The sequence below is a fragment of the Papio anubis genome, chromosome 15 (assembly GCF_008728515.1).
Source record: "Papio anubis isolate 15944 chromosome 15, Panubis1.0, whole genome shotgun sequence".
Taxonomy (NCBI): Eukaryota; Metazoa; Chordata; class Mammalia; order Primates; family Cercopithecidae; genus Papio; species Papio anubis.
In genome coordinates, this window is record NC_044990.1 from 91,546,863 (window position 1) to 91,616,447 (window position 69,585).

Genomic DNA, 69,585 nt, shown 5'->3' on the forward strand with positions numbered 1-69,585 from the left:
CACTTGCCTCGTGTGGTGATGCCACGATGCCCTCTCTGTGCAGCGCAGAGTCCTCGCCCGCCTACTATGAGTTCATCGGCGTCCGCGGCTGCCAGGACGTGCTGCACCTGTACCGCCTGCTCTGGGCCTCTGCGGTTCTGAACGTCCTGGGCCTGTTCCTGGGCATCATCACCGCTGCCGTCCTGGGGGCCTTCAAGGACATGGTGAGGCCCCTCGGCGGGACCCCCACTGCTCACCGGGAGCCGGGCTCCGGGTCCATTTCCCCAAGGTGGGCTGGGGGATCCCTGGCCCTCACTTTACAGATGGGGCACTGAGGCCCATGTGTCTGCCGGCGGCGTGTCAGGGTGACAGCTGGTGTGCACCGACTCACCTTGGGGCCGTCCTGTCCCAAGCCTGTCCCAAGAATCACCTGATTTAATCCTTGCCTCCCTGCTGAGGTGGGCACAACCCACCCCCGAGAAACAAAGTTCAGCTCCCAAGAGGGAGGCCCAGCCCTTGTGCACTAAGCTCCCCTCGTTAGCAACTGCCTGGGGCTTCAGACCGGCAGGTCTGGGCTGGGGCCGGGGCCAGTGCCTTCACAGACCCCAGAGGCGAGACCCATACGGCCTGGGCAGGAGGAGGGAGGGACGGGGCCCCTCGAAGGCGTTGGGCTGGACCTGTCCTGGAAAGGCCGGCCCTCGCCCGCCCAGGAAACCACAGGGAAATCACTGGCCTGGGCTGGCTGTCCTCTCCCTTCTCCCTCCTCTGCCCTCTCCTGGCACCTGTTTCGAACCAGATGTTCTGGTGGTGTGTGGCCAGCAAACCCGCCCCTGAACTCGCAGAGAAGCTGCAAGGGAGGGGCAGCCAGGAGTGAGGGAGCCCCACCCTGAGAACATCCAAACAGCAACCCAGGGACGAAGGGCATCCCCTCTTGCACCCACGCGAGGTGGCCGGGCAGCACCAGGCAGACGCACATCCTGCAGGCCAGACCCGGCCCAGTGTGGCAGTGACAGCACTCCTGAGTGGCTTCTCCATGCCCCATTCATCCCAGAGACTGCCCGTAACTAAAAAGTAACTCAGCTTGGAACCCTCCTGCCATCTGCTTCTCAGCTTCTCCTTTTCTCAGCACTTTCGTGCTTCCAGACAAAACTGGTGAAGCTGAGAGTGACCTTGGCATCCCGAGGTGCAGCCCTCTGGCTCCCCACCCAGTGGCCCACCAAGCCCCACCCTGGGCCCCCTGACGCCCGCACACCAACACAAGACAGGCACCTCCCAGGGTCCTTGCTCTGCAGTGACAGCTGGCCAGCCCCTGTGGGCTGGGGCCGGGTGGGAGCGGGAGTCTGGGGTTGGGAAGGGTCTCTGCCGGGGATCGTGCAGGCTCTGGGTGCCTTTGGTGTCTCCTCGGTTCAGGCTTCTCTGCCTCAGCGGCTCAGTGTCTCCCCTCAGTGGCTGCCCTAGGAAGAACTGCAGCTGGATTGTAGACAGGACACAGAAACGCGCGTGTGGTGCAGGCGCCATGCTCGCCGCACAGGCCCGGGGTTTCCAGGGTTTTCCGGAAGTGGCTCGTGTGTTCATTAAAGCCGGTGATAAAATGCTGGAGTGCGGGATCAGGAACAGGAGCTGCCCCAAGGGCCAGCCCACAACGCAGAGCCACCCCCAGCTCCGGGAAGTCTTTCTCAAACCCAGAGCTCAGGGGTGTGCAGAGCAAGGAGGGGGCTTGCTAACCTTCACACCCACCAAGCAGGCACTCTTGTGAGTTTCATTGATTCTGCCGTTTAAACATTTTGTTAAGGAACGAAGATGCTTCCTTAGCCGTCACCAAGCGGGACGGCCCTTCTCCGTAGACGAGGGCAAATTCCTTGTGACAGGTGCGTGGGAGGTGCTTAACGTGCTGGCAAGGGCAGGCGGCTGAGCCAGCCTCTTGGGCCTCCTCCACGTGTGACTCCGTGGCCCCCGTGTTCTCTGGTTTCTGTGCACTTGCCCTGGCCCTATCCTCAGGCCACCCCCAGCTCAGAGGCCTCCCCACCCCTCTACCTGTCAGAACCTCAAATCTCCTGCTCCTCCCTCACGGAGCACGGACCCTCCATGCCCATCCACCTCCCAGGCCCACCTCAGCTACCTCCCTGCTCTCTGCAGGGTCTGAGGCAGAACCACAGCCTCCTGTACATGTAGACCAAGGACCAGCTGCCCAGAAGCCCCTGCCCCTTCCCACCCTCCAGCGCCCACTGGGCAGGGGGCTCCCTCCCAGCCCCAGGGGTACGGGCAGCGCTGTTTTCTATTTGAGGACACCTCAGGCCTGGGGTCATCACCGTGGCCCGGGGCCGTCACTGTGGCCAGACCCTTGCAGCAGTTCCGGCCTGGCTTCCCTGCCTGTGCCATCTTCCCCTGGCTTCCCTCCAGGGTGCTGCTGAACCCGGGGTTGAGGGCTGGGGGCTGGGGAAGGTGGAGGGGCACCTGTGTGAAGGTGGGGAGGGAGGCGAGGCCTGGGTGCCCTCAGCCCAGTCCCCGTGTTTCTGGCCCTGGAAGCCCTGGAGCTTGTGTGAGCCGTGGGCCCCTCCCTCTGTGGGGGATGAGGCCGGCCGGGGCCTCAGTTGGAGCTGGCACCTTCTTTGGAGAATTTTAACTGCCTGAGTGGGTCAGTGGAAGTGTGGATGGGAGCTTAGAAGGCTTTGGTTTTGTTTGCATTCCCCAGAAACCCCGCGCTGGTCGGGTGCAGGCTTGGGGAAGCGAGAGCTGTCAGCCCGATGCTGAGAGGACCTTCCTCACCTGCACCCTTCTGTGCCGAGAAATCAGACTCTGGGGCCCGGAGAGAAGGAAACCAGTGCTATTTTTCCCCAAAAAATATTAAGTAAAAAAGAGCCTGAGCCAAGCAGCCACCCGGTGTGACTGGCAGGTGGCAGGGCCCTGGGAACAAGATGTAGAGAACCTGAGTATAAAGACACGCTCGTGGCACAGGTGTGTGTGTGTGTAAGGGGGAGCCTTGTAGATAGCCCTGGAGTCTGTGGGGTGGGGGGGAGGGTGTGTGAATGGCCGTGGGTCTGTGTGTGTGTGGGGTGGGGGGGGCCCGTGTGAATGGCCGTGGGTCTGTGGGTGGGGAAGGGGGACCTGAGAGTGGCCCTGGGTCTCTGTGTGTGTGTGTGTGTGTGTGTGTGTGTGCCTGTGTGGGGGCGTGTGGAATGGCCCTGGAATATGCATGTATTGAGGTGGGGAGAATTGTGAATGGCCCTTTCTTAGGCTGGTGGGGGTGGGGTGCACGTCTGAGTGGCCCTGGTCTATGTCAGGCTTCCCTGCGGTCCAGCACGGGGTGGTCTCACCTGCTAACCCAGGGCCCTCTGTTTATTGCAGCCCTGCAGCCGCTTCCCAGTCGCGCCCGCCTCCGCCCTGGCTTTGTCTGAGGACCTGCAGTCCCCCTCTCCAAGCAGCTCTGGCTCTGGGCTTCCTGGCCAGGCCCCACCGTGCTACGTACCCACCTACTTTCCCCCAGGGGAGAAGCCACCCCCGTATGCACCCTGAGAGGTGTGGAGTAAAAGAAAAAAAAAGGCAGCCTCTAGAAATCCCGCTTCTGTGGCCAACCTCCTAGAGAACCCAGGAGAGTGTTCCGGAAGTCTGTCCCCTGCTTCCCTCCCTGGGCACACTGGCGAGGGAGGCTGGGACCAGGCAGGGAGTGGGGCCCTGTAGACCCAGGCTGGTGACACCTCGGCTCAGGCTCTGCTCACACCACCCGGCCTCCTCCTCTGACAGCCATTGTTCTGGTGTTTTCACATCCCTTAATTAGCTGCTATTATGATTCTGCAAAGAAGGTGGGGCTCCGTGCCTCCCTGCGTGTGTGTTCCTGTTTGCGGACGTGTGTTGTGCGTTACACATTCATGCGTGCGTCTGTGTCCTGGAGAAGGGCAGGGCAGGACCCACCCGCCCCGCGTGCTGTGCCCCTGACATATGCCAGGAAGGGAACGACGCTTCGGCTCCCACGCCCAGCGCTGTGTCTAACCGCCTGCGAGTTGCCAGAGTCTGGGGGCCCAGTTATCCTTCCCAGCCCCGGGCGCAAATCTGCCCGGGCCACTGGCGCGAGGGTCTCCCCCTGAGCTGTCTCCCAGCTACGGCACCTGGACTTCTGCTGTCCTTCCGCGGCGGCTCCCTCACCGCAGTGTCTCAGGAGGGGATAGTGGGGGAGGGTGTTTCGCGGTCCCTCGGCTCAGGATCTGGGGCCGCAGCGCTCCCTGTGGAAACCAGCCCTGCTCCCCGCCGGCCCAGCATGCGCCCTGCCAGGCACACCTGGGGAGACAGGTGAGCGCGCCTGGGAAGAGGCAGGTCCCCGGTGGGTCCCAGGCGCCCCAGTGACTGGAGTTCAGGATGCGCCACCCCAAAGTAGCCAGAGTCTCTTGAAAAGCAGTGGATGTGGGGAGAGGCTCTCAATTCCTAAAGTCAGATCCTCAAGGAACCACGGACTCCCCGGGGCGCGGGGGAGGTGAGAGGCGATCCCACTGCTTCTCAGACACACCACAAGACACCGAGTCGCCGCCTCTGCTGTGGGCTGCTCACACTTCCCCAGTCACTCCCTCTCCCCTCGGAAGCTGGCGCCCCAGGGCCTCATGTCCCTCCCTTCAAAGCCCCACTGTGTCTGCAGTAAACAAGTACCACTCTTCTCCTGAGTGAGTCTGAGGTCTCCAGCTTATTTCATGGAACAGCACCCGCCTGGGAGCTGGAGCGGGGACTTTCGTCCCTGCCCAGTCCTGGGTCTGGGAGAAAAAAGATACCGGAGCCACGCTCATGCAGACACAGGCTCCTGCCCCCTCCGCTGCCCGGGAGCCTCCCTCTGTCCCCCTCTGCCCGACGGTGGGTCTCAACCTGTGTTCAGTGCTCCTGGGCAGAAGGCCCGCAGCGCACATCCACGCATGGACGGTGCCCAGCCAGGCCCAGGGGCGCCAAAGGGCCTCTGAAAGGCCTGCAGCCAGCTCTGGTCTGTGAACCCGCCACTGCTTGTCATTTTTATTTTATAAATCCAGCCTCACCCACTTGCTTTCCAGGAGAATGTGGTCTTGGCCTCTCCTCAGGGCTGACTGGCCTTGGATCAGTCCAGGAGGTCAGGCATGAGCCGGAGGCGCTGCGTCCTGTCTGGAAACTCACCGCCGGGTTCCTCCAGGGCTGCAGGTGCCTGGCTCCGACTGAGAAGCTGAACAAGCAGCAGAGACCAAGAGGTTTCTGGAGCGCCGGGAGAGGCACTCAGCTGCGCCTGGGGGGATGAAAAGTGTGCCATGGATTTCCCGAGTCCCCGAGGCTCTCGTTTTACCTCGGGAGGCTCTATGGGCACTGACGGTGCCGTGGTCTTGTGTGGGCGGTTCTCTGTGGCCTGGGCACTCTGGAGCTCGGCCTGTGCCCCCGAAGCTGCCTGGTGCAGGCCCCAGGGCCTCTTGTTCTAGGGGTACGAAGAGCAGAGAAGCTGAACTGCAGGTCTGGGCAGGCAGCTTCTGCCCCCTGGAGCCCTGGCCAGCAAAGTCACAGGGATAACCATCGTACCCTCATGTCAGCCCTCGGTTGCAGGGTGCAGTGTGGGGGCATCAGAGTGCTTCCCCGAGGACGCATGCACCAGCGTCCCCCAAACACAACGTCCATCTTCCCTGACTTTTAATCTTGTCTACAGTCAAAAGCTGTTCAAAAATATTCAACTCCAAGGTCAACAATTTTGTTCTTGCCACAAAAATGTCCTTATCCTTTACCCCAGCCACAAAGAATGTGAACAATTTGACTTAAGGCTGGTGGTGGCCGGAGGGTCCTCCAGGCCCCAGGGCAGCTCCCACCCGGCACAGGGCTCCAGCCAATGCCTGGCCTGCAGTGTGGGCGGCGGCTGCTCTCGAGGTGCACCCGTCTGGTGGACGGAGCCTGTCTGGGGCCACCAAGCTCTGCCGGCCTAAGTTACAGTCTGATGAACCCCGCCCTGGGCTCCGCTGGGGCCTCCTAATCCCAGCCTCCTCCCAGCCTCCCCTGGAGGGATGGGCCCCCAACTCTGCCCTCGCTCAGTTCCCACGCACAGCCGAGGCCAGGGAGACCCTGGAGGCCTCGGGAGATGGGGTGGAGGGGATGGTGGGGCAGGGGGTGCTGGGTGGTTTGGGGGTGCTGTGGTCCCACCTGCACGCCCTGCCTCGCTGGGTCACACAAGAGACAGGCTTCTCCTGCAGCTCAGAGGTGGGGCCTGATGCAGCTGCAGGTCAGGCCTGGGGAGGGCGGGGTCAGAACATTGCCCTGGGCAGGGCTCCGCTGAAACTGGCCCCACCCTTATTAGCTTGGGACCTTCGATTACAGGGAGCCTCCTCCTGCCTCAGTTTCTACATTTCACACAGCAGCACTGCTCACAAGAGCCCCCAGTCAGAAGCAGCCCAAATGCAACTACTGAGTGGGGGAGGGATGTGGTCCGTCCACATGGGCCACCGGCCACGGAGAGGGGAAGGGACCTGGGTGATAGGGTTTGGCTGTGTCCCCACCCAAATCTCAAATTGCATCTCCCAGAATTCCTGTGCGTTGTGGGAGGGACCCAGCGGGAGGTAATTGAATCATGGGGGCTGGTCTTTCCCGTGCTATTCTCGTGAGAGTGAATAAGTCTCACGAGATTTGATGGGATGATCAGGATTTCCGCTTCCGCTTCCTCGTTTTCTCTTGCTGCTGCCGTGTAAGGGGTGCCTTTGGCCTCCCACCGTGATTCTGAGGCCTCCCCAACCATGTGCAACTGTAAGTCCAATTAAACCTCTTTTTCTTCTCAGTCTTGGGGAAGTTTTATTAGCAGCATGAGAACAGAACTACAGTGGCCCATCCACACACGGGTCACCCGGCCACGGAGAGGAAGGAAACTCTAACGGGTGCTATGGGGTGAGGCTGTAACACATGTTGCTCAGGGAAGGACACCAGACACCAAGACTCTGTTCTGTTTATATGCAGTGTCCAGAGCAGGCGTGTCCAGAGCAGGCGTGTCCAGAGTAGGCGTGTCCAGAGCAGGCGTGTCCACAGACAGAAGCCGACTGGGAAAGGAGGCGCAGGCACTCACTGCTCACGGACACGGGTTCTTTCTGGGGAGACAAGCGTGTTCTGAGTATGTTCTGGATAGGGAGGGAGGAGCAGTCACTGGTCACGGACACGGGTTCTTTTGGGGGAGACAAGCGTGTTCTGAGCGTGTTCTGGATAGGGAGGGAGGAGCAGTCACTGGTCACAGACACAGGTTCTTTTGGGGGAGACAAGCGTGTTCTGAGCGTGTTCTGGATGGGGAGAGATGCAGTCACTGGTCACGGATGTGGGTTCTTTTAGGGGAGACAAGCGTGTTCTGGATAGGGAGGGAGGAGCAGTCACTGGTCACGGACATGGGTTCTTTTGGGGAGACAAGCGTGTTCTGAGCGTGTTCTGGATGGGGAGGGAGGTGCAGCCACTGGTCACGGACGTGGGTTCTTTTAGGGGAGACAAGCGTGTTCTGAATAGGGAGGGAGGAGCAGTCACTGGTCACGGACACGGGTTCTTTTTGGGGAGACAAGCGTGTTCTGGATGGGGAGAGGTGCAGTCACTGCTCACAGACACGGGTTCTTTTGGGGAGACAAGCGTGTTCTGAGCGTGTTCTGGATGGGGAGAGATGCAGTCACTGCTCACGGACACGGGTTCTTTCTGGGGAGACAAGTGTGTTCTGAGCGTGTTCTGGATAGGGAGGGAGGAGCAGTCACTGGTCACGGACGTGGGTTCTTTTAGGGGAGACAAGCGTGTTCTGAATAGGGAGGGAGGTGCAGTCACTGGTCACGGACACGGGTTCTTTTCGGGGAGGCAAGCGTGTTCTAAGCGTGTTCTGGATGGGGAGAGGTGCAGTCACTGGTCAGGGATGCGGTTTCTTTTCTGGGAGGCAAGCATGTTCTGAGCGTGTTTTGGATGGGGAGGGAGGTGCAGTCACTGCTGTCAGACATGGGTTCTTGTGGGGAGAGGAGTGTCTGGGAGCCAGATGGAGGTGACGGGTGGACGGCCCAGTGGATGGATTGACTGCCGACCAGTGCCCTGCACTCATGAGGCATGGCTATTGCCGTGTGAATCACATCTCCATGGAAACGGGGGTGGGAGAACCAGGCCCCAAGGCTGTTGTGAAGATGGCCTTATGGGGCTGCATTGGCGCCTCGGGCAGTGCTGACCCCCGGCCGTGCTCGGTGAACAAGAGCCACAGTCATCACCCTTGCCACGCAGAGCAGCTCCTTCTGCAGACTTGGGGACCCTGTGGCCACCAGGCCCCACAGTGGGAGCAGAGTTACCTCCGAAACTCCGGAGACCCACAGGCAGAGGAGGATTCCATGAGGCCGGGGCCCGTCAGCAGATTCTCAGACGGCAACACACACCACTTCCCTTTCTGTTTCCTAGACCTTTAACTGATGGAATTCAGTAAGCGGAAAACATGCTTGAAACAAGGGCACCATGGAGCGGACCTTCCCCTCTCCCTCGTGGAGGGCTCGACCCTGGGGCCGGTGACCCTTCTCGCTTTGCAGGCAGGGGCTGGAGCTGGAGCTTCCACAAACAGGCCAGGCTGGGATTAGCCCGGCTGTACATTCGCTTTACGCTTCCGTTGGCATTTAGATACCCGATGTTCATATTTTCTGTATTACGTGAAGTAGGAGGAAACGTTCCTTTGTGCTTAGAGCAGTGTTTCCACAGAGGTGCCCGGGCCCAGGGCACAGCAGCCAACCTCTGCAGACATTTCGTGTTGTCATGAGGCGGAGTGTCCAGGAGGGGGCGCTGCTGCATCCGCTGGGCACAGGACACGGCCAGATCAAAGGACTGCAGAGGCGCATCCCACAAGCCTCCTCTCCTTCTCTCAGCCCAGAGTCAGGGTTGTCCCCCCTCCCTCCTGCGTCACATCCCTCCTCCCTCCTGGGACACATCCCTCCTCCTCCTGGGACATCCCCCCTCCCTCCTGGGACCATCACACTCCTCCTGGGACACATCCCCCCTCCCTCCTGGGACATCCTATCCCTCTGTTCATCCACGGGCGGGCCATGGGGCCCCATGTCCTCCATGGGGTCTGTGGGCCTCCACTCTTCCCCCCACTTTGTCCATCCCTCCCCCCCCATCCCTCCCTGGGTTTCATCCCTCCATCCACTTCCTCCTCCACATCCCCCCCTCCATCCCCCCCACTGGGGCTATCCCTCCTTCCCTCCTCCCTCCATGTTCCCTCCCCTCCCTACATCCCTCCACTCCCTGGTCCTCCATCCCCCCCCCCCCTCCTGGGGCCATCCCCCCCTCCCCTCCATCCCCCCCCCATCCCCCCCTCCATTCCTCCGTTCCTCCCCCCTCCATCCACTCCCTCCATTTCCCCCCTCCCATCCCCCCCCTCCACGTCCATCCCTCCATGCATTCCCTCCATCCATCCACGTCCCTCCCTCCCTCCATCCCTGTTTATCCATGGGCCCCTCCCTCCACTTATCCCTCCACTCATGAGAACCCCCCTCCACCCTGGGACCACATCCCCCCTCCTCTGGGGTTCCCCATTCCTCCTCCCTCCTGGGACATATCCCCCCTCCCTCCATGGGACACATCCCTCCTCCCTGTATGGAACTCTCTCCTCCCTCCATGGGATGCAGTCAGAGCCATCCCTCCTCCCTGCATGGGACACTTCCCTCCTCCTCCCAGAGCCCACACTAAGACATTCTCTGTTTAGATCCTCTTTTAGACTTATGCCTGGTGACAGGTGCAGAGTGCTCATCATTGACAGGCCTGGCTGGGCCTCTGTGTGGCAATTCCTAGCACCATTGGTTTTGCTTCTTTGGGACGGTAGTTTAGCCCTGCTTCAGCCCCTGGAACTCTAAGAAAACAGCTGCAGGTAGTTTCACTGATTCCTCTGAGACCCGAGCAAAACTAGTGGAGGGTTTTGTCCTGAGAACACTGGTGACTGTGGCCTGTGTCTGTGGGGACCTCACCACGTCCCCGTCCCTGAGGCTGGCTGTTGCCTGTTTTTTTGCTCCTGGCTGTGCCAGGCTGGGGATGGAGGCTGGGCAGAGGTGAGCTCCCATTGGCCCGGAGGTAGGGGAGAGCACTGGGGGCACAATGATCTGATGGACAATGCAGTACCAGGCACAGGGGCTGGATCCTAAGTGGCATGGCTGGCATGCGAGAGGCAGAGTGGCCAATTCAGGCAGGTGCAGGCTGTGGCCCCTGTGGCTGATCTTGAGGCCAGGTGTGAGTGGGCAGTGCAGGCTGGCCCCCTGTAGGCGTCAGAGCCCGTGGTGGTGGGCAGTGCAGGCTGTGGCCCCTGTGGCCGTGCGAGGCCGTGTGGTGGGCAGTGCAGGAGCTCCTGGGAGCTCGGGGGAGGCTGAGCTCCTGAGGCTTTGGAGCTCTGGGTCAAAGCTGGCTCTGGACCATCGGGGTCAGACGAGTGGGCCTGCTCAGTGAGCCGTCAGCATCCACACCTGAGCCCTCCTGGAACTGGGCTCCTGTGCTCCAGATGGGATAAGATCCAGCCCCTGGACTCTGCAGCCTCCAGCCAGCAGCACTGGGCACCCGGGCCAGTGTGAGGCTGGGGTCCCGACCGTGTGTAGGCAGCCAGTAGCCCACCTGTCCTGGCCCGAGGGGAGAAAGCGCGTCTGCCTGCGGAAAGTGCACACGCTGCCGGGCGAGGCTGGTGAGGGCCGTCACACACACGCGGGGCCGCTGGCTGCAGATGGACGTTTCTGAAAGGAGCCAGTGGGAGCCTGGCGTCTGCCCTCTGAGGTCAACGCTTCCCCCGTCGCTATTTTCTCACAGTACCGATGCGAAAGTTCCCTGCAGTACCTCTTAGACTAGGTTTAAGTCCTGAATTCAGGCTGCAGCCCTGAGTCAATGGAACTTTTACCCAGATGCTGCCAAGATTTTGGGAAGAACAAGAGGCCCTTCCCCAGCATGTCCAGAGCAAGTGGCGTCATGCCCACGATGGCACAGGGTCGTGGGATGTGGCCCGAGGAGCTCAAAACTGGCATTGGTCAACAAGAGCCCCAGAGACACAGGGTGGGTCTGCCAAGGACCCTCAGGGACCACCAGGGCCTGGAGGCTCCAGTGTGGATGAGCTGGGCAGCTCTGGCCAGCAGGGGATGGGGCCCCAGGGCCAGGGCCCTGTGCATGGCCCCTGGCAAGGTGCCTGGCTGGCCGTCCATCTGTGGGGTGAGCTCGGCCCAGGCGGGCAGGGTCCCTCCAGGTTGGCGTGAGTGTTGCTGGCTCCCAGAGCCTTGGAGAAGCTCTGCCCATTCCACAGCCGTCAGGCCAGGGGCCACTCCCTCAGGAGCCCACTCGGCCGATGCCACCTTGTCAGTCCAGCCAGCGGGGCCTCCCGTGTGGCCTTCAAAGCCACAGGCCTCTTTCTAGAAACCTCTTTGCAGTTCATTTGTGGTGATTTATCCCTGGACGGGTTCTCAGGATTCTGTCCTTCTCCACCCGGCTTTTCTCTGGGTCAAGCGCTGACCCCAGCCAGGCAGAGGCGAAGATGCCCCGACACACAGCCTGTCCTGCCCGGTGGGCGCAGCTCCGGGACTGACTGGTGGGAGGTGTGGCTGCTCCCAACTGCTCTGTGTCTCCCGCCCAGGGAGTTCCAAGCACAGGTCGGGGTTTGGTCTTAAAGTAAAATCCCAGTCTGGGTCTCAGATGCTGAAACCATCCCTGGTCCCCCGTGTGGCCGCTGCAGTGGCAGCACCCGCCCTGGGGACCCACGTTTGGCCCTGACAGAGGCTGTAGCACAGGTGGCCACGTCCCACGGGAGCATCAAGCCACGAGTCTTGGTCGTCCCCTTGGGACCAAGGAGAAGCAGCCACTCCGTGGCCCCCACTCCATGGCCCCCACCAGCTGCGGCTCCAGCATCCTTCCAGGAGGCAGGCAGGGTCCCGACTGCATCTCAGGCACCTGCCTCGTGGCGTTCCGGCTGCCCCAACCTTCCCTGCGGACTCGTGGCCTGCTGGGGTCAGAGAGCAGCAGTGACCGCTCCACCCCTTGCAGACAAGGAAGCTGAGGCTGAGGGACATGGGGACCCTGCCAGAGGGGACACGGGAAGCGGGGCTGGTTCTGCTCCCGGCAAGCTCTACCACAGACTGAGACACACAGAAAGCAGCGTTTCCCTTTCTCAACAGAACACGCTTGAGCCCCGGAAGCAAGTGGGTCTGTGCAGGAGGGTGGGGGCGGGATGGCACATGGGTGCAGGTGCCGCCTTAGCGTCTTCCCGCCCTCGGTCCCAGCTCGGGGTCTCTTCCAGGCTGGCTCAGAGGCTGCTGTCCGAGCAGCCTGCGTTTGTGTGCCAAGTCCTCACCGTGCCCTCCTCACTCGGCACTGACTGGCTGCCCATGGTGGGGGCCGAGCGGGGCTTTCTCCCCATTTGCAGAACAAGTAAACTGAGGCTCCAGCCCCTGCCCTCACTACCAGCGTCAGAGGCTCCCGGGGAGCAGACTGTGGCCACCCAACCAGGCTGGGAGCAGAAAAGAGGGATCTTTGGAGTGGCTGAGCATACAGCCTGGAGCCCTGGCAGCCCCGCTCATCCCAAACGCTGCCAGGTGCCGAGAACCCCGCGGGGAGCAGATGGCGGCCAACGCAGTGTTACAAAGCTTTCTGTAAATATTTTATTTTCCATATTTTAGAGTCAGAAAGAAGCGCTTGGTAATAAAAATAATAGAGAATTATTTTCTTCGAACCCGCTCTGCCCTGCGCCGGCCTCCCCGTGCCCGGGCCTGCGGCTGAGTGCGCGGCGTCAGAGGCCCCACGTCCATCTCACTATTTACAGATATGTTACAGGCCAGGACGGTCACAGAGGAAAGCCCAGCTCTCAGGTGGCCCCACGTGGTGAGGAGCCCCCATGCTCCTCCGCTGTTTCGGACAGAGGCTGAGGAGCCTGCTGCGTCCCATGGGGGCCTAGGCTGCGGCGGGCTCCACGGGTGGGCAGGAGTGGGCGGTGATGTCACTGTGCTTGTATGCCGCCTCGTCCAGGTCCAGCAGCCTCCGGTTGACCTCCAGTGTCATGCAGCCACGGTAGAATGCGGTGACTGGCGCTGAAGTCACCGGCACATCTGGGCCGCGGGGAGAGAACAAACACATCTTAGCAGACCCAGCCTGGGTCCCAGGGATCGCCGCGAGGCCGGCCCTGCCTGGTCCCCCACCCCCGGCAGCACTTGTGGCCAGCCCTGGGTTTCCTCTGAAAGGGCAGGATTTCCCTTTCTTCTCTAACTTCTGTCCCTGTTTGTTCGGCTGCAGACCCGGCAGACAAGTAGGAGGCATCCGCCAGCCTGGGCTCTGCAGACGCCGGCCCTCCCTTCCCCGCCGGGAGCACAGACAGTCCCATCGATTAAACGCGATCTTCTTCTTTGCCCGGTGAGTCATTCAGGCTGCAGGCCTCCTGGCTTGCTCTCATCCTCTTCAAAGCTCTGTTTATTAAAACTAAGTGGAGTCTGTGTCTGGCAGCCAAGACAGAAATCCTGCCTTTTTCTGCAAGTGAAAACCTGCGGGCAGCCAAGGACTAGCGGGCTCCCACGTGCCTTCCTGTTCACCCTCCCAGCTAATGGCAAGGACATCCCTGGTCCCAGCCTCTGTGCTGTGTAGCCCATGGGACACGGCGGGGCGCCCTGCTGGACGTGGGAGGGGCTGGCTGCTAACAGCTGTGGTGACAGCCGTGGGTCCCAACTGCAGCGTGGCCCGAGGTCTGCCCAGCCCTCTCCCCAGGGGCCGGTCTGATGGGTGTGGACAAACGCTCCCTGAAGATGTAGGTTCACGGGGTCTGACTCAGGCCAATGCCGGCCCCTGTACGTGTTTCTCAGCCTCAGCTGATGACCTGACCAGCACCGAGGCACCATAATGGCCACTAAAGACCCACCTGGACTTCCCCTTCCTCTTAAAACACACAACCAGGAATGCCAGCCTGTCCAGGTTCCATCTGGGGTGACCAAGCTGGGCATCCCTGGAGCCCTTCACCCGGGATGAGCAGGGCAGGGAGCACCTACCTGGCAGGCCGCCGGCAAAGGTGAGCACGGGGCTCCGCAGGTGCTTCTCGAGCACGGCCAGCCTCTCCTGCAGCTGCGCGGCGCTCACCTCGCTCTGGCCCCTGGTGCCGTCCACCTCCAGGGTGGCCTCACCCTCCCTCAGCGAGATGGTGACCATGTGCTCTTGACCATCGCAGACCTTGATCTCCATTAGGGCCAAGGCCACGTGCTCCACGGCCAGGACCACCAGCTGCAGGAGACCGAGATGTGGTCAGGGCCTGCCGGCCGCCCCCATGTAAGCCGTTAGGTCCAAGCTGGTCCTCACAGCTGCCGGCCACCCCCGCACCGCAGGCCTGTCTCCATCCATGGTTCCCTGAAGCCCTGGGTCCGGATGCTCGCTGACTGGATGACACCCCCACCCCACCTGGGGCTCAGCTTCTCTGCGCATAAAGCCAGGGGCCAGCCTGGGAGGCTGTGGGGGAGCAGGTGTGGCCCCCAGGTTGAGTGTGAGAGGGTCAACCCCAGCCCCAGGCACCAGGCACACACAGGACCGAGGCTGCACTTGACCAGGAACTGGTGTGTCCCTGACGGGGACCCAGGGACCAGCCCTGTGGTGGTGGACTCCCAGCCTGGTGGGCTCTCACGCTGGCACCGCAGCCCAGCTGCCCGCTCCCCAGCCCAGGGGTCAGCTGTTGCTACATAAGGGCGGCTGTTTATTCCAGATGCCAGGATTGCGTCTGGCCCTGGTGATGAGCATTTGCGTGAACCAAGCCTGTCACTGTTGCATCCAAGCAACCAGGAGGGCCCTGTGGCCCTGGGGTGGGCAGACTTGGAGAACAAGGGCCTCTCTGGTTTGACCCATGTCGTCCTCCTTAGCACAGGAGCGAGAGAATACAACCTGTTTCTGTCACCTCCTGATTGTTCTGTGGGGAAAACAGCATGACTCCCCCGGCCCAAGACAGCTGACTTATTGTGAGGACCGGGGGTGGGGGACCTCATCCAAGGGGCAGCTGCACTCAGCTCCACCCACTGTCCCTCAGGGAAAGACCTGTGGGGGGCACCAGCCGAGGTCACAGATCTGACTTTTCCAGGGAAATTGGAAAACTGAGTTTGTTGCTGAAATCATCTGACTTAAACATGAGAGACTAATTCAGTTTGCTGTGAGCCACCATCTGCCCAGCCGAACGGGAAAAGCTCCCACGCTGTGGGCCGAGTGTGGCTCGCAGGCACCGGACCCCCAGTCAGCCGTGTCCAAACAACCCCCACAGTTGGAAGGGTAGCCCGCACCAGGCTTGGCTCATTGGACCTCTGGTCAGAGGCTTTTGGGGCTCCCTGGGGATCCCACCCCAGGCCCCCTCCGTCCCCTGCCAGGGAGTGCGGCCCATGTGCCTGTGGGGCAAGCCGGTCAGGACACCCTGGGTGGCGGAGGCCCTACCTGCTTCTTGAGCTTCTTTGTGGAGTGATAGTCTACCAGGGCCACAGAGAGAGGCACGGCACGGAGGTCGGGGACCCAGAGTGCGAACAGCACCCCTGTGTCTGCGGCCGGGCGGATGTGAGCCACGACTTCTATTTCCCAGGTCGATTCTGTCCCGATGTCCAGAGGGGTCCGCACTGCGACGAAAGCGGTGTGTTATAGGGTGGGATGCAGTGGAGAGGCCACAGTGAGGTCGGAGCGGGGCCCTGAGAGAGGCAGTCCCGGCCGCGGTGGGAAGCTGCGCGGACGGCCCCGATCTGGGATGTGATGGAAAACTCGAGAGTCTGGTTCAGATCTTGGCCCAGAGCCCAGAGGCACCGGGGACCCCCAGGCTGTCTCTCCCTGGCCACACCAGTACCCTACTTGCAAATCCGCTCTAGGCGACCACCAGGTCACGCAGACCTGCCTGAGGGGATACGGGCTGTGCACCATGGGATGCAGGCCTGTCCCTGCCTTGCTCTGATGTCCTCTTGTTTCAGGAGCGCCTGGCAGCTCCTTCCTCAGAGCACGTACAGGTGCATGGCCTCGTGCCTCGAATCTCACCTGCAGCTTCTGAGCAGCAGGCTCAGCGTGAGTCAGGTGGGAACAGAGCTGTAGGGGTCTGGTTCTGACTGTGGGAGGCACGGCGGTCTGGGGTGTGCCTCCAGGAGCACAGCGTGGTCTGGGGTCTGAGCTGTCAGGAGCATGTGCCCGGTCTGGACTACCCAGGCGTGGGGAGCACAGGCGGTCCTGGGAGTCCTGAGCTGTAGAAGCCTGGCGGTCACGGGAGTCTGAGCTGTAGGGCTGCAGCGATCTGGGGTCTCAAGCATAAGCGTGCTTGGTTGGGGTCTGAGCTGTCATGGTAGCGGTCTAGGGTCCTGCGCTGGTAGGATCTGAATAGGGTCTCGCTGTCAGGATCACAGGTGGTCTGGGGTCCTAAGCTGTCAGAGGCCTTGGCAGTCTAGGTCTCTGCTGTCAGGAGCACAGCTGGTCTGGGGTCTCATTTAATCAGAACAGCGTGGTCTGGGGTCTGAGCTGTCAGGAGCATGTGCGGTCTGGTTCTGAGCTGTCAGGAGCACAGCGGTCTGGGGTCTGAGCTGTAGAGGCGTTCTGGGAGTCCTGAACTCAGAACTAGCAGTCTAGGTCTCATTGTCAGGATCACAAGCGGTCTAGGGGTCCTAAGCTGTCAGAGAACACAACGGTCAAGTCTCTTGCTGTCAGGAGCACAGCGGTCTGGGGTCTGCGCTGTCAGGATCACAGGCGGTCTGGGTCTGGCTGTAGGAAGCCTTGTAGCGGTCTGGGTCTAGCGTGAACACAGCGGTCTAGGTTGTGCGGTCTGGGGTCTGCGCTGTCAGTCTTTGCTCTGCTCCTGCCTCAGTGGGGTTTTCCACTCACGCGCTGCGTGTGTGCATGAACCCACGTGTGTCATATGTTAATGCATCTGAATGAAATCACGTGGCATCCGTAGCTCATACGAAAATTGCTTTAAAAGCGTATATTTATAGAAGGGCTGAATCCCTGTTACCCAGGAAGACACGCATGTCTCTCACGCTGAGCCCTCCGCGGACTAAGAAGCCAGAAGATAAAACCTCCACCCTGTTTTCAGTGTTTCCATCTCACCCAGAATTCCAAAGTCCTAACAAAGAAGCTGTTTTAGGAAAAAGGACCCCAAATCAATGTGTGTATGGATTTGTGATCGGGGGCCTCACACTGCGGGCCGAGTGGGGTCATAGTGAATTGTGCTGGCTTCCCTGTCTCTTTCCCACGGGGCTGTGTGCACCTCAAAGCCACATCGCCTGTCCTGCCTGTCGCTAGCTGGTACCCGCCATGTCAGTTCTCAACAACCATTTATGGCATTGAAACACAAAATCAGAAAAAGTAACAAAAATACAGCAACAGAAACAAAAAGTAACAAAAATTCTCCTGTTGGCTGGTCTTTCCATCACCTGTGAAAGGAAAGATGGTGGGGTGTCCTTTAAAATGGGAAGCTCCTGGGTGTGGTGGCTCCCGCCTGTAATCCCAGCCACTTTGGGGCTGGGGTGGTGGATATGCACTAAGGTCGGAGTTGAGGTTAGCCTGACCAACCATGGAGAAATCCCATCTCTACCAAAAATGCAAAATTAGCTGGGTGTGGTGGCACATCACCATGGCTCCAAACTACTGGGGGCTGGGGCCAGGAGAATGCAGAACCCAGGAGGCAGGGGTTGGTGGGTCTGGGGAGTGCCTTGAGATGGGTCTCATGCACTCCCAGCCTGGGCAACAAAGGCGAAACTCCATCTCAAAAAAAAAAAAAAAAAAGGAGCTCCCATCAGGAACCCGGGCAAAATTGGGCCATCAGGGGCTTCAGCAAGGGGCACTAGCCTCTGCTCTCACAGGAAACCATTTCGTGGAGGCTGCCTGAACTGGAGATCTGGCAGGCTAAGGCCAGGGGCTGGTGCTTGCAGAGTGAGCCAGAGCTGGTGCCGTTTTAGCAAGTCTCTTCTGTCTTTAAGGGTGCTGGTGCAGATTTAAACAGGGGCATGGACTCCTAATTGCTGGATAGACCAAAACTGAGGGCAAACTGGGCGGCCGGGCAGTCCCGCAAATGACCCCTGCTTGATGCCTGCATTAGGTTACTGAGAAATGGTGATATTAAGTGGAAAAAGGATTTAAGCATTTCATATGACATGATTTCCCATCCAAACGTTGTAATGATGCTCGTTTGTGGTGGCTCGGGGCCGAAGGAGATCGTGCACAGTGGCAGACGGGCTTTTCTCACAGATGCCTTTCCACAGGCGTGTGACTTGCAGCTGGGAGGCAGACACTGGATCTGAGGCTCAGGAGGTGGGGCAGGACCTCACACGCTCCAGCGTGGACCCCAGACTGGGGACCTGCTGGATTAGCAGGGGCTGGCGGCATGAGTCCCTGACTGGAGGCTGCCTCACATGCATGTGGGGGAGCCATGCCAGCAGCTCAGTGTTCCAGGAACAGGGTGGGGCTGCGGTGCCCCAGTGGGACCCATGTGGGGTGGGAATGTAGAGGCAGAGGCGAGATGACAGTAGGCTATCGCTGTAGCTCAGAGACCTTCACGGGGGCCGGCCAGCACCTTCCAGAACACCCTTAGGACTAGGCCAGCAGCTCACCCTGTCCCACTGCCACCGGTACAGTTCTGCTGTCTAGAGCAGCTTCATTTATGTTTTGACTCCTGTTGTAGATGTCTCACTGGGTTTGTCCGGTGGCCATGAGTGTTCTGCATGCTAAAGAGAGCTTCCATGTGCCTCTGGACAAGTCCTAAGGCTGGTGCAGTCTCAGGACTTTCCAGAGGACCCCTCACGGGGCTCCCAGGCCTCCCAGCACCGGCCTGGCAAGCATCTTCACGGCACATCTCTGTCATTTCTTCTTCACTGGCTGACTCTAGACAGGTGACCACAGCCACATCCTGAGGAGGGGCCTCTCGCACTCGCACCCCACCCATGCCACTGGGTTGAACCTCAGCTTGTCCTGGCCTGCCATCCTGAGGGCATCTGCTTGCTCCTCAATGATGTGCCTGAGGTTGCTTGCTTGTGGGCCAAGACACTGTAGTCCAGGCTTGGCAGGCAGAAACCTCCCGGGTAAAAGACCTCTCTCTGTCACGAGGAAGCACTGCATTTTAGGTGTTAAGCTTTCACTGTTTCTTGGATGGTGGTGTCTTCTCCGTTCAATGGTTTCCGCTCCTCATTTTGTGGGCGGGGTTTATCTGGGAGGCAGAAATCATAAGTGGCTTCCTGGGAACAAAGAGGCTATGCAGGGGTGCTTGGGCAGTGGGTGCCATGGCCATAGCAAGTGCAGACCCTACTGCAAAAGTGGGCCAATCCCACTGGCGGTGGTGATTTCACAGACGGTTTCCTCACTTTACAAAATGACCCATAGGCCTGTTTGCACTGGTGTGTAACCAGAGAATGCAGGTTGAATTTCCCAAAAGCTAGGAAAGAAAGGTTAAAGGAGCCCACATGCAGTTGAAGTTGGTAAATGGTTGTTGTGTCCAGCTCAAGTGGATTGCTGTGTTGAAGCCATGGCTGGTGGTAGAGGGCAAAACCTTATGTGTGAAACAAGGAGGGGCAAGCCAGGCAAAGTCCCAGCACCAGGCAGTCCGTGGGCCTGGGAAGCAGGTGCCCCTCCTGCTTACTGAAGGGCTACAGCTTCAGCACAGCTGCTGACCTCCAGCACCTGGCCTTGAACATGTGTGCCCTTCTCCTGTCTGGTGTGGAAGTGGAAACACCCAGGATGAAGGCTTTAGATGTGGTCGTGGGGCTGGAACAGGTGGGGCACAGGCGTGTGCTGTGCTGAAGGGGAGAGAAGGCGGGACCTGGAGAAAGGGCCCACACTGGCCGCCCCACCATGGCTGTTCTTCCCTTATGAGACTCATGGCAGAGTTACAAAACCCAAAATGTTCTTGGAAATTGTCCAAAAAAGTTTGTTGTTCGGTTAGGGAATAATTTCATTGTGTCTTCTCCATTGAAAAATAGACAACATTATTATCAATTCAGATGAAAACTTAGACGGGTCTCATAAAAAGAGATGGTAAAATTAATGACACAGCTGTACCATGACTTTGTCAAATTCTAGGAAACTTTTCCTTCCTCTAGGTCCTCCCCACACCTGGTTAATCGTAAACCTTGGGGCAGAGTGTTGGCCCCAGGCCTTCCTGACACCAGTCCTGGGATCCCAGCACACAGCGCGTCTGCACAGGCACAGTGGTAAACACAGGGCAGGGCGTGACTGAGCCTTCCTGACACATTCCAGGATCCATGCAGGGACGGTGTGCACAGAAAAACACAGGGCAGAGGCTGTGACTGAGTCTTTACTGACACCGTTCCCGGGATCCCAGCACAGGCGTCTACGCAGGTTGATGGTAAACAGGGCAGGGGCGATCTTCCTGGCCGCGTTCCGGGATCCCAGCAGGCGTCACGGGGACGGTGGTGCACCGGGCGGAAGTGACTGAGTCTTCCTGACGTTCCAGGGATCCAGCACGCTGGTAGCGTCACAGGGACAGTGGTAAGCACAGGCGGCGTGACTGAGTCTTCCCTGGCCGTTCCGGGATCCCACGCCTGCGGCCGTTCACACACAAGTTGATGGTAAACACAGGGCAGGGCGTGACTGAGTCTTCCTGACACGTTCCGGGATGCGCACCGGCAATGCACGGGGACAGTGGTAAACCCAGGGCAGAGGCGTGGCTGGTCTTTACGACACCGTTCAGGATCCCGGCAGGCGTCACGCAGAGCACAGGTACGGTACTCACAGGCTGCACGAGGTCCTTCTCATGGAAGGGAATGCCTCTCACGATTTGAGAGTTCCAGACTGGTCACCAAAACCGGTTGGAACAAGTCCCGACGCGATTTTCATGACAAGCGTCCTGGCCCGACCTTGATGGGCGACCCGTTCGCCAGCTCCTCAACAGAGATCTGAAGAGAGGCAGCGCCATGAGAAGAGGTGGGAGTGCACGTTCTGAAGGGCTCCCAACTGCAGAAAAACCACACTCATCCTCTCCTGAGCCAAGAGGGACCCGACCTCGGGGAGACCACCTGATCCTCACCTGGGCCAAGAGGGACCCGACCTCAGAAAGTCCGTGCTCATTACCTGGGCCAGGAGGGCCCTCGATGCATCAGTGTGGTCACCAGAAACTTTCCTCACAGGAAACCTGTAAGTCTAACACTAGATACACTATATTCCTAAGCTTCAGAAGAATATCCTTGTTCCTGTGTGAAAACGCCTTTCAGGTATTTGGGTTTGAACTGAGTCACAAAAACACGGTGCCACTTCGGGTCAGCTGGGTTTGGGGAGCAGCTAGAGAGGGTCCTCACGAGGTACCCCTGCCGGGGAAGGGCCCGTCTTGCTGGGGCGCGGCGGCCACTGTGAGTCACTGGGCAGGTCTACGCAATACCGCTCCCCACAGCGACCTCGCCTCCGGCCACCTGCCCTGGCCCCTCACCCCGTGGCTCCATCCCTGAAACTGCTTCCCCTCCGTTTGCTTTCTGTAGCTTTGCTGAGAACAGCCTTCTGCTCTTGGAGATGCTGTTCCTTTAAGAGGCTGGGAAAATGGAGCGAGGCCTTACTCTGCAGCATGGAAATACGAGCAAAGTCTACAATGTTTCATCTGCGGGGCCAAGGTGAATTTTCCACTTCATCTTCACTTCTGAAGGACATGACGTGCTTTCTTCCCAGCTTTTACTTCTGAAAGCCCCGTGTGGTGAGGGAGGCCCAGCGCTGTGGGCGGGAGCCTGGTTGGTTACAGACCCTCTCACTCCACGGATGGGGGTGTGGGGTGGGCGCGTCTTACCGCTGCCCACAGCTGCCCAAGTGCAGGTCTGACCAGGACCCCTCAGGTGGCCCATGGGGCTGGGGTCCAGGTGGTCAGGACGTTTCTGGCAAGGGGCAGCCCCGGTGAGGTCACCTGGACCCCTGGCATGCATGACTGCACTGACCAGCAGGCCCTGGGAGCCAGAGTTCAGGGACGGCAGCGTCCACACCGTCCTACGGGGAAAGGTGGGTGGGTGGCGCCTGGCCTGTCCACGGCCAGGGAGACACGTATGGCAGGAGCGGTACCTGTGGTGCAGGTTCAGTGGTGGCTTCCTCCCCTGGTGGGGCACCCTGCGTGCAGCATCAAGCAGCCCTGGCCTTTGTTCCCCGCCCCGCTCAGGATACACAGTACGGCCTCCAGACACAGCCCAGGGTCCCCGGGGCTGAGAACCACAGGTTCTCACCTGAGCCAAGAGCGACCTGAACTCCGGGAGACCAAACTCACTTGAGGCCCCCTTCTGAGGGAGCCAGGCTTCTACGTGATGAAATAGCAGAGAGGCCTAGAGCACTGCAGCGAGCCCCCACAGCATGAACTGAACAGGGCAGGGGTCCCTGTCCCCAGAGCATGAACTGAACGGGGCAGGGGTCCCTATCCTGCCCGCATGCAGCAGGTATAGGCCCCAGAGCTCATCTCCACGGTTGCACAAGCGAGTAACAGCCGGGTCAGGCTCAGGGACAACCCCGTGCGGCCCGGAAGGGGCGGCTGCCGCACACTCACCGTCTGCCACATGCCGTGGTTGATGACCGGGCCGCTGCTGGTGACGCGGCCGACGCCATTGTAGCGCAGCTGCAGCTCCAGCCGGCCGGCTCGCAGGGCCAGCACGATCCAGGTGCTGTCCTGGTGGCCTCCAGCGAAGAGGAGGATGCCCTCGGGGTCAAAGGTCCGGAAGTCAAACTCAGCTACGAGCCTGGGCACCCACAGGAGAAATGAGTCAGCGCCGGGTGTACGGCCAAGCCCGGGCCCGGGCCCCGTGCAGCCAGCACCTTGGCCGTGCTAAGCTGTGCTGCCTTCTGTGGACGCCTCCTCACCTGGTGGGCTGCAGCCTCTTGAAGCGCAGTCGGATCACGGGGGTCCCACTGAACATCCGGCCCAGGTACAAGGACTTCACGCTCTTGGCCATGCTGAAGGGCACGCACGGCAAGATGTCCTGCCACAGACAGGGACCACGCCGGTCGGGGACGCGACCTCCACTCCAGCTCCCCTGAGCCCCAGGCCCCCGCCGTGCAGCGCGTCCACTGTCCCTCCCATGCCTCGGGAGTGTGGCCGCCCCACCTCCAGCTGCCCAGGCCCCAGAGGCTGTCACACCTGCCCCACCACCGGGGCTCCCAGGTGAAGGACGGGCTCGCACCAGCTGCTTCCCACAGGGCTTCTCGGGGGTCCCGTCACCTCCTTCCCTGCCCATTTCCCTTGACTCCTTATTTTTAAATTATGAAATATGTCAAGCATACAAAAAGTACAGAGAATCATAAAAAAGTATACACTGTTATGAAATAAATATGGACGCCTTGAAGATGGCTGTCCCGGAAAGTTCCCTGCTCTGGGCTGTGGTTCGTTCCTCCATGCTGCCCTACGGGGGACAGAACCAAGGCCGGTGCGAGCTGGTGTCCCTGGAAACAGGGGCTGGGGCTGGGGCTGAGCCGGCCTGCTCCGCCCCCCGTGGGCAGCCAGGGTGAGCTGGACGCCTGGCAGGGGCCCGACGCCCTCTGCACGAGTACACGAGACAGTGAGGCAGAGAACCTCAAGGCGAGGGCTGGCTGGGAGCCCCGAACGTCGCAGCCCAGACCCAAGAGCCCCACAGCCGCGTCCCAGGTCTGTGACTCTGAGAAGCTGTCCTGGTGGCTGTTTCACCTGTGGAATCCCGTGGTTTTGCTTTTTAAATAAATGCTCACTTTCGCCAACTCCCGAGGCACAGGCCCAGGGTGAACAGGAAACACGAGAGCCACCCTGCCGGGAAGCGTCCCCATGTGGGTACCACATCCCCCCGGTGTGACAGGTCGGTCAGGCTGGCTCCCTGGCATGCGGCAGTGGGGACCGTGCCCCGTGGGTGTCACACAGGTCCACACTAGGCTGGTCCACTGTGAGTTGGGAGTTGCCATAGAGACTTTTTATAAATATAGAGACTTTATAAATATAGAGACTTTATAAATATAGAGACTTTATAAATAAATATAGAGACTTTATAAATAAATATAGAGACTTTATAAATAAATATAGAGACTTTATAAATATAGAGACTTTATAAATACAAACAAACGTCCTCCAGGGAGCAGAAGCGTTTCTCATCCCAACCTCCACGTGGCCTGGAGACCCCAACTCCGCAGCCAAAGCCAGGTCTTCGCGGAAGCGTTTCTCCCGAAAGCCCCCACCGGCGAGGGCCCCCAGAACCACCGTGAGAGGCCCGCGGGGCCAGGGGCTGCCTACCTCACAGGTGTCCATGTCCTGGGACAGCTTGAGGCCCCCGCGCCCATCACAGTGGCAGGTGTAGCTGCCCGGGGAGTTCACGCAGACCTGCTCACAGCGGCCCTGCAGACACTCATCCACATCTGCCAGCCAGAGGGAAGTGGCGGTGAGCGGGGGAGGCCTCTACACTGTACGGGGCAGGATCACACCACAACTGCTCAAACCACACACAAGGTGCACTCGGGGAATTACGTGCAGATTCTAACGGGTGCAGCCTGGGGTTTGTAGGCCCCCATTGGAAAGCTAGGATTGCACCCTCGGCCTGCTCCTGCCAGGCTCGCTCTTGAAGGGAGCGAAAGTGCTACAGGTGTTCCAGGGGGACGCTCCCAACGGGCCAGACCCACTCCCGCCGCCAGGCTGGTGTGGACGGCAGGTCTAGGAAGAACAAGGCCCGGGCTGTGCAGTGAGGTGTCCCCGGGAGCACAGAGGCGCTGACAGCTGTGGTGCGAGATGGAGGTCAGTGCAGGCAGCCTGGGCCTCCCCACCCTCTCTGTCTGCCTACTCAGCCCCTGTTCCCATCACTGGGGGCATGGCCCCTCTTGGAGGCTCTGCAGCCAACAGGTCCCCCCATGGCGGCTGAAAAGAGAGAACAGTAGAGGGAGGCTTGCTGCTCCCCATACCTTTGGGGAGAGGCCCCATCTACGCAGGTGGAGAAGGGTACGCACGTGTGTACATGCGGTGTATATGCATGTGCACGGTACGTTCGTGTGCACAAGGGGCATGGGTGTGTGCTCACGTGTGTGGGGGCATGGTGGTAGAAGAGGCCATTACCAGGCTGACAGAAACAGGGAGAAAGAGACTTTCTTTCACCAGAAGCGCCCAGTTGTTAGCAACTGCCCTGGCTCAGGCAGTGACCGGCACCCGTGTCTGGGCCCGGTGAGGTCACCTGGACCCCTGGCATGCATGACTGCACTGACCAGCAGGCCCTGGGAGCCAGAGTTCAGGGATGGCAGCGTCCACACCGTCCTACGGGGAAAGGTGGGTGGGTGGCGCCCAGAGGAGGAGGAGAGAACCCGAGGGTGACCGCGTGGCGTGGGTACCTCGGCAGGCCTTCTCCTGGGAGCTGTATGCAAAGCCCTTGTCACAGAGGCAGGAGTAGGAGCCGGGCAGGTTCTTGCAGCGTGCCTCCCCGCAGGCCTCCGAGTCTGCACACTCGTCTATGTCTGCAAGCAAGACCGGCCAACCTCAGCATGGCAGCATCTCAGACGGGGCCAGGGCAGGTGGCTGCAGGGGCTGGCCAGGGCACCACCCGGACATCACACCCAGGCTCTGTGGGGCCAACGCGCCCTGGCCCCAATTCCCTCCCCTCCTCCCCTGACCGGGCAGCTCCCGGGGTGTTGGGGGCATGCTTCTGATCAAGGCCCGGCTGGGAAGGCTGATTTCAGCCCAGCAGATGGAGAGCTGGGAAGGGCCTTGCTTGGTCCAGGGGTGGGGGGCGGTGGTGCACGCTGTGCTGTTCCATTTAAATGATGGTGCCACAGGATACAGGGCAGTAAAAAGCAACCCCACCAGGGGCATTTGAAACCAAAACCCCCAAAGAGAAGCATTTATAGGTTTCAATCAATTTTCACCACCGGGTTAAGCCACAATCCTAAGACTTGAACATCTATGTGGGACAGACACTGTTTATGGCCAAGCGCCCTGGGGTACAAGGGGCAACCCTGAAATGAAGACCTTTAGTCACCAGAGGAGAGCAAGGACAGGGGCATGGAGAAAGAGGAGGGGGGGAAGAGGAGGGGGAGGAGGAGGGGGAGAAGCAGAGAGGAAGAGGAGAAGGCGAGGGAGGGGTAGGGGGAGGAGGGGAGGAGGTGGGGGAGGGGTTGGGAGTGGTGGGGGAGGAAGAGGGGGAATAAGGATGGGGGAGGAGGGGGAGGATGGGAGGAGGGGGAGGAGGCAGGGGAAAAAGAGGGGGAATGAGGAGGAAGAGGGAAGGAGAAGGAGGAAGAGGGGGAGGAAGAGGGGGACCAGGGGGAGGAGGAGAAGAAAGAGGAGGAGGAAGATGGGGAGGAGGAGGAGAGGATAGGATGCCTCTGCCACTGTGGGCAGTAACTGTGAGCCCAGACTTTGCTGGGAGTGCCCGACTGGTGCAGGGACCCATGTGAGGTGCTTTAGACGTCATCTCTCAGGATTGACCGTGTCTTCACCTCTCTTTAAACCTGGGGTGCTGCTGTCTTCCAGGTCAGGGATAGAGCAGTGATGGGAGGGGCTCTGTCCTCCAGGCAAGAGGAGGAGGAGCTGAACGGCGAAATGGGTTTATGTGTTAAGATGGGAATCACGTCATCTGCACACAGGACTAACTCCTGGGTGGTCAGGGAAGGGAACCATCAAAGTGGACACAAATAGCAGCTGCCTTTTGAAATCGGGGGACAGCGTGTGGCCCCTCCTGTCTGGTCAGATTCACTCTCCAGCTCCTGGGCCTGTTTCTCCCTGAGCAACTGTCTGTCCCGTCCACGCAGTCCGGTGTCCTGGACAGCCAGCAGCAGCAGTAAGAACGATGCCAGAAATTCTCAGGGACACGCCTGGGCATGTCCAGATCCAAGGCGGCAGGGAGGAGGAAGGTGCTCCCCCTGCGAAGCCCCAGTGGCAGGAGCAGCACCCAGGACAGCATCGGGGGTGCGCACATTCACAGTTACTTTCTGGGGTGTCCCGGGGCTCCCCAGCTCTGGCCCTGGGCCGAGGGAACCCCAGACTGAAACACGAAGGGAAATGGGGAGGGCAGGGCTGTATTTAGGGAACAGACAGAGGGAGACAAACAACAGGGTGCTTCTGGGGACGCTGGGGAGAGTGGACGGCAGCGGGGACCCTAGCCTGGAACTCTGACCCACAAGCTCACTGCACAACAGCCTGGAGCACTCCCAGGCTCTGCAAGGCTCTGGGGACAGGACGAGGCCCTGCAGCCAGCAGTGTGGCCTCTGAGTTCTGGCCCTCAGATGCCGGGTGAGTCATCCTGATGTGGTGCCGAGTAGCTCCCTGTGCTGCGGCTCGCCTGGGCTTGTGCAGTCTCTGCAGGATGCCCCATCCCGTCCAGAACCACAGGAACCCAGCCAGCAGCAGCCTCTTGCAGAAGCGCAGATGTGACCAAAAATAGAAGGTGGGGAGAGGAGAGAGGCCTCACCCCAGGGCCTTACCTTGGCAGGTCCTGCCGTCAGAGGAGAGCTGGAAGCCGCTGTGGCAGGCACAGTGGAAGCTGCCCGGCTTGTTGTGGCAGATCTGGAGGCAGCCCCCGTTCTCCTGGCTGCATTCATTGACATCTGGGAACAAGCACAGGCCTGAAGGGGAGCCCAAGGGTGCAGAGTCCCCGTCTAGGGCAGGGAGAGATCCCAGAGGTGCACAGCCCAGCCCTGGAGCAGGGAGGGAGCCCAGGGGTGCACAGCCCCCATCTAGAGCAGGGAGGGTCCCCAGGGCTCGGACCTCACACCCCCCTCTCAGCAGCCCCAGCGTTTCAGGGTCCCTGGTCATGGCCTTGCTTGTGGAGGTGATGATGGGAGGGCTGTGGTCTCAGCCCAGGGAGCTGCTGGCAGTCACCGGGGGATCCCCTGCTGTGGTCTCAGCCCAGGGAGCTGCTGGCAGTCACCGGGGGATCCCCTGCTGTGGTCTCAGCCCGGGGAGCTGCTGGCAGTCACAGCCACAGGGCTCAGCTCCCTGGATGCCCACGTGCTTGCAGGAAGAGGCTGCAGGCCAGGAGTGACCTCTGGGTGCCTGAGGACAGACAAGGCCAGGCCAGAGCTGGCCACTCCTGAGTGAAGCTCTCCCAGGTCACCTCTGGGGTGGGACCTGCCAAAGGGGACAGGCTGGCCTGCTGGACTCTCCACTATGGGTCTCCACCAGGCCCTGGAGCTATTCTTCCTCCAGGGTCTTCACTGATACCACAGGTCTGCACTCAAGGACGGTCAGAGGTGAAATTTCTCCCCCGCCTTTCAGTCGTGGGCGCTGAGGCACCACCTGGCGTTTCCTTTCATTCCAGCCCTGCTCCCAGAAAGGAGACCGCAGCTCCTCCCAGTTCTGGGGCTCCAGGATACCTCAGGGCTGCAGCCGCCTTGGGGCTGTCAGAGAGTAGCCTAAGGATGGCTGTGCCCGGAGTGGGAGTGAGGAGTGGGGATCAGGACAGGGTTGGAGAGGGAGGGAGACCCTGCCTTTGTCTTCAGCCTCACGTGGCTGTGGGGGTCTTACCTCTGTCACAGAGCCGGCCCCCCCAGCCGGCTTTACACAGGCAGAAGAAGTTGCCCATGAGGTCTTGGCAGGCTTGGGTCCCCTTCTTATCACAGGGGTTGGGCGTGCACTGGTCAGGCAGGTCTGATTGGGGACACAAAGTGGAAAATCATGCTCAGCTGCCCCCCCTGTCCCCGACGCAGCTGGGAGTGGGGCAGCCATGGTGCCTCGGGTCCAGCCCGGAGGAGCTCTGAGAGGCGGAGGCTGAGGCGGGTCCCGGGCACCCGAGCCCCCTGTGCTGGCCCAGGGCTGACAGAACAGGCTAGCGGGCTGGGGCCGGCTCCAGGAAAACTCAGATCAGCTGGCAGGGAGTGCCGGCAGGCCCGACGGGCGAGGTGGGAAGGGCCGAGGGCAAAGGAGCAGGAACCGCCTGGCGCGAGGCCCAGGAGCTCGGACCTCCCGGGGAGCAGGCAAACAGAACCCCCAGCTGACCTGGGGCCCTTCCAGGTGGACTCAAAACACTGCCATCCGTGGCCAGCCCCAGCCCATTTCTGGTGAACTCTCCTGGCCGGGCATGGCGGACAGGACCCCGAGCCCAGGCTGCACTGCCGGAGGGGTCCTCCAGGAAGCCCCCTCTTTCTTCTTAGCCGCCCCCCTCCACGTGTCTTGACGGCTTTAGGCCAGATGTGTGCTGCCCTCTCTCAGGGCGATCACCTGGGCTGAGCTCCTGCAGGGCGAGAGGGCAGGGGGGTGGGTGGGGGCCTGAGGGCGGGAACCCGTCCCAGTGCAGCTGCTTCCCAAGGAGTCCCCGTACCGGGAGCTGCTCACAAACACTTCCAGGACACAGACCGAACCCACGTCCCAGAGGCAGGCAGGGAAGCCCCCGAGAGCGCGGTTACGCAAGCCTGAGCCCCAGGAAGTTGGCAGGAAGAACTACAATTACGCCCGGAGCTCAAAGAACCCTTTCACGGCCGCGGGCCGAGCAGCAGCAGCTCAGGGCTGGGCGTGGCAGTGCTCAGGGACGCGGTCCACGCTCGGCTCCGCCCCATACGAGGACTCAGCCACCCTCAGCTTAGCCACACACGGCTCCGTGGGGAACCCTGGGTAGGGCCCCCGCTGGCTGAGAGAGGGCTCCTGTCCATTGATTCCACACAAGTTCAATAAGGACCAGTCCCTGGGAAAAGCGCAGGCCGGGCCAGCAGGGCCCAAGAGCACTCGGCCAGCGCCATCCTGAGGGGGTCAGCTCTGGTGGGGGCACATCGAGTCTTCAACGGATGGGATCTCACTGCCAGCGTGTCGCTTCTGTTCCTGAGGCTCCCAAGGTGACGCTTCCCACCAGGTCCGTGGAACGTGGCGTTTCCAACAGAGGGTCCGGGCTCGGCTGTCAGTGCAGGAGCTGCTTCCCTCCCACCTGCACTGGTTGGTGCCTGGTGCCAGGGTGAGCGGCAGGCGGGTCTGTGGTTCACGAAGCTGCGTTCCTCCAGCTCATCCAGTCACTGCCTGTGGCCAGCACAGACACAGCCCCTGTCCTCCCAGGCGGGTCCAGGCACCGAGCTCACCAGAAGCCCGGACACAAGTCCCAGACTTCTTGGGAAAGCTGCCCAACCACACTGGCTTCTTCCTGCGATGCTTCGCCGCATGCCTCAGTTTCCTCCGCACACCTCACAGTGTTTCCTCCGTATGCCCCAGTTTCCTCCTCATGCCTCAGTTTCCTCCGTACACCCCACAGTTTCTTCCTCATGCCTCAGTTTCCTCCGTACACCCCAGTTTCCTCCATATGCCTCAGTTTCCTCCGTACACCCCACAGTTTCCTCCATATGCCTCATAGCGTTTCCTCCATATGCCTCAGTTTCCTCTGTACGCCTCAGTTTCCTCCATACACCTGTTTCCTCCATACGCCTCAGTTTCCTCCATAGTCTCAGTTTCCTCCATACGCCTCAGTTTCCTCCATACACCTGTTTCCTCCATCGCCTCAGTTTCCTCCATACACCTGTGTTTCCTCCATGCCTCAGTTTCCTCCACTCGCCTCAGTTTTCCTTATGCGCCTCACAGTTTCCTCCATTGCACCTCAGTTTCCTCATATGCATAGGTTCCTCCATCGCCTCAGTTTCCTCCATAGCCTCGGGTTTCACCGCCATCGCCTCAGTTTCCTCGCCACCTCGCAGTTTCCCCTCCATCTGCCCCAGTTTCCTCCATACGCCTCCAGTTTGCTTTGCTGGTGACGAGAACACTTGCAGGTGGCGGACGGGCACCGCGTCTCAGAGAGTATTCCTAAAGGCCTTCGGCCTGGCAGGTGGCTGCTCATCACCTTCTGCAGAGCGACACACAGGGGCTGGGGCTCAGGAAACAAGGACCGGACCAGGTTGCATCCAACGCACAGCCACCAGGAGCGGCGGGTTCATCACATTTTCCTGCGCGGCTGGCGGCTATACCTGGGTTAACGTGATGGCGGGCAAATGGAGCGTCGAAATGTGATCACAGCAGGGCCTGGAAGGGGAGGTCCGGCCCTGAACAGAAGCAGAGGAAGTGATCCACTCACCCTCTGGCCTCAAGGTGGAGAGGGGAGGCTCTGGGGCAGGGAGATCAGACACATACAGGGAGCCAGAAGCTGACCTGTGCAAGGCCAGCCTCGGCACAGAACCTGACCCTCAGAGGCCCTGGGAGAGGGATGCTGTCTTTCCACTTGCTGTCTTTGGATTTAGAGACTAAAGTCATTTCAGAAGTGGACCTGCCATGTGATGTGAAGGACTAGAACCTAGTCCTGACTTTGCCCTGCAACCCTTTGGAAAGACCAATGTCTGGGCTGAGGACAGCCAGGCTGAGGGACAGCGAGGCTGAAGCGACAAGGCTGAGGGACGGCAGAGCTAGGGGAACAACTCATGAGGAGCTAGAGAGGAGAGCGAGAGCTGAGGGACAGGGCTGAGGTTGGCAGAGGCTAATGAGGGAAAAACCAGGGAGAAAATATGAGAATAAAGGAGAAAGTGAGAGAAATGAGAACTGAGAACGACGGTAAACCGAGAGAAGCGAAATGAAGAAGCGAATGAAACCGAGGAGAAACAAAATCGAGGCAAAACCGGGGCAACGAACCGGTGAGAACAGTCGAAATAAAGGAAGTGGAAATAAGAACATGAAACAAAGGACAAAATAAAGGATCCTCAAAAATAAAGAGACAAGGTTTCCGCATAAAATAAAGGTTTCATAAAAATAAAGTTTCATAAAATCGAGGACAAATCATGGGGCTGAGGGGATGACAGGGACGGTCATAAAACCAGAATAAACCAAGGTCATCATCAGCATCTCGTTATCGTCGTCAATCGGAGGCCTCCCCAGCTCATTTATTGGCTTCCCTGTGGGCTTGTACTGATACCTCCTGATGTGAGGCGGGACCACACATCTGAGGGTGGACCTCAGCTGGTGCCCTTGAATGTCTGTGGAATTTCCTCCACGGCAGGCTGTGGAGACAGAAACCTCTGCAGGCCCCAGAGGGCACCCACCTCCCTGACCCCGCCCAGCTCCCTGACGGGCACCCACTTCTCTGACCCTCATCCCGCAAGCTGGGCCTAGGGAGTCGGTGGTCTGGCTGGTCATGCCCTGGGCACTGGCGCCTGCAGAGAGTTCAGGAGGTGAAGTTTATCTCAGCTCGGCCCATGACTGCATTGAAGGACAGGAGGGAGCAGCCATGGCTGTGGCTGGAATTTGAAGCCAGTGCCGGCAGCTAGGGCCTTTCCCTGGGTGGTGACAGGCAAGGACCAGGGCTCTATTCATGTGAGGGAAGGGCGAGGGGACGCTCCCTGTGGAGGCGGTGGGGATCCTGGTAGCCGGGGCTCAGTGACCGCTGCCTGGGCCACAGCCTGTGGGGACCTGACCTTCCTGGGGAAACCCATGGGCCAAAGGAGCCGAGAAATCCAAGCACCAAACGGCCGCTAGGGCAGGATGGGAGTGTTCAGCCGTGGAGAGGCCGGATGTGTCCATGGGAAAGGAAAGAAATGGAAGCAGAGGCTCTTCAGGGGCACCCGGGAATGCAGCCTACACTCTTCCCAGGCCTCCTCCCTCCGTCCACCGTGCTGCCTGGGTCCTGGGACAGCCCGAGGGCCACAGGCTCCCATGCAAGGCCCGCTGGGGGCCGGCTTGTCTGGGGCTGAATTGGGACTCTGTGGGGCTATGGCTTTAATTTCACAATAACCGATAACCAGTGAACTGAAGCCAGGACAGCACCGTGAGCACCAAGTCGGAGAATTTTCACGAGGGACTGATGAACAGGAACAGGGTGCGAGGCTGCCCCAGCCGTGTCCTCCAGAGGCGCCTTCCCAGGGGAGTGTGAGGCTGCCTGCTGTGGCCCCCAAAGCACCTTCCTCACCGCCAGGTGTCTTTTGAGGCACTCAAACATCAGAGGCCCCAGCCGTGTGCTCTGGAGGAGAAGCTGAGAGCCCCAGGCCACAGGCAGGGCAGCCTCTGAGGGCCGGCTCAGGGAGAGTGGCCGGAGCTTCTGGCCTGGGGCAGGTGGACCTGTTATAAACTGCATGTGTTGCCTCTGGCAGCAGCCACAGCAAGAGATTCTCTTCCTATCACACAGGGAACAAACTCAAGGATCTTGACCCTGCCCTCCTCTCCCCAGCTGGCCGCACTTGGGGATGCTGATGCCACAAAGGAAATAATAAACCAAAACAAGGTAACTCTACTGGGCGGCGGGAACAGAAATGAACATGTAGCAATCAGCCATCTTCATCCCGCAAGCAAGCGAGGCGACGCCGTGGAAAGGACGGCCTTCTTTGCTACAAATAGCCAGAAGTGAACTTGGCAAAGGAAGCGCGGGTCGCACGGGAAAAAAAGTGCTCCAAGGGACGGACAGGACGGTGCCGGGGTGAGGAAAGCACAACGCTGTTCAGACAGTCTCCAATATATGAATTGCAAGCCCAGTTAAAAATATCAAAAGGGCTTTTTTAGGTTTTTAAGACTATTTTTAAAAGTCTAGTTGTATTAAAAAATAAGCAAGATAACCAGAAAAAAGACTGAGGAGGGCATAGGAGACCCACCCGCGTGCATGAGGCCAAGTCTAAAGCTGTGGCCATGGCCTATGGAAAACCCGACAGAAATCTCCCAAATACCCAGCACGTGAGGACGGAGGCAGGCGAGGCACCGGGGACGCGAGGACGGAGGCAGGCGAGGCACCGGGGACGTGAGGACGGAGGCAGGCGAGGCACCGGGGACGTGAGGATGGAGGCAGGCGAGGCACCGGGGACGTGAGGATGGAGGCCGGCGAGGCACCGGGGACGAGACAGACTTCAAACGTGTGGTGCTGGGGCAGGAACTGTGCCTGCAGTCTACATCCCCACCTCATCTATCACGCCAAAAGAAATTACAGGCGGATCACAGATGAAAACACCTAACAGCAGATAATTGTTTTGTCATCTTGGGGAGAAGCCTAAAGCCCAGGAACTAAGAGAATATAACAAGTGTGAAAATAGAATTTAAAAGAAGAGACTGGTTTAGCAATCACTAAGATAAACCATGTGTGGCAGGATCTGCTTGTCTCCTCCGAGCGCACAGCAGCCTCTGCCTCATATGCAGACTTTGGGCCCTACGTGGCACCGGGCTACTGTGTGTGGCTGCAGGTCAGGGCGGGCTGGGCCACACGGCAGGGCCACCCTCCCAATCCCATGTTTACACTGAGCATTTCCTCTGTCTGTGGCTCCTGGGCTGGGGTCTGTGATCCAAGTCTGGGAGGCCTCGAGACGCCCACGGACAGCTCATGGGGCTTGGGGAGTGGGACTGAGCCACCTCTGACTCCTTCTGCCGACTGGGATCCGGTTCCAAAGCCACGCCTGGGAAGAGACTCCTGCCTCTCCCAGGACGACTCTGTACTGCCACGCCTCCGTTCTCAGTGCCCATAGGGACGCACCAAGGTGGCCTTTCATCTAAAACCAGACACAGGTGATGCCAGGGGACCACAGACCCAGTGCGAGGGGAGCTGTGTGGGTTGTGCCGCAGGTATGTTAAAATTCATACAGGACACCCAAAATAATCAATCTTATTCTATGATAATTTTAAAATAATAAAAAAGACTTGTGGCAAGCTGAAAAAATGCTTGATAACTTTACTACCAATGGCTAATTTGCAAACGCCTACACATTGAGAAAAATGGGCAAAAAATATAAACAACAGTTTACAGGAAAAGAAATACAGCTTTTAAACCTAGGAAGTACAGCTTTACTCATTAGTTAAAAAACAAAACAAAACAAAAACCTGAAATGACTGATGTCATTTCTCACCTGTTACATTGGAAGAGATCAAAAGTTTAAAAAAGCCGTTCATTCTCCCCTGCAGGGGCGGCGGCTGAGGCCGGCTCTGGGATAATTTGGCAGTATCTGTATCCAAAGGAAACAGGAGGACTGCCTCTGCAATTCCATCCTTGGGAACGCATCCCGCAGACGCACTCAGACGTGTGGGAGGCGACAGGTGCACGAGGATGTCTCGCCAGTTTTGTTTATAACGATGGAAATTGGAAATAAACTGGACGTCAGCCAACACGCATGGGCTAAGCCCGCGTGATGGCACCGGCTGGAAACGCCAGCGTGAAGGGGAGACAGATGCGATGAGAGGGTCTCCTGCGCAGACAGAGTCGCAGAGGCACGGGACAGACCGCGTGTGCTAAGCTGCCATGCACGTGAAGAGTGGAAGGCCGCTCACGCATGTTTACATGTCTAAGCACAAGATTCTTGGAACTGTAACTACAGTGGTGTCTGACTCAGAGGCGGACACGGGCTTCCACATCACACCCTGTGAAGTGTTTACATTTTGTTCCATGTGCATTTATTGCCTATTGCTAAAAACGTCAAAATTTACTTGTTTAAAAAAGAAAGTTTGGTGAAAAGGGAGCAGGCCTCAGGAAGAGACCACAGCTCCTTGAAAAACAGAACTTGGACACAGGAAGGGGAACATCACACACCGGGGCGTGTCGTGGAGTGGGGGGAGGGGGGAGGGACTGCATTAGGAGATATACCTAATGTAAATGACGAGTTAATGGGTGCAGCACACCAACATGGCACATGTATACATATGTAACAAACCTGCACGTTGTGCACATGTACCCTAGAACTTAAAGTATAATGAAAAATTTTTAAAAAATAAAAAAATAAAACAAGAAAAAAAAGAGAAAGGAATCTGATAATCAAACCTAAAAAAAAAAAAAAAAAAAAAAAACCAGAACTATTCAGGGCCCTCCACAAACCACAGCCAAGCCTAAAGTCATCCAAAGCCACAGTGCTCCCAGGAAAGGAGGCTGACTTACTCTGCACGCAGGTGGCAAAGCCTGGGTTTTTGGCATACGGAGACCCATACTTGTCGATGCAGCCTGCAGGAAGAAAGGGAATGGATGTCAGTCATCCTTACAACACCGGACGGACTGCAGAGCCTCTGCTTCTGAGAAGCTCTGGAGAGGCAGTTACTCTCCTTACCTGGGGTGCTATCATCCTCCAGAAACAATGCCGCTTAGCTTGTGTTCATACAAAACATTTTAGCTCCAACCCCGACAAACAGGAAACCGCCTCTAGCAACTCAGAGGAGCTGGACACCCACACCTGTCAAGTGCTTAAAGCACCGCCCGCAGTTTCGAGGGGGTTCCTCCCGCCGTACAGGAGAATCACCGGGAGTGTTCACTAAGTTTCCTGACAGTACTCAGAAAGCTAAACTTCATTTTCAAGTTGACCCCTGTTGGGAAATGCTGTCCTTAACTGGAAAGCCACTCTGCTTTGGAGAAAGCCCCTGTGTGCTCTCTGGCTGGCTGGACACGGCTTGACAGTGGACATCCCGATAGGGCGGCCAGGGGGAGGTGAGGCCTGGCATATGCACATCCAGGGATGGCCCGAGACGAAGACTGTGCGGAATGGTGCGGGGCCTCTCGACCTGGCCCTTCGGTGGGTTACTGTTGCTTATGTAGGTGCAGAAAGGCATGGACACACAGCGGAAGGCCTCCTGCGGGGGTGCCGTGGACAGCTGGCCATCCCCTGCTTCAGAACTCAGTCCCAGCACACCCAGGCTGGCGCCTGGACTTTCCGGGCCAGTTCCAGACCCACTGTGTGTGTTCCAGATATGGACCCGGGGAAGGACCCTTTACGAGGACATTTACTAAAATGCACTTTGCAACATTAAAAAGGAAGACCCTGGAATACATTTCTCTCCTTCTACGTGAAATGCACTCAAGGAGCTCTGAGACGGTGTCAGTCAAACAGGCTGACCCGGGGTCTCTGGGCTTCCCTTTCTTGCTGTCCTCCCTTCTCAAGTGTACACTGGGGGTCTCCGGAGGCCGCCCCGCATGCACCAGGTGCTCTGATGGCTGAGATAACGTCTGTGCATTCCTGTTCTTCAAATTAAACAGAAACACTATTCAGTGTTCTTGGTTTTAATTAAGAATACGGTAAATATCAGTCCGTACAGCCCACATGAACATGGACCCCTTTGGGGTCCTCAGTGACTTCAGAAGTGTTTAGTGCTGAGATAAGAAAACTGGAAGACAAAGTCCATTACATGTCCTGACATGGAGCTGAGCCTGGCGTCAACTCAGAGAAGGGGTTTGCAGATAACGGCATTCGCCTGAGGTTCACTAACACGGAATAAAGCTGTGATATAAAATAAACAGAGAATCTTGTGTTTCTGACCTGCATGTTCTGGACAGTTCCACGTGCACTGTGTGATTAAGAATCTTCCTTCCAAGAGTTGCGTGGTGAGGAGATGCCTCCAGCATGAAACACGTACCCCCCAACTATGCCTCTACGACAACCAGGGTAGAGAAGTGATTGAGACTTACCTAAGTATCTCGGGTAAAAATAGTCCTGTGGAAAAAGAAAGAGAAAAGGCAAGCGTTGACTGGCACGCTACGAGGGTCTCTAAGCAACATAAGCATCCGCCGGTTAATCAGAGGCTGCTCCACGGTGGCCGGAGGTCACCCCACCCAGGGAACCGAGGGGAAGTGACCCGGGAAGCTGCCGTGCTGCCGACTTGGCTCCTGCAGACGGGCGCTTACGAAGCCATTAGCACGACTGCTGTGAGACCAACAAGCAAAGGCAGGGCCATTTCCAGCTGCGTAGGAAGCACCACCCCATGTGTCCAGCAGAGAGGCCTGTCCAGGAGAACGAGAACGCCTCCAAGTAAAACTCCAATCTTAGTTCCCTGTTGACATCAGGGTCTCTAGAACCCAAAGACCTCAGTTCCCTGTTGACACAAAGGTCTCTCAAAACCCCAAAGACCTTTCGTTTGGCACATGGGCATTGATTTGCACTCATTGTATTGGTGAAACAAAACTGGTATTGGATGAGGCATGGAGGCTGTAACGAAGGGTCTTCTCATCCATGAAAGCACGCCGACGAGGTCCACATTCGACACAAGTGAGCTGCCGAGTCCGGGAACCACCTGCCCGTCACTTGGCCAGCAGAGGCCCACTGGAAACTTCTTCAGGATCCTTCTGCCATGGCCCAGATTCTAGGGCCACAGCCTGGTTAAAGCAGCCTCCAATCTCCAGCTTAGGGTCAACCATGCCAGCAGTTTGGCCCTGAATGCTCTAAACCAAGAGACCACAGTCATGGCAGAATAGTCCCAGCGGCCTCTCCATGCTGCATATGAGTCAGCATTTTCACACTATTTTATGAAACCCTCACAAACAACACCCAGGAAGGTCTTTTTAATCCCATTATCAGGAACGAGGAAACCTGGCTTCAGGATGGTGTGGGATTCGCCTGGGGGCGCAAGGTTCAGGATTAGCAGGCACTGGTAGCATTTTGCAGAGTGGCGGGCAGAGGCAGTACCCAGCGCCATGTGCAACGCGCCTCTGGCTTCATGTGCTGGCTCCGTACGGCTTTTCTGCCTCCTTCCCACCTCTTTCCCACACTTGCTGGCCTCGCCACACCTTTTGTGGGAAGAGCCTGGAGGGCCCCATCCCAGCCCTGCCAACACCTTCCTGAGGCCTGCTTGGATGTGTTTTCACAAAGTTGTGTTCCAGGAGAGATGGGATGCTCTTAAAACCTTACTCCCTTAAGAGAAAGGAAGGGTCAGGGTGAGCTGGTGTTCAGCTCATGTGTCTGTTGGAGGGCGGCCGCCCTGGAGGTCAGGAGGGCTGCAGACCTGGAACACACACCCTCATATGCCTGCCCTCATTTCTCTCACTTCCAATTTTAGTCATGGCAAACTCCAGAAAAGGGGTGACCAGCAACACGAGTGAGCCCTGGTGGAGGTCTGGGGCAGCACGGGGCAGCAACAGCTTCCCCGGCTTGGAAGGAGAAGGGAAGTGATGGGGCTTTGTCTCAAAGTGGGAGGCTCTGGCTCTGAAACAAAAGACTTAGGAGGGATGTAAAAGGTGTCCTTTCAGGTTTAGGAAGCCAGGGATTGAAAACAACTAAGAACTAGTGAGCAAATGGCCTAACTATACACAAATGCTTGCATTACCACAGCTTTACAGCGTGTCCTATATTTCAAAATCAAGACTAGTCATACTACTTAATGTGTAATCTGTATTAATACCAAGTTTTATTGTTGCAAAAAGGCATTATTCATGGAAAAATTATGCCAATCTCCTTTCAGTCAGCCATACCTATGGGAATGGGGTTTCTGAAACCACAGGGTTACAACTCTGGGCAGTGTATCCTAATTTGCATGCTTGATTATTTGAGGCGGTAATGGAGGCAGAAAGCATGTGTCAATTCCACCTGTGATCTAGGGGAAAGACCGTTAAATCCTGAGCAAGAGTAAAGCTTCAACAAATAAACCTAAAAACGCTACACACTCCCAAGAGAAAGAGACACTTCACGTCGTCCTTAGAACATTCTGGCCAAAGAAGTAAGACCCAGAAATGGCTTTGAGTAAAGGCACCCAGATAAGCTCCCTGACCTGCAGAACCAAACACAGAGCACTTTGTTCTCAAAACCCTCCTGCCCCTGTCTGCACTACAAGTTGTTCAGGTGCATAAACCTTGGCCTGAAGCTCTGCATTCGCCGACTCTCCAGGGCAGCACCCCCAGGAGTCCCCATGGAGCAGAGGCCACCACTCAGGAGGCTGAGATTTAGAACCAGGAGCTCCTTACATAGACACTGACTCTCTTTCTTCTCGACCTAGGAAGAGCGAGACCTGTGGTAATGGGTTGTTGTGCTGGGGTTAGGTGAGGGCAACAGTGGGAAGAAGCTGGGATTCCCAGGCTGGAAATGGCGCCATTTGGCCCCTGGAAATCCTCTCCCTAGGGATCTGATTCTGTTTTATTCGAATAGCTACAGATAAAAATAAGCGAGCAAACCACTGCACTGTCAGCTGAAGCTTCAAGAGGAAAAAGACAACATCTACCTGCCAGGCATCGAGCCTGGTACTGACTGTCCCCCAGAGGCCTCAGGAGCCATCACCAAACACGTGGATGGATGACAGATGAACAGTGGACGAGTGCATGAAAGAATGGATGGGTGAATAAATGAGTGGATGGGCAGAGGGATGCATGAATGAGTAGATGGATGGATGGATGAGTGAATGGATGAATGAGTGAACAGATGGAAGGATAGATGGATAGATGCATGTATGGACAAATGCACAGATGGATGAATGAATGGATGGATGAGTGAATGGATGGATGAGGGAATGGGTGGATAGATTAGTGAGTAGGATGGATGAGTGAGCAGACAGATGCATGGATGGATGAGTGAGTGGATGAATGAATGAATGAATGAGTCAGTGGATGAATGAGTGGATGGGAATGAATGAATGGATGAATGAGTGGATAGAGATTGATGAATGAACAAATGAATGAGTGGATGGATGAGTGCGTGGAAGAAAGAGTGAATGAGTGGATGGCTGAAATGAATGGAGATGGATGGATAAATGAATGAGATGATAGATCACTGAGTGGGTGAATGAATAAATGAGTAGATAGATGGGTGAGTGGATGGATGGATGGATGGAATGAAATGAATGGAATGGATGGATGGAATGGAATGTGGATGGAGGAATGGAAGGAATGAGTGGATGGAATGGATGGTGGATGGATGGATGAATGAATGGAATGGAATGGTGGATGAGTGGATGAATGGAATGAATGAAAGGAATGGAATGGATGGAATGGTGGATGGATAGATGGAATGGAATGGGTGGACTGGATGGATGGAGGATGGATGAATGGAATGGAAGGAATGGATGGATGGAATGGAATGGAATGGAATGGTGGTGGATGGATGGATGGATGGAAATGGACGGATAAATGGGAATGAACGGGTGGGTGGATGGGTGACTGGATGGATGGAGGATGGATGGAATGGAAGGAAGGGAGTGGATAGATGGAGTGGAATGGAATGGGTGGATGGAATGGAATGGAATGGGTGGATGGAATGGAATGGAATGGATGGAATGGAATGGAATGGATGGTGGAATGGGGAATGGACTGGATGGAGGAATGGTGGAATGGGTGGATAGATGGAATGGAATGGTGGATGGAGTGGAATGGAATGGTGGATGGAATGAATGAATGGTGGATGGAATGGAATGGGTGGTGGATGGAATGGAATGGGTGGTGGAATGGAATGGAATGGATAAATGAATGGTGGAATGGAATGGAAGGGTGGATGGAATGGATGGTGGAGGAATGAGTGGGTGGATGGGTGGAATGGAATGGAATGGATGGTGGAATGGAATGGGTGGATGGTGGAGTGGAATGGAGTGGAATGGAATGAATGGGTGGATGGTGGATGGAATGGATGGAATGGGTGGATGGTGGAATGGAATGGTGGTGGAATGGAATGGTGGTGGAATGGAATGGAGTGGTGGTGGTGGATGGAATGGAATGGTGGTGGAAGGAATGAAGGATGGTGGAATGAAGGGTGGATGGTGGAATGGATGGGTGGAATGGATGGAATGGAATGAGTGGTGGATGGTGGAATGGAATGGATGGGTGGAATGGATGGAGTGGAATGGAATGGAATGGAAAGGGTGGATGGAATGAACGAATGGTGGAATGGAATGGAGGGTGGATGGGTGAATGAATGAATGAGTGGGTGGATGGGTGAATGAGTGGATGGTGGAATGGTGGATGGAATGAAGGAATGAGGGTGGATGGGTGGAATGAATGGAATGAGTGGTGGATGGAATGAATGGTGGAATGGAATGGTGGTGGAATGGTGGTGGAATGGAATGGTGGATGGTGAGGAATGGAATGGGTGGATGGAATGGATGGAATGAATGGTGGTGGAGTGGAATGGAATGGAACAGGATGGTGGAATGAATGGTGGAAATGGAATGGAATGGATGGAATGGAATGGAATGGAATGGTGGAATGGAATGGTGGTGGATGGTGGATGGTGGAATGGAATGGAATGGGTGGATGGGTGGAATGGAATGGAAAGGGTGGATGGAATGGAATGAATGGAATGAGTGGTGGATGGTGGAATGGTGGATGGAATGAATGGAATGGTGGTGGAATGGAGGGTGGATGGAATGGTGGAAATGGAATGGTGGATGGTGGAGTGGAATGGTGGATGGAATGAATGGAAGGATGGAATGGAAGATGGAATGGAAGGAGGAAGGAGTGGCTGGAATGGAATGGAATGGAGTGGATGGTGGTGGTGGTGGTGGTGGTGGTGGTGGTGGTGGTGGAATGGTGGAATGGGTGGAATGGAATGGGTGGATGGAACGGGTGGATGGTGGATGGGTGAACAAATGAGTGGGTGGATGGGTGAATGAGCCAGTGGATGGGTGGAATGAGCCGGAAAGATGGGTGGAATGAAGGTGGGTGGAATGAGTGGTGGAATGAATGGAGGTGGTGGAATGGAATGGAATGAATGAATGGAATGGAGTGGATGGTGGAATGGAATGGAATGAGTGGAATGGAATGAATGGAATGGAATGAATGAGTGGAATGAATGGAATGAGTGGATGGTGGAATGGAATGAATGAGTGGATGGTGGAATGGAATGGAATGGAGTGGATGGTGGTGGAATGAATGAATGGTGGTGGAATGAATGAATGAGGGGAGTAGGTGGTGGCCCTAGAAAGAACAATGGAATGGAATCATAGATGGGGTGGAAGAAAAATGGAATGGACAAATGGAACGAAAGGATGAATAATAGGGAAGGCACTTTGGAAAGAAGGAACCTAATGTGATTTTTAAAAATTTACATCCTTGTTATTACTCCGGACATCTGCCAGACCCAAGCACTTCCAGGTGGCAAATGTGGTGCCCACTGCATGGAGGATCTACCACTAGGTCTCTCGGAGGTTTGTGCACTTTGCTGTTCCTGGCAAGGACAACTCAGAGGGCAGCAGCCTCCTGGTTAGCACAGGGCCCTGTCCCTGAGTGAAGTAGGCAGAGGTGCTCGGCCCAAGGCTCCTCGGCGGGTTTGAGCACCATGAAGGGCCCAGGATGGCCTTGAATGCGCCCAACATAAATTCATAAACTTTCTTAAAACAAGAGATTTAGGCACAGACCTTCTTTTAGCTCATCAGCTGTTAGTGTTACTTTTATGTGTGTGGCCCAAGACAATTCTTTCTTCTTCCAATGTGCCCACGGAAGCCAAGAGACTGATGTCCCTCTGTGCTAGGGGTTCTGGGGGCCGAGGCTGGGGAGCCCCGCCTGCAGAACATCCCGTGTAAATGAGCGGAGCCGGTGCTCCTCTGACACCTCCTCTGATCTGGCTTCGTTGCCTCGGTTTCGTAGGCATGGAGAAACACCCTGAAGCAGCTTGAGGGAGCTGAGCCCCAGGACAGGAGTTTCTGGTCTGGCTGGGGTCTAAACACAAGGCCCCAAATTTGTTGCAAAACTATGGAAAGCGCCTGATGAGTGGATGCCGCCTCCAGACCCCATGTCAGCCTCTGTTGCCTTTTGATCTGCTCAGGAGAGCAGTGGGTGCTGGCAGAACCCATGGGAATTGGTGCAGTGTCACAAAGACCCAAGTCCACCATCAGCCTCGCCCTGCCGCACCACCAGACCCAGGCTCCCCGGCCAAAGGCCACCCACAGGGCAAAGGTCAAGCATGGCAGAGAGCTGCACACGGGTCCCCAGGATGGTGGGCTCGGGACCAGGCTGTAGCCTGGCTTCATGCAACCCTACCAGCAGGGCACTGTGGTTCTCAAGTCCCAACCCCAAATGACCTTTGACCTGGGACAGGCTTCCTCACCCACACAGCTGTGGTTCAACAAGGTGGGGGTGACCTCCCCACACCGCCACAGGAATCAGGCAGGACCCAGCATCGCGAACAGACCCTCCAAGGCGCTTGGGGTTCTTCCTGGCCTGTAGCTTGGGGCCCTGCCTACCCACCACAGCTTGGCAGGGTGTCCAGGGTCTCTCGATCAAACCAGACCCCTGGGAGGGCCCATTCACTTTTTAAAAATGGCCAAACCTACACACGGTGATGGCACCCAACGAAATGCGTTAAGAAGACACAGGAAACGGTCGGGCTGTGGCTCAAGCCTGTAATCCCAGCACTTTGGGAGGCCGAGGCGTAATGACCACGCAGGTCAGGAGATCGAGACTATCCTGGCTAACACAGTGAAACCCCGCTCACTCAAAAAATACAAAAACTAGCCGGCGAGGTGGCGGCGCCTGTAGTCCCAGCTACTTTGGGAGGCTGGGAGGGGCAGGAGGATGGCATAAACTCCGGGGAGGCTGGAGCTTGCAGTGAGCTGAGATCTGGCCACTGCATTCCAGCCTGGGCGACAGAGCGAGACTCCATCTCAAAAAAAAAAAAAAATTAAAAAAAAAGAAGACAGGAAACACTTTTGGACGCAAAGTGCAATGAACTGGAAGCACCTCACGCTGGTAAAATCAGTTTGGAAGGTTCCAGAACACTTCCTAAATGCCTTCATCTCTGAATACACTTTAACTCCTTGGGGCCCAGCAAGGTCTCTGCCTGGTGGGGAGGGGCGGCCAGGGGACTAAGGGCACAGCCCAACCTGATGCTCACTCATCCTTGGGCCACGGTCCCCACAGAGCCGCAGTGAGGATCAGAGGTCAGTGAACGTGGACAACCCTCTGCAAACACCCAGGGTCAGTCCTGCATAAATCTTTTCGTGTGAGCGTCATCTGCATTCACACAGCAAATAGTGGTTATTTTTCAGAGTGTGCTAAGAATGCATTACTCTCTTTAGCAAATAACATCCATAAATTTTGTTTCCAAAAACCTTTATCTTACTTGACAAGTGGGCTGAGACTGCTGAGCGCAGGGACTGTTTATCAACACCATAACTTTCTCTGATATTTTCCATGGGAAACGGCCACAAGAATTCACTAACCCTTTGACCATAATGTTGTCTTCCAAGAACTCGACTTCTATGAGAAAACGCAGAGTAACACCCACAGGAACTGCCCTTGGGGAGCCTTCCTTTCTCAGCATTTGCAGAGCCTCTGAAGAGCCGCCGTCTTACAGACCCTTGGCCTGGCAGCCCGGCTCTATTCATGTTCTTCTAGCTTGGGAAGTGTAAAATCCTTGCCTTCCTTCCGAATTCGTTTCCTAAGTCTTCACACCCGGCAGCCTGTTGCCCCGAGCAGAGTGGAAGTGCTGACCCCACTGCCCACAGCAGGCAGCGCCCATGGCCCACGGCCCCCGGCCCAGAGGACCCCAGGCTGACCTGGAGGGAGACGAGCCCCAGGAAAGCACAGTCAGTACAGCCGGCATGCCCATCCCCACCCACGGTCAGCAGTGACAGGCGCCTCTGCCCTCCTCGAAGCTCACACCCAGGTGCACCCTCCCTTGCTGGGAGCCCTCTTCCTGGAAGCTCATCCTGGGTGTGACTGCCAGGTCAGCTGTGGATGCGGGGAACAGCCTTTGTAGCTGACTGCACAGCTGTGAGCACCCCTCCTTGCCCCACAGCGCGGACGTGGTGCCTGAACCAGTGGGTAACTAAGCTCTTCTCACAGAAGCCCCAAGACACACATCAGCGTATCTCACAGGCTTCGTGGCAGACGAGACAGAGGAGCTCCAGTGGCTTCCAGCAGCTGCATGGCAGTAATGCTGAGACTCACTCTGCCCGTCTCTGCCCCAGACACACAGCACACTCCCGACAGCCCCCAGCAGGGTGCCCCATGGTGCACAACATTCAGCATGTGAGCGTGAACGCAGTGAAGGAACAGAGCCGCAGCCCCCACAGGCCCTGGGCCAGCGCGGGTCTCAGCGAGGAAGGCCTGCGGTCTTTCAGAGCAAGCCCCACCAAGGGCTGCCTGCTCTTAAGTGCAGAGCAGTGACTGTCTCTGGCCATTTGGCAGCATCCTTGGGGGCCCCGAGAGAAGCCAGTCAGGAAGCCACACAGCTGTCGGATTGGAGGGATGCTGGCCACAAGACACACTACAAGGAGAGCGGCCCGGGACAGCCACTGTCTGCACGTGGTGGGGAGAAGGGAGCCTGGGGAAGCGCTGACTAAAGAGAGGCCAGTCTGCGGGGGAGCAGAGGGCGGGGAAGAGGAAGGAAGAGAGCTCCTCTGTGCCCACTCCGACCCCAGTGGCATCGCTGTCCTGGGAGCAGCCTCGTGCCCACAACAGCTGCCGCGGGGAGGAAGTCGGATGTCTCACTGCAAATGCTTCGGGAAAAACAAGATGGTGTACTTTCTGATCATATAAAACAGCAAAATAAAACAGTCGTGAGTGCAGGGCCAGTGATTCTGCAGTTAGAACCGTGTGGGCTTCGTCCCCACCTCCGGTGAGGGCGTCTCCTGCACGCGGTATCCACGCTTCAGGTCGCACACACGTGTCTTGGACCCAAGTTCGCCTTAAGAGGTGTCGATCGCTCCAAGAAAATGTGCTAACCTTGGAGTCTGGGGCCTGGGCTTCCCTCTGAGTCTTCCCCACAAAAAACGAACTGGGACCAGTCCTTCAATAAACTACCAGCCTCTGTTCTCGGAAGCACACGAGGGGAGGACGCCTGGGTCTTGCCAGCCACCACGTTCTATGATCCCAGGACAAATACGACTGCAAAGTTCGTGTTTGTTCCCGGCTTACAAAGGGGAGGTTTATTCATGGCCTCTCCAGATCCAAGGGCAGCTGCTCCATGGGACGCTGGACAGCTCAGTTCCCTCGAAAGGGCGGCTGCACCATCAAGCCTGACTCAGCCCAGAGATCCAACCCGCAGGGTCCTGGCAGGGACAGCTGTGCCCTGGACGCCGGCGGGCCACTGCCGCTTCTGCACCGGGAGTCACGCCCCAGCCTCTCCCACTGGGCTCCTGCCCTGAGCTCTGCCCAGCTGGTGTAAGGACAGTAAAGGCAACCAGATGCCCTGACTGCGACCACCACTAACAGTCGCCAAGTGCGCACACAAGCACAAATCATAGACGCCCCAGCAGCTGCCTGAGGGACAGGCTTCTCCTCCAGCTTTATCCAAGTTGAGCTGGTTTTGGCCAGATGACCGGGCCCAGGCCCCAAAGCCACCTGGGGTGCTCTGAGGATGGGTTAGACTTAAAGGTTACTTGGACTCCTCCAGTGGCCAGGACACACGTCTCTAATGGACGGGTTACCTTCCACGTTGTGAGGGACCCGCCAGGCCTGCAGGTGGGTGCCTTCCTCTGGCCTCATTGAGCAGCAACACTCAAGTTCAAACACAAAACCACCATTTACGGTGGAGCCACGGGCTCTGTAGCCCAGCATGGCGCACCGGCAGGCCGTGTTCATGAGACTCACACTCCGAGCCACTGACACTCACCCAGCTCCCCGCAGCCGCTGTGCTTTACGCACCCACACCAGCACCACTGAGCCCACACGTGGGTGCCAGTACACTCACAGTCGCCTGCACACAGACGAGCACACAGCTGGGTCAGGGGTGCTGCCACATCCTGCTCTTCCCCAGTCCTGGTGAGCGCAGGAGTTAATGACAGAGTGTGGGGCTCAAACGCCCAGGACATGCTGTAGCCCTCCACAGGCTTCTCAGCCTCTCAGGGCCTCAGTTTCCACATCTGTAAAATGGCTCAGTGACAGCTGCTACATGTTGTTGTGAGGACGTAACAACTTCACACATGGAGACCCTGAGAACAGCGCTCTCGGGAAGACCCGTGTACAATTCATCTTTCAGACTAACAGACGAGCTGAGCGACGGACGAGCTGAGCAACGGATCTGAGAATGGGAGTGACCGTGCTCTTCACAGGACAGTTTCATCATCTGCTGCTATTCAGTTACCCGGGTTGAAATAAACGGAAAGCCGGCCTGCCTGTAAACATTGTCATGCATTTCCCACAAGTGTAAAAAGGAAGTGAACAGTATCTTCCAGGTGTGGTGGGGACGGTCCAGCCACACCCAAAGCCCACTGCGCCTCCCTGAGAGCTCCCGTGTCCGGGCTGCCCTCATTTGGAGTGGGCAGGAATGCCAAACTGCAGCCCTCTCTGCTTCTGCAGGGATAGTCAACTTAGCAATTCTGAACAGAATCAATGTTGACTCAGAGAGTGGCTTTACTATACTGCGGACAGTCGGACCTGGATGGGAGCCGGTCCCAGCCTGGCCAAACGTTGGGCCTTTGTATGCTGAGAATCCGGCCACTGCAGTGACCGGCCCAGGCTCTCTGAGTGCTGGCTGGGTCAGGCTGTGTGTTCTCCATGGAGCCCCAAGTTCCCAGGCGAGGTCGTCACACAACTGGGTCTAGCAGGTTTGTGGACAGATGTGGAGAAAATGTATTTTCTTATCATAGGCACTAACACTGGAAGGAAAAGAATTTTACCTATAATTTGAAAACAGAGCCCAAGAAAATTAGTAGGACATTAACGAGGCTCAATATACTTTCCTATTTCTTTTGAATATTATACTTTTAATCAACACCAGTCAGTCAGAGCAGACTGTGCCTCTGTCAGAGTGAAATGCAAAACGGATACTGTTCTTAATTTACTCTACTTCCAGTTCCCCTTTAAAATTTATTTTAAAACTTTTAAAATGAAGCTTTCACTTGGTCAGGGTGAAAATTTACACACCAGGATTGCAATGAAATCACTGGAATATAAAAACCATGGAAGAGTCCAGAGCATTTCCAACATCAAATACAAAACCCTTCAACAATGAGCTTTGCACTGGAGACACAGCTCTCAATTTTAACCTTAGAAAACAGGGAAAATGAAGCATGAGGAAACCTGGATGCCTGTCAATGGCTCTGGGGTAAAACCATAACCTGGGAAGCGCTCGGCATGCCCCAGCTAGCAAGCTTAATGCCCCTTTACTCAGAGTCTCAAGAACGAAGCCATAAGCACTTGCTTTCTAAAAGGGTGTTTTGTTCCTAAATAACAAAGGGAGACGTTCAGCGTTTCTCAAAACGTCTTTAATTAGAGTTTTCCACAGATGTGAAGCTCTCCGGCTCGGGTGAGGGTGTCGTGTGCAGGGCCTGGCACTCGGCTGCCTCTGAGAAAGCCCTGGGGGAGCCTGGCACCAAGTGCCTGCAGACACCGGGTAGAAACAAGCACCTGCACAGGTGCAGGCACAGGAAAGGGCTGCAGAGCCAGCATGGAAGACAGCCCTCAGAGGAGACCAGGCCCTGGTCCCCCTGCCAGCCTGCAGGCCTCAGGATGGGCCCAGGAGGAAAGCCCTTGGCCACAGGGCTCCGGCCCCTCGGGCAGGGGGCTCTGGGAGTGAAGAGACGCCGGGGGTCCGAGAAAGCTGGGGCCACAGAGCCCCGGAACCTTGTCTCAGTCTTTAGGGATCCTGATGTAGCTGTCAGTGGTCTTCTGACCCCGAAGTTGTGGAAAGAGAAAAGTGTGTGAGAGGGTGCACATGTGTCTGTGTGTGTCTGCATGCATGTGGCTGGGCATCCATGTGTGCCTGTGTGTGTGTGTGTGACTGTGTGTACGTGCGTGCATGTTAGTATGCATGTGTGCCCGTGTGTGTGCATGTCTGTGACTGTGACTGTGTATATGTATATGTGAATGTGTGCATGCATGTGTACATGTCTGTTAGTATGTGTGTGCCTGTGTGTGTGTGCATGTCTGTATGTGACTGTACGTATGTCTGTGTGAATGTGTGCATGTATGTGCACGTCTGGTAGTATGTGTGTGCCTATCAGTGTGTGTGACTGTGTGTGCATATGTCTATGTGAATGTGTGCATGTATGCGTATGTCTATTAGTATGTATGTGCCTATGTGTACATGCATATATATCTGTCTATGGGAACATACGTACCTGTGTACATGTGTCTGGGTAGGGGTGTGTGTGTCCGTTCACACCTATATCCATGAGTCAGTACCTATCTGTGCAGGTATCCATGTGTGCATGTGCACATGTATCTGTGGGATGTGTGTGGGAGTGTGCTGCAGCCTCTGTCAAAGCAGGGCAGGGGAGATCTCAGCCTGGCCATCATCTTCCCCACCAGGCGCCCCCACATTGTACAGCCCTCCCCTCCAACTGGAACCTCCCGTTAGGCCATCCCAACATCTGGGCCTGTGTCCCAGCCAAGTGGCTATCCCCAGGTGGGGACTCAGAGGGGTTTTCATTTCCATACAGGGTACTCCTTCCCTAGCTGTGCCCAAAGAATCCACAAGGTCAGGGAAAAGGTGCTTGGAGGGCACATGCAATTGAGGATGAGCCAGCAAGTTTCAAAACGGATACACCGACATCCCTTGCAGAGAATTCCTCACCACCAGCAGTGGGGAGAAGAGAGAGAAACACAGAGGGAGACAAAGAAAGAGAAGGGGGAAGGGAAACCTGGCCTCGGAGCACAGGCCTGGCCACATGTCGTGCAGGTGCAGGTGCAGGTCGGCTAACCCAGGCCGACCCTCAGGGAAGGCCACCAGCCCTCGGTGAATATCGTGCTTTGTATCTCAAATAAAGCCAGGTGATGGGATCAGGAACCACAGCCTGGATGATGTTCCTGCACACAAGCCGGGGATCAAAGTGCACAAACAGGCTCCCAAGCAGGCACCGGAGGACCTGGGCGTTAGGGCTGGGCTGGGATAAGTCTCTAGTCTTGGATCCTTTCTGGAATCGAGGGGTGATTACAGAGATCTTAGCAGGCCCTGGAACCTGATGGCCTTCAAGGATTTAGTAAAAAGGCACTGGGCCTGGGAAGCTTTAGCAGAGACACAGTGGGGAGTTACCCAGTCCTCTCTGAATTAGAAACTCAGGCAAGGAACCCAGCAGGGAGAGGCAAGGCCAGGGAGGGAGAATAACAATATAAAAAGGAAAACAAGATAAGGAGAAGGTCTGGGCGGTGGAGGCCCGTGGGGGCGGCCCAGCCTGGAGGAATGTCGAGGGAGGGGCACGGCTCCAGCAGAGAGGGCTGGGGAGGTGGGAGGAGTGTCCCTTCCAGCAGAACAGGGCTTTAAACCACAGGTGTGTGGTGAGGGCCAGAGCATGGGAGGGGTGCTGGGCTAAGGATCCAGCTGCTGAAAGGTGGGGGTCTGTAGAGCAGGCGCTTCCGGGAAGAAGTACGCAACCAGGAAGCAGCCCCAGCTTGAGGCAGTGGGACACGCTGCAGGCAGATTAGCAGGTGGGCAGGTGGGCACAGGGGTTAGCACACAAGTGAGCTTGGAGCCTGGGAGGGGTGCTGTGCTTAGTATCTGCCTGCTGGAAGGGTTGCAGAGCAGGCGCTCCCGGGAAGAAGGCGCAACCAGGAAGAAGCCCCAGCGAGGGGCAGTGAGACACGCTTCAGGCAGGTTAGCAGTTTAGCGGGTGGACATGAAGGTGAGCACACTGGGGAGCTGGCTCCAGCTGTCCCTTCCCTCCCTCGTAGGAGGCTGCCCAGGGAAAACAGGCAGGGCTGGGTAGGTGCATGTTAACTAACGGCGGCCAGGCACTTCCCACATCCTAAAATGGCAGGGGGCTGGGACCACCTTCCCCACAACCACTCGTGGAGGACCACACATCAAGACTCGGGCCTGGGGAGGCCAGGGGCCCGAGGATGCTCTGACAGTCACCACGGCCAGATCCTGGTCAACGCATGAGCTCAGGCCACAGCCCTTGTCCTCAATCAGCCTCACCGCACAAAATGTAAAGCAAGCGACATTTCAAAGACAAGGAGCCCCTGGCCTTTGACAGGGAGAAGTTCATGGATGATTTTCATGCATTCGCAGGAAGTTGTGCTTGGACGGTTCCCTCGGGCCTGGGGTCTCCCAAGGGTGTGGCAGAGGATGCAGTGGAGACTAGGGTCCCAGGAGGGGTGGGCCTGGTGTGCTGGAGCTGGCTGGGACTCAGCCAGCCTCTGGACCCTGCCCCTGCCCCAACCAGGCTCTCCCCAGCATCCGCCTGCCTGCAGGAACCCCAAACAGAAACAGACAGCAAGCTAATGGCCAGCTCCAAAAACCAGAGGGAAAGCGGGTTGTTATCATTTGGCATGGGGGCTGGGAAGGAGGGCAGAACTCTGGAAACGAGATGACGCTGAAAGGAAGCCGGCAGAGGCTGCTGGGGCCAGGCTGTGAAAGGACGGGAAGGAGGCCTCCCCAGCATCAAAGCCACTCAGCCACATGCAGAAGGGTGAGGGGGACGGACATGCCAGCACAGAAGCCATCTGACCCAACCGCAGTTGTATTAAAGTGTTGGGATCCTGAGTGCTGTTTTCATTTTCTTGTCTTCATTTCACACCTTTGTAAATGAAGTTATTAAATTAAAATTGGAAAACCAGGTAGGGGACTGACTTGGGAAGAACAACACAGTACCTCCAGGCCTCCTTCAGTCTGATTGACATGGGCCCTGCGTGTCCAGGAGGACAGCCAGGAGGGGCTGCAGCGGGGCCCTGCAGTGCTGCGCAGAGCGGGCACCGTGGGTTGCGAGTGAATCCTGCTGCCCTCAACTCCCATCACCAGCACGCCCCATGCCGCAGTCCCTGTGCACGCAGAATGTTCAGGGTGAGGACGCTGTTGGAGGGCACTGCACCAGCCACACGACCAAGCCCACGGCTGGGCGGCGAATCCGAGCGACCAGGGCACACAGGCCCACGCTGCTTCGGCCAGCGGCACAGGCCAGGATTCATCATTAAAGAAACCGGAAAACAGAGAGGCCTGGGAGAGCGACCAGCTAGGCTGCACTGAATGAGGGCACGGGCCTGTGGAGCTGTGAGTGCTGAGTAGCCGCCTGAGAACAGCCCCAGGTGCCTCATCTCTGCAGGGATGAGCTATGCCCACAGGTGCACAGTGGCCATCTGACAGCCTCACAGCTTTCAGAAAAGCAGATAGATCTAAGAGGGCTCAAGTCAACCACTAGAAATGTAAGCGGAAACAGGCCTCCATGGGTCATCCAGAACCACTCTTTCATCTCAGGTGACATTCATTCCACCCCAGGAGAATTCCTTAAAAGGAACATTCCAGTAGAACTGACTGTGAAATCACCCAGACTTCAGGGCGGGAGGGACGTCAATGGGAATCCACACCTTCTCGGACTTTCTAAAGTCACCCGCTCCCCGAGCCCGCAGGATAGAGTGGCCGGGCCGTCCTCACACGGCGGCTCCTGCGGGGGCGGCCCCAGGTTCCCCGCCTCCTCCAAGGACATTCCTAACCGAGGTGCCGGGGCCAGCACCGCCGGGCTCCTGAACGCACCCGCTGCCTTTGGGAGAGCACCTGGCAGAAAGGGGCTACGGAGCCGCCCTCCCCTCCCGCAAGCGGCCCCGCTCGATTCCTGGAATCATATTTTTGGACCTGCTGCCGCAAGCAGTTCCCGCCCTCGGCCCTTTCAATTCCTCTTTCGGGAGGGGACCGCTCTCCACCCCTCTCAGGAGGGCGAGACGCGGCCCGGGGGTCCCTCACCTCCAACCCAGCAGAGGGAGGGCCGCGGGGAAGCGGTCCGGGTTTTAACCATTGTGTTTCTTTCGCACTTTGGAAAGGGACTCCCGGCTTCCCCGCGGGGAGGCGTCTGACAAGCGAGCGTTTCCCGGACAGCCCCGCGGCGTCCCACCGGCCTGCGCGGGGATTCTGGGGTCGCCGGGGGATGGGCGCGGGGGACGCGGGGCGGGCCGGGGCTCCTGGGACCCTGAGGCCAGGCCTCGCCGGGCGGAGCTGGGGGGCGACGGCAGCGCTGCCCCTCGGGAGGGGTGGGAGGCGCGCGGGGGCCCGGGGTTCCCCCGCATCCCGCCCGCCGGCCGCTCACCGTCTCGGGGTCGTTCTCGAACACCTCCCGCGCCTCCTCGCGGCTGCACAGCTCCTCCACACACTCCCTCTCCAGGTGGCCCTGCTTGGCCTCCTCGAAGACCTGGAAGGCGCGGCGCTGCCTGGGCCGCAGGAACTGCGTGGCCTCGCGCGCCGGCAACAACGCGGCTGCCCGGAGGGAGAGAGGAGGACGCGTCAAGCCGCGCCCGGAGCCTCCTCCCGCCGCCCGGGGACGGGGTCTCGGGCCCGCGGGACTCACCGAGCGCGCACTCCGAGGCCAGCAGCAGCAGCAGCAGCCGCAGCGGCGCGGCGCGCGGGGCGGCGGGCCCGGGCGAGGGCGAAGGGGCCATGGCGGGCCGGGGACGCGCGGTCAGAGCGCCCGGGAGGCCGAGGCGAGCCGCGGGCGCCGCGGGGCGGAGGCTCCGGTCATCCCGTCCTGGCGGCCCTGAAGGTCACATCGCGGCGGCGGCAGCGGCTGCGGCACCTCGGGCGCTCGGTCTGGGCGGGTTCGGGCGGCTGCGCGCGGGGAGGCGGCGGGGGCGGGACCAGGCGCGGGCGGGGCGCGGGTTCCCGGGAGGATCCGGGCGCGGGGAAAGCGAAGCATCCGGGACGCGGCGGGACTCTAGTGTCTCGGAAAAGGAGCGTCTCCCCAGGTAGTGCTTGTCTTCACTAGCGATGGGGTAAAAGGAGGAGGCAATACCTGGTTCAACTTGAGCAGGTACATTTTGACCATATTCCAGGTGTCATGTGAAGATTTAAGCCTCTTTCCAACCCCCATTCCCCCCGAATCTACTGCATCCTTTTTGGAATCTTCATGCTTAAGCACATTTTGTCAAGACTTAAAACCTACCAAAGATTTTAAAGATGCACTGAGGTCAGATCCAATCCCACTGGGGGCCAGCGAGTGAAATGCGACGGTTTCCTTTTGTAATCTCTGTTTTTCGTAATGATGACATTCAAAATCTTGAGGTTTCCCAGTAGATATTTAAGCTGAAAGCAACATTGTGCTTGTCTTCAGAGACCAAGACTTTCTGGCTCTTGTCTTGGAATATTTCGCAAAGTCATAGGCAAAACACACACAAACGAACAGAATCAAAACACAGCAGACCACTCACGGGGGACCCGAAGCAGGCAGTTAGCCCAGCATCCCCCTGCTGCGGGGAGGAGGGAGCTTGGATACTCCTCTCTGGAGAATCTTGCTCTGGAAATCCCCACACCCCAAAATGCAATGAAAAGGGGCAATGAGTCAGCACCCCACCCCAAATGGATGGCCATTCTGCTCAGCAGGCTCAACGCTGAGATTCCCAGGTCACAGTTTCTCTTTGCTTTCTGTACTTGGAAGAATGGAATGGGATTGCTGGTAGAAATCTTTGAGGTCACTGGTTTGAAAGTGGGGTTATGAGCATGAATATGTTTTTAGTTTTTTGTTTTGTTTTGTTTTGTTTTGAGACGCAGTCTTGCTCTGTCGCCCAGGCTGGAGTGCAGTGGCGCTATCTCGGCTCACTGCAAGCTCCACCTCCCGGGTTCACGCCGTTCTCCTGCCTCAACCTCCTGAGTAGCTGGGACCACAGGCGCCCGCCACCACGCCTGGCTAATTTTTTGTATTTTTAGTAGAGACGGGGTTTTACCGTGTTAGCCAGGATGGTCTCAATCTCCTGACCTCATGATCCTCCCGCCTCAGCCTCCCAAAGTGCTGGGATTACAGGCGTGAGCCACCGCGCCCGGCCGAGCATGAATATGTTAATTTAGGCAAATGGCAAATGAATGTCCGTGGGAATGATCTTCAAAGAGAATTAAAATGGGATAGAGAAATCATCTATCTGCACCTGTGTCTGAACCAGAGCGGCCAGGCACTCCCATGTCTAGTTACTGGAACAGGTGGAGTAAGGAGTGCCCCTGGGCTTCTGCCCCGAAACCACCAGGGCTACTTCAAAACAATATTTAATTTTCCTGCTTGTTCTTGAGAAGCGCTGGTTTCAAAAATTGGATGGGGTGATACATGCTTGAATCAGTATTTACAAGGCTCCTAATCACTTCATCAGACAGATAATTCATTGAGCACCGGCTGGGTGCCAGGCAGTGTCTGAGGCACTTCTAGCCATTATTTCCCAAGGGTTCCAGCAGCCCATGGATACACTTCAAAGGGTGTAAGCTCCTAAAAATTGTTCGTAATTATTTTCTGCACATTTTTGTAGTTTTGGGGAAGAGAGTTTATGGAGTTCTTGCAATTCTCAGAATTATTTGATTCCTTTGGGAATGAGCATCTCTAGCCTCTGCCTGTTCATCTGGGACACTCTGCCCCTCGGTGTGGGCCGGCTGCTTCAGGTCAGTAGGTATCAGAATGACCTCAGTTGGATGGGGCAGTTCAGGACTCCTGGCCTCCTTTTAGTCTGGACCCTACTCTCATTCCTCATATTCTCGATTCTCTCTTTCTACTGAGTTACTACCTTAGTAATGACACTGCCTCCTATCATGTAGAGACTTGGTTTGATAAAATGCATTCACATACAACTGCTCATTTTGGTTTCTATAACTGGGGAATACAGAAAGCACATGTGGGGTGCAATGAAGGATATCTCCATTACTCCAGATAACTCCAAAATCCTTCACCTAGTTACCAGGGCAGGAAATTCGTTCTAAGGCAGAAATGGAAAATGAGTAAGAAACAATTTGGATGTGTTCCAAAAACGGAGAGAGTTGTCAGGCACTATATTATACAACCTGAAATAGCATCGGTGAAGTAGACAGTTCATCTCCACAGGGGGCAGGAGGAGGTTGGACCCAAGGCAATGGATGTTTTGTATGACTGATTAACCAGTCTGTGGCCATGAGGTGGAAAGCTGTGTACACCTGTGAAGCCATCATCACAATCAAGTTAGGGAACGTATCCATCACCCAAAAAAGTGTTCTCACGCCCTTTGGTAATTCCTCCCTCCTAAACGTCCCCACCCTACCCCACATCCCAGTCCCTGTGCAAAACCGCTGACCAGCTTTCTATCACGATAGATTTGTTTGCACTTTCTAGACTTTTATATAAAAAGAATTATACTATATACACACTTTTTTGTCTTTTTTTTTCACTTAACATATTTATTTTCGGAATCATCTATCTTGTTGCAGGTGCATTCTTTTTATTGCTCAGTAGTATTCCACTGTATGGATATAACACTATTTGTTTATCATTCACCCATTGAGGGACATTTTACTTGCTTCTAAATTTTTACTATTACAAATAAAGCTGCCGTAGGCATTCGTGTGTGTGTCCACTGTGTGGACATTGTGTACGCACGTGCTTCCATTTCTCTTGGGGAAATATCTAGGAACAGAGTGTCTGGATCACACAGTAGGTATCTATTTAACTTTTTAAACTGTTTTTCAAAGTGGTTATACCGTTTTACATTTTCACCATCAATGCATGAGGGTCCCAGTTGCTCCACATCCCCACCCATGCTTTCTGTGGTCACTTTAAAAATTTTTATTGGCCGGGCGCGGTGGCTCAAGCCTGTAATCCCAGCACTTTGGGAGGCCGAGACGGGCGGATCACGAGGTCAGGAGATCGAGACCATCCTGGCTGACACGGTGAAACCCCGTCTCTACTAAAATACAAAAAAAAACTAGCCGGGCGAGGTGGCGGGCGCCTGTAGTCCCAGCTACTCGGGAGGCTGAGGCAGGAGAATGGCGGGAACCCGGGAGGCGGAGCTTGCAGTGAGCTGAGATCCGGCCACTGCACTCCAGCCTGGGCGGCAGAGCGAGACTCCGTCTCAAAAAAAAAAAAAAAAAAAAAATTTTTATTCACTCTAATATGTATATAATGGTATCTCATTGTAGTTTAAATTTGCATTTTTCAAATAACTAGTGATGTCGAACAAATTTTATTGTGCTTATTGCCATCCAGGTATCTTCTCTGGTGAAATGTCTGTTTCAGTTTTACTTTATTACTTTTCCTTTGCTTGGTGATATGGTTTGAACTGTGTCCCCACCCAAATCTCATCTTGAATTCCCACGTGTTATGGGAGGGACCTGGTGGGAGGTAATTGAATCATGGGGGTAAGTCTTTCCCATGCTGTTGTCATGATAGTGAATAAGTCTTACAAGATTTGATGGTTTTAAAAAGAGGATTTCCCCTGCACAAGCTCTCTGTCTTTGCTTTCTGCCATCCATTTAAGATGTGACTTGCTCCTCCTTACCTTCTGCCGTGATTGTGAGGCTTCCCCAGCCACATGGAACTGTACGTCCCAATTAAACCTCTTTCCTTTGTAAACTGCCCAGTCTCAGGTGTGCCTTTATCAGCAGCATGAAATTGACTCATACACTTGGCATGTTTGGTTTTCCAATTGTTGAGCTGTTTGTTGAGTTTTAAGAGTTCTATAGCTATTTTAGAAGCAAGTCCATTATCAGATGTGTGGTTTGCAAATATTTTTTTCCAGTCTGTGGCTTGTCTTTTCATTCTATTAAATGTGTCTTTAGCCGGGCATAGTAGTGGGTGCCTGTAGCTTCAGCTACTTGAGAGGCTGAGGCAGGAGGATTTCTTGAGCCTAGGAGTTTAAGGCTGGCCTGTGCAATAGAGTGACACCTGTCTCCAAGATAAAGAGAAATTAAAGTGTCTTTCAAAGATCAGAATTCTTAATTTTGAAGTGCAGTTTATTTTCTTTAATGGATTCTGCTTTTGGTGTCACATTTGCCTAACTCAAGGTCACAAAGATTTTATTACCGAAGTTCTGTAGATTTCAGTTTTACATTTAGGATGGTGATCCATCTTGAATGAGCTTTTATAAATGCTGAGGTATGAATCAAAGTGTGTATCTGTATGTATGTGCCTAGCGAAATGCAATCATCCCAGCACTATTTATTAAAAAGACTATTCTTTCCCCACTGACTTGCCTTTGCATCTTTGCCAATAACCAATTGATAATATGTGTGTGAATCTATTTATAGACTCTCTGTTCTGTCCCATTTATTTATTTGTCTCTTTTTAAAGTTAATACCACACTGTCTTGACTACAGTAGATTCATAACAAGAATTGAAGTCAGGTAATGTAAATACTCAGGTAGTGTAAAGATTCAAACGTTCTTCTTTCTCAAAGTTTGCAGTTGTTTGGTTGTTCTGTTCTCTTTGCATCTACAAATGAATATTAGAATCAGCTGGTCATTCTCTACAAAATGCCTGCTAAGATTTTAATTGAGATTGCATTAAATCTATAGGTCAATTTTTAGAGAAAGAACAGTTTGACAATATTGAGACTTCCGATCTGTGAACACAGTGTATCTTTCATTTATTTAAGTCTTCTTAAATTCTCTCCGCAGGGTTTCATAGTATTCAATGTACAGGCCTGATATATATGTTATCAGATTTGTTTCTAAATATTTCACTTTCTTTGTCCTATTGTAAATGGCATTATTTATTTATTTATTGAGACAAGATCTCGCTCTGTCTCTGAGGCTGCAGTGCAGTGACACAATCTCAGTCCACTGCAACCTCTGCCTCCCAGACTCAAGTGATCCTGCCACGTAGCTGGGATTTGCCTCCCAGACTCAAGTGATCCTGCCACGTAGCTGGGACTACAGACATGCACCACCATGCCTGGCTAATTTTTTGTATTTTTTATAGAGATGGGCTTTCGCCATGTTGCTCAGGCTGGTCTTGAATTCCTGACCTCGAGCAGTCCACCCCCGTCGGCTTCCCAAACTGCTGAGATTACAAGTGTGAGCCACTACACCTGGCCTTTGGTATTGTTTTTCATTTCAATCTCTAATTGTTTAAACATTTGATTTTTGTGCATTTATCTTGTATCACCTAACTTTTACTTCCTCCTTTCAAATCTGGGTGCTATTTAATTTCTTTTCTGTCTGATTGTACTGCCTAATAACCTCCCATGCAATGCTGACTAGAAATGGAGACGGTGTATACCCTTGTATTGTTCGGGATCTTATGTGAAAATAATCCAGTCTTTCACCATTAAATATAATGTTAGCTGTGGGCTTTTCATAGATTCTCTTTATCAGGTTGAGGAAGTTCTCTTCTATGTCTAGCTTCCTGTAAATTATGTTTTAAAAATTAGGAATGTGTATTAAATATTAGCAAAATTTTCTTCTGCATCTATTCTATTGAGATGATCATATGGGTTTTTTTTTCATTCATTAATATGTGAATTATCTTGATTGATTTTTGAATGTTAAATCAATCTTGTGTCCCTGAAATAACCCTAACCCCACTTGGTCATGATATATCATACCTTTAAATTATTGATGAATTCAACTTGCAAAAATGTGTTAAGAATATTTGCATCGATGTTTATGAGGGTACTGATCTGTTGTTTTCTTTCTTGGTCTGGTTTGATATCTAAGAAATGTTGGCCTCATAGAATTGTTAAGTGTTTCTTCCTCTTTAATTTTACAGAAGTGTTTGTGTAGAATTGGTCTTATTTCTTCCTTAGATGATTGGCAAAAATCACAATGATGCCATCAGGACCTATAGTTTTCTTTGTGGGGAGGTTTTTACCTATAACTTTTATTTCTTTAATATATATTCTTTAAGGCTGGGTATAGTGGCTCACGCCTGTAATCCTAGCACTTTGGGAGGCCAAGGTGGGTGAATCACTTGAGGTCAGGAGTTTGAAACCAGCCTGGTCAACATGGTGAAACCCCGTCTCTACTAAAAATACAAAAAAATTAGCCAGGCATGGTGGCAGGCACCTGTAATCCCAGCTACTTGGGAGGTTGAGGCAGGAGAATTACTTGAAGCCCAGAGGTGGAGGTTGCAGTGAGCCGAGATTGTGCCACTGCACTCCAGCCTGGGCGACAGAGTAAGACTCCGTTTCTATATGTACTTTAATAGTCCGTTTCTTTTTTACTGGCTTTAGTAGTTTGTTTTTTTCGGGAAGTTTTCCCATTGTATCTAAGTTGTTTACTGTGCTGACATAAAGCTGCTCCTAATAGTTTCTCTACACTCTTTGCTGCTGTTGTTGTTTGAGACAGAGTCTCGCTCTGTCACCCAGGCTGGAGTTCAGTGGAGTGATCTTGGCTCACTGCAATCTCTGCCTCCCAGCTTCAAGCAATTCTCCCACCTCAGCCTCCCAAGTAGCTGGAACTACAGGTGTGTGCCACTACAGCTGGCTAATTTTTATATTTTTAGTAGAGACAAGATTTCACCATGTTAACCAGGCTGGTCTCAAACTCCTGACTTCAAGTGATTCACCCGTCTTGGCCTCCCAAAGTGTTGGGATTACAGACGTCAGCCACCGCGGCTGGCCCCTCAATACTCTTTGAATCTCTGTAGATCTGTATTAATGACACCTCTCTTGATAGTGACAATTTGTCTTTTTTTTTTTTTGTCATGGTCATTCTGGCTGGAGATTCAACAAGTTTATTGATCTCAAGTAACTAGCTTTTGGGTTTGTTGATTTTTCTCTATTTTCTCTATTATTTGTCATTTTCTATTTTCTCATTATGTAATCAATTTTTATAATGTTCTTTCTTCTGCCCACAGAAGAAAAATGAAATAAAGTGTGTTTCATTTGCTCTTCTTTATTCAGTTTCTTAAGTAGAAAGCTGAGGTCATTTATTTGAGATCTTACTTCTTTTCTAATACAGATGTTTATGCTAGAAATTTTCCTTACAGCCGTGCTGTAGCTGTATCCTACACATTTTAAATCCCACACTTACGTGAGTCATTTCCATTCAGTTCAGAATACTTTATAATTTTCCTTTTGATATCTTCATTGACCCATGGGTTATTTAGAACTATGTTATTTAGTTTCCAACAATTTGGGAAGTTTCTAGATATCTTTGTGGTTATCAATGTATAATTTGGCTTTATTGTGGAAAGAGAACATATTGTATATGACTTGAATTCTTTTTAATTTACTGAAACTTGTTTTGTGGTCAGAAGATGGTACATCTTGGTAAACGTTCTGTGTGCTTTAAAAAAGAATATTTATTCAGCTCCTATTGGATGGAATGCTCTATAAATGTCAACCAGGTCAAGTTGGATGATAGTCTTGTTCAAGTCCACTATATCCTTGCTCATTTTCTGCCTTCTTATTCTATCAGTTATTAAGAATGGAGTGCTGAAATCTCCAACTAGAATTTGAATTTGTCTATTTCTCCTTACTATTCAAGTTTTGCTTCATGTATTTTGAAACTTTTTTATTTGGTGCATAAATATTTAAAATTATGTACTCCCAAGTAATTGATCCCTTTATCATAATGAGATATAATATTCTTTGCTGTAAAATCTATTTGTTTGATTGTTAAAATAACCATGCCAGCTTTCTTTTGATTACTGTTTGCATTATATATATATGTGTGTATATATATATAATTTTTAAAATTATTTTTCCTTTATCCTATTTTTGTCTTCATGTTTAAGGTAGGTTTCTTGTAGGTAGCATGTAACTGAGTCTTCCTTTTTTTAATCCAATCTGATATTTGCTTTTTAATCAGGGTATTAGATCATTTTCATTCAATATAATTATTAAAATGATTTGATCTCAACCTACTACCTTGTTATTTGTTTTCTATTACTCCCATTTGTTGTGTCCTTTCCTTTATTTTATTTTATTTTATTTTTTGCCTTCTTTTGGATTAACCAAATTTTTTATAATAGAATTTTCTCCCTTGTTGGCTTATTCACTGTAACTGCTTGTTGTGTTATTTTGGTGTTACTTTGTGATGTTTATTATATAGTTTTAACTTATTAGAGTCATCTGTTCACTTGCCGCAGTCTGTTTCTCTTTCTCTCCTCTCTTTATGTTGTTGTTTTCTTGCATTTTACTTCTATATGTGTTATAAACCTTACAATACAGAGTGCTATTTTTTGCCTTAAACAATGCTTTTAAAAATATTTAAATAATGAGAAAAAATATATTTACTCATATCTTTATCATTTCCGGCACTGCTATTTCTTTGAGTAGATACAGACTCAGTCTGGTATCATTTTTTTTTTTTGTCTGCCTCAACAAAAAACTTTAAAATGTTCTTGAGCATATATGTGTTGGTGACACATTCTTTCAGTTTTTGTATGTCTTTAAAAGTTATTATTTTTCTTGAAGGATCTTTTTTACTGGAAATAGAATTCCAGACTGACAGTTTCCCCTGTGCCTTTTAATTTTAAAGACATTGCCCTCCTGTATTTTAGTGTATATTGTCTCCAACAGGAAATCTGCAATCATTCTCTTCTTTGTTCATCTGTACATAATGTCTTTTTCCTCCGGCTGCTTTTAAGATTTTCTGTTTATCACTAATTTCAAGAAACTTTATTACATTGTGCCGTGTAGTTTCGTTTTGTTTTTTTTTTTTTTTTTTTTGAGACGGAGTCTCGCTCTGTCACCCAGGCTGGATTGCAGTGGCCCCATCTCGGCTCACTGCAAGCTCCGCCTCCCGGGTTCACGCCATTCTCCTGCCTCAGCCTCCGGAGTAGCTGGGACTACAGGCGCCCGCCACCACGCCCGGCTAGTTTTTTGTATCTTTTAGTAGAGACGGGGTTTCACTGTGTTAGCCAGGATGGTCTCGATCGCCTGACCTCGTGATCCGCCCGCCTCGGCCTCCCAAAGTGCTGGGATTACAGGCTTGAGCCACCGCACCCAGCCTGTGCCCTGTAGTTTCTCTCATGTTTCTTGTGTTTGGGGTTCATTGAGATTCTCAGATTTGTGGGTTTCTAATTTTTATATTTGGAAAATTTGGGGGGTATTGTTTCCTCAAATATTGTTTTCTGTCCCCAGGATGCTCTCCTGATTTAGGGGACTCCAGGTACACATACAGATGGCTGCTTGGGGTTTTCCAGTTTTCCCAGAGCTCACTAAGGCTATTCCGTTTTCATTGTTTAGTCTTTTCCCCCTCTGTGTGGGTTTGATTTTAGTTAGCTTCTGTTACTATGCCTTCAAGTTCCCTAATCTAGTCAATATCATATCTGCTGTTAATTCTATCCAGTATATGTTTCATCTCAGACAATATATTTTTTTATCTCTAAAGGCTTGCTTTTAGGCATTGTTAGGATAAAACCAGAGCCGCAGGTAGTCAGGGCAAAAGCTCCCACTCCAGGCAAAGCCTTTGTGAGCACTCACCCTAATGTCCTGTGGATAATGAGATTTTCCACGCTGATGGATGGAAACAAGAACTATTCGGACCTGTGAGAGCTGTGGGATTGGTCCCTCTACTCCTTTCAGATGGTCCTTTTTTTTTTTTTTTAGAGACAGAGTTTTGCTCTGTAGCCCAGGCTGGAGTGCAGTGGCCCGATCTTGACTGACTGCAACCTCCACCTCCCGGTTCTAGCAATTCTTCTGCCTCAGCCTCCCGAGTAGCTGGGATTACAGGCACACGCCGCCATGCCCGGCTTTTTGTATTTTAGTAGAGATGGGGTCTCACTGTGTTGCCCAGGCTGGTCTCGAACTCCTGAGCTCAGGCAATCCACCCACCTCAGCCTCCCAAAATGCTCGGATTACAGGCATGAGCCACCGCGCCCAGCCCAGGTGGTTCTTTCTCTGGCCTTGGGTCATTTCTTCTCAAGGGTGTGGTGATTTAGCTGGAAACTGGAGAGGATCTTCTGCAAATCTCCAAAGTCCTTTTTCCGTGAGGCTCTCTCTTCTCTCATGCCCCTCCCTGTGCTCTGCTGCCGCAGCCTCCTGGTCACCTGGCTCTTCCCCAACTTGAGGGGTCAATGGGCTCTGCCCGGCTTCTCCTCTGAGTGATGTCAGAGCTCTCTCCAGGCCATGAGCAGGCAGTCATTGGCTCATCTCCAGGCATCTGATGGCTCCTCCAGGTGTGACAGAGCTTGCAGGTGTGTGACGGGCCTTCCAGTTTTATGACGGACCCTCCAGGTGTGACGACGGGCCCTCCAGTTGTGTGACAGGCCCTGCAGGTATGAGGGGCCCTCCAGGTGTATAACGGGCCCTCCAGGTATGTGATGGGCCCTCCAGGTGTGTGACAGGCCCTCCAGGTGTGTGACAGGCCCTGAAGGTGTGAGGGGCCCTCCAGGTGTGTGAGGGGCCCTCCAGGTGTGTGATGGGCCCTCCAGATATGTGACGAGCTTTGCAGGTGTGTGATGGGCCCTCTAGGTGGACTGAGTGCATTGGCCTGGAGGTTTCCCCTTTCCCATCACACAGCTCCTTCCCACTCACAGCCTTGCCTGTTGAGAGCAAGGAGGTTGAGAGCGTGTGTGTTGATGGTGATGGGTGGGAGGGGGTGGGGGTGAGGGTCTGTCTGGTAGTTTTTGGTAAAGAAGTTCTTTCCTGGGGCAGCACCAGCACCAGACCGTGTGGGAACCTGAGGTACTGCTTTACCTAGGAAGCCTTGCAGAGGGGGTTTTCTGGGAGGGGGTAGGTGAGTGGTTCCTGGTAGAGGGGGTTTTCTGGGGGGCAGTAGGTGAGTGGGGCATTTTTCTCACTCCCCACTTTAGATGAGAATGGAGTAGCACAGGCCACGGAGATGAGGCATGGGCTCTGGACTGTGGCGTCAGTCACCTGGGTCAGAATTCCAGCTCCACTTGCCACCCTCACAGTGGGGCTGGGCCCAAGCAGTTGTCGTCTGAGGCCAACAGCCGCCTGATCCCCAAGGGAGACGTAGCTCCAGCCCCGTTCCAGGAGGCAGCCTGGGGTTGCCAGGCTCAGGGGGAGGCGAGGGCCACGCTGGGCCCATGCCAGCATCACCTGTGGGTGGCTGAGTGAGGGTAACAGAGCCGCCTGCCCCAAGAGGCACCACAACACGGGATTTCCACATCTATTTGAGCAACATAATTAGTTGTTGCATCACATTTTCTACTTCTCTGTGTCCATAACATGGTCTTAGCTCACTCTCCAGAGGAGCATGGCTCCTCCTGTCTGACCCGGTCGTGGGATTGGGCGTTGTCACCCAGAACAGCAAATGTGCATCATGCTGGGGGACCTGCCGGTTGGTCGGAAGCAGCTGGAAGGTCTGGCAAAATTCTGGTCCAGTGAAGCCTCCCTTTCATAGAGATGGGAGGTGGCCATGTGGCTGGCGCTGCTGCCGCTGCCAGGACCACATCAGGAGAACCCGGCCGAGGCTCCTCCAGCAGGACACTGGGAGCTGGGGCCACAGCAACACCCAAGCAACCCTGTGCCCTCTTCTTGGGGTGGGAAACCAGCCAGCTCCACCTGAAACCCAGAGTGCCCAGAGCCTGAGGCGCCGGGTTCCCGACACCTAGAAGTTCGGCTCTTGGGACGTCAGGAAGTGAGGTGTTGCTTTCAAGGACAGGAAGCCCATACACTGGCCAGGATCAGGAAGACGCAGCAAAGCTCAGCCCCAGATGGCTTGGATGGATCTTTCCATGAAGCTATTGAAACAGCACTGTCCTGCCTCTGCAGCTTCTGATGATGCTCTGAGTCCAGTCCTCAGCCTGGTGCCCTGGCCTGGGAGTGACTCCAGGGCTGCAGAAGAAAAGAGGTGTGGGTGTTGCTGTGGCGTGGGTGTCACTGAGGCATGGGTGTTGCTGTGGCGTGGGCGTCACTGCGGTGTGGGCATCGCTGTGGTGTAGGTGTCGCTGTGGTGTCAGTGAAGTCAGGTGGCAACAGAGGAGGTATTCTGTGTTTCACACTCAGGCATTGGCCTTGTGTGGGTAGCATGTGGGTGGGGACTCTGAGGATTACGAGCCCTGAGGTGTCCTGTTTTGGGCTGGATAGGGGACTGCTCAGCTCCTCCCGCTGCATCAGGCCCAGGGAAGTGCTCTGCAAGGAGGAAGGGGCTCAGGAGGGCTGCCCGCCTCACCGTCCTCCTCCCAGGAGGCTGTGGTGAACTGGCATGAGCTCATCAGACAAGACCAAGAGCAGAGGACAGAGGGACTGAACCAGGACCACCTGGTGTAGGGATGCCCAGCCTCGAAGAGCACCTGAGTCTGGAGTCTCTTTGGGGATCAAGATGGCCCACATGGGGGAGGCACAGAATGTCCTAGGAGTCCTGGTTTCCAGGATAATGGCTGCTTTCCCAGAGCCTGAGGGACAGCGTGTCCTACTCTTCTCTAGGGAAGGGCCCTTCCTGAAGGTGAGCTATAAGCAAAGTCGTTTCAAGGGGAGTGCCTGGGGAGCTTTGATGTGGGGCCCCAAATGCACGTGGGTCCTAGCGACACCATTGTAAGGTAGAGGGGCCACTGCGCCTTTCCGGTGCCCGGCTCTGGCCTTAGTCGGTGCCCCCACTCTCGTGTGGAGGGGTGGCCGTGGCATGATCCCCGTACATAAGGAAAGACACAGGCTCCTCAAGCAGTGAGCGGCAGTGTCAGGGCTGACCTGCTGACAGCATTCCCTCTGGCCAAGGAGGGGAAACCCACTTTGTACTTTATGCTTTTATTTCTGCACCTATTGATTTTTAAGCAAAAGCATGTATTACTATCCTAACCAACATAATTTAAAATCTCCAGAGAGCCCCTTCTGAGGGGGAGACTTTTATAGAAACTCAGAGAGGCTTCCATTAGTGATGGGAGAAACAGGCCTGGCCCTCCACACGGACAAGTATCCGTCACAGCCAAGGATGAAGGCCTGTGTGCTGTTTGGTTGTTTGTCTTGGACTGAGAAAGGCCTAATTGCAGAGGCGGTTAGGGCTGCTGTGTCTACTGGGTGGATTTTTTTTTTTTTTTTGAGATGGAGTCTTGCTCCGTCGCCCAGGCTGGAGTGCAGTGGCGCAATCTCGGCTCACTGCAAGCTCTGCCTCCCAGGTTTCACGCCATTCTCCTGCCTCAGCCTCCTGAGTAGCTGGAACTACAGGCGCCTGCCACAACGCCCGGCTAATTTTTTGTATTTTTTTAGTAGAGACGGGGTTTCACTGTGTTAGCCAGGATGGTCTCGATCTCCTGACCTTGTGATCCACCTGCCTTGGCCTGCCAATACTGGGTGAATTTTCACACTTCTTTTTGACCATTCACTTTTCTGTCTCTGTAACAGCCATCAGGGCCTTGGAGAAAGTTTTATAACTTAGTTCATTGATTTGGAAAATTATGCCAATAACCAGCCTTCCTAGCAAACTGTCCCTGAAGAAGACCACGACAGTTCATTTAGTTTTCACAAACAGTATTAGGAGGTGACTTGGAATTTTCTGGGGAAATCATTGAATATACTTCTGAGCACAAACCCAGTGGCACAGAGAGTCCTTGGTCGCCAGGGCTGTCATCATTTCTGGAGGAGCTGTGTCTCACCTGGGCCCACTGAGACCCAGAAAGTGAGGCCGTCTGATGGGCCTATGGGGAGAATCCCACAAAACCGTCATCACACACCCACATTGGCCCCAGAGGTCTACTTTGTTATTTAAAGCTTACATAATAGAAATAAGGGATCCCCTGAAAACCTTTTCCTCTCTGATTTGGGAAGCTGAACTGTTTTTCGTGACACCAAAGCAAACAGCTTAGCAGTCAGGGTGGGGCTCCACTTTCCTCCCTCCTAGCCTGGTAGGAAAGTGCATCCATGCGATTGGTGAATCAGGATGGACCTTCTTCCTGCATATCATTTCTCCACTCCTTTTTTCTAATGGTGGGTGCCTCAGATCCATCCTGTGGGGGAAAGGACTTCGCGGAGCTCTGTGGGGGCTGCAGCTGAGGAGAGTGCTGGAGTCTTCAGTCGGATCTGTCTTTCTTGCTGACTCAGGAAACAGTAAAAGGTAACAGGAAGGTGGCCCTGGAACAAATGGAGTCCCGCAGTGGCCCAAGCCATGTGGAATAAACCAAATCAGTGCTGGCAGAAACTGAACCCAGATTATGAGTGCTGGCAAAAATGTAAACAAAATTATTAAAAGGAAATTGAACAAACTGCAGTTTTCATCTCCTGTTAAGTGCTGAAGTGTGCCAAGTCCAACTTGTAAACAAACAGATGAGCTTGGCTTTAATTAATGATAAAAAGCTAGTTCGACAGAGCTTGGAGAGGCCTATAAATATTATTTTGAAGAGTATCCAAGACACTTATAGCAGCTGTGTGAGCCTTTAGAATTGACATAACTATTTCAATATATGCAGAGCTATTTTTAACTTTTCAGCACAGGCCAGTTAGAGTGGGAGCCCAAGGGCAGTGGAGCCGGGACGCCTGTCAGCTCCATCAGCCAGAATGCGACCTTGAAGGTCAAAGGCATTGGCGCAGCAGTGTCCTGGGGCAGTTGGAAAAGTACCACAAACCAGGGAGCTCAAAACCACAGAAATGTATCTTCTCTCAGCTCTGGAGGCCTGAAGTCCAAAATCAAGGTGCCAGCAGGGCTGTGCTCCCCCAACAGCTGGGAGGGTCCTTCCTGCCTCCCCAGCCTCCAAAGCTCCAGGTACTCCCGGGTTTGTGGATTCACAGCTTCCATCTCTGTCTCCACCACCACATGGGCTCCTGTGTCACCCCTCTTCTTATAAGGACACAGTCATGACTTCATCCTAACTACAGTGGTCCTTGTTGTCTTCAGTCTCACTTTTCTGGGTTTTAGTCACTCATAGTCAACCACGCTTCACAAATATTACATGGCTACACCTGTGCTTTGGGGGCATTATTAAGTAAAAGAAAGGTGACCTGAACACAAGCACTGTGACACCACAGCCCATTTGGTCACTGGGATGGCTGCCAAGTGGCCAATGGCAACCCAGGCTTGGATGGGATGGCTTGGAACAGCATACAACTGAACACCAAAGAATTGTCTATTTCTGGAATTTTCCATCTACATCACAATGCCTGCATCTCTCCCCTCCCTTTATCTCACCATGTGGCATTTTACAGCACTTTACATCATCACAAGAAGGGAAAGTACAGTATAATAAGATATGTTGAGAGTGAGAGACCACATTCACATAACTTGTATTACAGTATATTGTTATAATTGTTCTATTTTATCATTGTTATTAATCTCTTATTGTGCCTCATTTATAAATTAAACTTTATCATAAGTTTGTACACATGGGAAAAAAACACAGTGTATGTAAGGTTAGGTACTATCTGAGGTTTCAGACATCCACCAGGGTCTTGAAACATTTTCCCCATGATAAGGGGGCACTATGGTAATTAGATCTGCAATGACCTTATTTCCAAATGATGTCATATTCTGAGGTGTGGGGGACTTAGACTTTAACATGTATTTTTGGGGAACACAACCAACCCATACCTTCAGTGACAGGGCAGCAGGGCTGGGACAGACCTCGAGGGAAGCATCTCCACCCTGCTTGCTCCGAAGTTGCCACCTCAGCTGTACATCTCCCCAGGGTGGCGAGGCTGGAAGTGCATTCATCTCCTGGATGCTGTGTGGTCCGGGGGCAGCTCTAGGCAGGAGCAGACAGCTGCCTTTGCAGGAAGTGGCCTCACCAGAGTAGAGGTGATGGGACGGGGGCTGAGCCTCAATACGCGGGCCCTGGTGCGCATCCCT

General features: G+C 54.9%; 2 protein-coding genes and 1 long non-coding RNA gene across 4 annotated transcripts in view; 1 reads left to right on the forward strand and 2 right to left on the reverse strand.

The window, feature by feature from the left end:
• TMEM255B (transmembrane protein 255B) overlaps positions 1 to 3,808 on the forward strand; it is a 34,431-nt gene extending 30,623 nt beyond the window's left edge. The window contains exons 8-9 of the mRNA XM_031655699.1: positions 1 to 203; positions 3,325 to 3,808. The exon at positions 1 to 203 is cut by the window's left edge and continues 257 nt beyond it. Of these exons, the coding sequence (XP_031511559.1) occupies positions 1 to 203; positions 3,325 to 3,492 (371 nt within the window). The 3' untranslated portion in view covers positions 3,493 to 3,808. The remainder of the gene's footprint in view (positions 204 to 3,324) is intronic.
• Positions 3,809 to 12,534: 8,726 nt separating this feature from the next.
• GAS6 (growth arrest specific 6) lies at positions 12,535 to 53,795 on the reverse strand. Its single transcript, XM_031655700.1, has 15 exons — positions 53,528 to 53,795; positions 53,270 to 53,436; positions 37,089 to 37,113; positions 35,574 to 35,636; positions 28,307 to 28,429; positions 27,265 to 27,387; positions 25,177 to 25,299; positions 24,098 to 24,219; positions 22,705 to 22,823; positions 22,394 to 22,583; positions 20,721 to 20,780; positions 18,917 to 18,965; positions 15,343 to 15,518; positions 13,929 to 14,157; positions 12,535 to 13,001 (listed from the first exon to the last, which is right to left on the reverse strand). The coding sequence occupies exons 1-15, from the start codon at positions 53,616 to 53,618 to the stop codon at positions 12,847 to 12,849; spliced, it is 1,815 nt and encodes a 604-aa protein (XP_031511560.1). The 5' UTR covers positions 53,619 to 53,795; the 3' UTR covers positions 12,535 to 12,846.
• Positions 53,796 to 67,260: 13,465 nt separating this feature from the next.
• The window catches only part of LOC103879509, a 5,022-nt gene continuing 2,697 nt past the window's right edge, over positions 67,261 to 69,585 (reverse strand). For both annotated transcript variants that reach the window (XR_004178591.1, XR_640161.3), the window contains exons 3-4: positions 69,328 to 69,481; positions 67,261 to 67,877 (exon numbers count right to left, since the gene is read on the reverse strand). This is a non-coding gene — a long non-coding RNA (uncharacterized LOC103879509). The remainder of the gene's footprint in view (positions 67,878 to 69,327; positions 69,482 to 69,585) is intronic.

What these genes read in the sequence shown, in the direction of transcription:
- GAS6 (XM_031655700.1), bottom strand. Translation starts at nt 53,618, where the DNA reads ATGGCCCCTTCGCCCTCGCCCGGGCCCGCCGCCCCGCGCGCCGCGCCG. An exon ending in GGGCCGGCTCTGTGACAGAG is followed by an intron (nt 27,388 to 28,306) that starts GTAAGACCCCCA and finishes GCTTGTTCCCAG; the next exon opens with ATGTCAATGAATGCAGCCAG. An exon ending in CCAGGAGAAGGCCTGCCGAG is followed by an intron (nt 24,220 to 25,176) that starts GTACCCACGCCA and finishes TCTGGCTGGCAG; the next exon opens with ATGTGGATGAGTGTCTGCAG.